The sequence below is a fragment of the Setaria viridis genome, chromosome 4 (assembly GCF_005286985.2).
Source record: "Setaria viridis chromosome 4, Setaria_viridis_v4.0, whole genome shotgun sequence".
Taxonomy (NCBI): domain Eukaryota; kingdom Viridiplantae; phylum Streptophyta; class Magnoliopsida; order Poales; family Poaceae; genus Setaria; species Setaria viridis.
Window position 1 is genome coordinate 38,554,078 of NC_048266.2, and position 69,462 is coordinate 38,623,539.

Below are 69,462 nucleotides of genomic sequence, written 5' to 3' on the forward strand. Positions count from 1 at the left end.
AAGATATGGGAGTGGGTCTACAAAGATGAGCTCTAAATTAATGAGAATACCTGATCACTGAACCATGGCCTGTGTCAGTCCACTGCATATTTCAGTTAGCTTGCATTGATTCGATATGCCCATATTTTCCTTTTTGAGTTTTTTCACCTGCTTGGCTGTTGATAATTATCCACTGTAATTAGTCACTTTGATTTCTATTGCAATTATAGATTTGGGGAAAAACTGGTAGAAACATAACCAGGATCATCTCATCGGCCGGGCGGTTAGTGGGGGGATTGGGTGTTGGTGGAGTTAAAACCCGCCCATGGCACATTGCCTAACGGGTGAAATCCTTCACCCTGCACCCACGGATGGTTTTTTGAACCCGTACCCATCCCGGTGAGGTTTGAGTTGGATTAGCATCCCAGTTAAATTAGTTAGAACAGATAGAGCACCTTGCATTTCAAACACACATGGGTGAAACCACAGCACCGTACCAGCACTTGCAGGGTGGAATTTTACACCTGCAAGCATGGGCTGTGGTTGTCTGTTGTTACAAAATGGGGGCATTTAAAGTTTTTCCATTTTATTATAACAAATGAATAGGCGACCAGAGTTTTACTAGCAGATTTGATGGGAAGGTAAGGCATAAGCATCAAGTATTAAACTATTTACCGGGAGGCCGGTTCGTTCATCCTATTCTGATATTCAGGACCAAGAGGTCCTGGATTCTCTTTCGGATAGGCCCCGAATGGAGGGGAACTAATTAAAAATATTTGATTTTTATCACTGGATGCTGTCACATGTGTTGAAGATGGATGGGAGGAGTCAAGCCTGCACGAAGGCACTGAAAATGTAGAGATTCCTAGTTTACCAATCTACTTCCCTGGCTACGGGTTTGAATGATGCATAAGTGCTCGAGTTGTTCAGATCATCTCATGTCGTTTGTGACCTGAGTACATATGTGCTACAGGTCTTGACAGTACTTGTGCCCTGTTTGTTTATCTAGCTACTCCATTAAGCTGTGTGCTGGTTGGCAATCTAGATTATCGGTGGTTTGGATTATTTAGTTTTGATGAATGATTATTATCTGCAGTGCCCTTGCTTATACCGCTGCTTGCTGTGCTACAGCTTAGCTTCTCACTGCTTGGTGCTGCCGTTCAATGCTCGCTGTGCTTGCTACTGCACGCCGTTCAAGTAATCGTACATGAGTACTTGTGGCACGGAGAATTCTATGGTGTTTTAGATTCAAAAAAAAGTGGCAAGCGACGACATTAATTAGTACTTGTGTCCTTGTATCTATGCATTTTTACCTTTGCTTTTAAATATAATACAAAAATAATGTTTCATTGGCACCTGGACATACTTTTTCGGTAAAAATGTGTAATAGTAAACACCAAGCTAGCAAATGTCGAAGGGATGCTCGTATTTTTTCGATTAATTGTTTTTACAGTGTTAATTTCTGTTGATAGTTGACTCCATTAATCTTGGGTGTGTAAAAAGCAGCAGAAGAAGAACCGGGAGTTTTGGTAAAGAAGAAGGAAGGAATGCTGAGGTTTTTGGCCCAGGTCAGCTATCGTGACCGGGCCACGAAACAGCCTACATAAATAGGCTACGGCATGCGGCCCGCCTGCTAAAATGTTTCACGGACAGCCGACGGCCCGCCAAAGTCACGCGACCGGGACCGGAGCGCCCACTGTCTTTGTACACCGTTTCCCGCCGTTCGCCGGTCAAACTGGTCAGAGTCAGAGCCGCTGGTAGTATTCGGACCCAGTACCAACTCCGCCCGCGCCGGCGAAAATCCATGGGCCACGGCACGACGGAACAGCGAGGAGCGCCGGCGTTTAAGTGCCATCTCGACGACAAAGAACCCAACCCAATCGCCTCACGCGATCCTGCTCTCACCGTAGCGCGCCGCTGGTCGCTAACAATGTCCATGAGCAAGCTCGCCGCCGCCGGCGACGGCTGGGCCGACCTCCCTCGCGACCTCCTCGAGTCCGTCCTCGCCCGCCTCCCCGTGCCGGACCGTCTCCGCTTCCCCGCCGTCTGCACCGCGTGGCAGTCGGCCGCCGCCACCGGCGCCTCCGGAAGCAACGCGCCGTTGTCGCCGTGGCTCATGCTCCCCATCAACCCGACCGCGCGCGGGCGCCCGCGGCGTGGCGGCGGCGGCGACGCCAGGTTCCTGAGCCTGGCGGAGGGCAGGGCCTACGCCATCCGGCAGCCGGCGTCGGCCGTCTCCGAGCACGTCTGCGTCGGCTCGTCGCCCGACGGATGGCTCATCACCGCCGACGCCAGCTCGGAGCTGCATCTCTTGAACCCAGTCACCGGCGCGCAGGTCCAGCTGCCGTCCGTCGCCACGCTCCCGTTCGTCGACGCCACCCGCGGCGCGGACGGTTGTGTGGAAAGCTACAGCCTCCGGCGCTGCTTCGCCGACGACGACTGCGGCGACGAGGTGCTGATCCCGCCGGAGACGCTCGCGCCCGACAGGCTCCGGTACGAGGTCTACGAGAAGGCCATCGTCGTGTCCGCGCCGCGGCGGCTGGCCTCGCCGTCGGGGGAGACATGGGGCGGCTACGCCTTGGTGCTCATCTGCCAGCCCCTGTCCCGTGTCGCCGTCGCCCGAGCAGGGGACGCGGGATGGACCCTGCTCGACACGCCCGCGCGCTGCTGGGTCGACGCCGTGCGCGCGGCCGGAGCCGACGGGGTGGTCTACGCGATGGACACCGCGGGGCGCGTCGAGGCATGGGACATGGACGTGACGCCGGCGCCGGCGCCGTCCCGGGTGGCGATCGCACCGCCGTGCCGCTGCTCGGCGCGCGCGTGCGCCATGTCGGCGGCGTGTCGCAGGTACCTCGTGGAGCTCGCGCCGGGGCACCTTCTCCAGGTGCACCGCCTCCGCGGAGCGGCGCACGCGGGGTACACCTGGGAGCCCCGGCCGGAGCACGTGGAGTACGCGACCACCGGCGCCGAGCTCTTCGAGTGGAGAGCCGCCGGCGCGGGAGGCGGTGGCCGGTGGGCGCGGGTGGACGGCGAGGGCGCCAGCCGCGTCCTGGGCGGGCGCGCGCTGTTCCTGGGTAAGAGCGCGTCGCTGTGCGTCCCGGTGGACTGCAGCGGCAGCGGCGGCGAGCTGAGGGGCAACCGCGTGTACTTCACCGACGACGGGCCGTGGTCGCACGAGCGGTGCCACGAGGTGGCGCCGGACGTGGGGGTGCTGGACCTCGCCGACGGGAGCTACCGGCCGCCGCGCGGCGCGGCGCGGGACCTGCTCTGGAAGTGGCCGCCCCCGGTGTGGGTGTTCCCTTCGCTCGCCAGCTGATTTTGCGATCCCAATCTAAACTTGGATGGTTGCTGGACGGAATGGGGGGAAATCATTTTCTGTTGTACCGGACAGACTATAGACCACGTAAGCTCAATTATAACCGCATATAGTTATAGAAGCATGTTCGAACCGGCAAATCGGATGGCCAAAAATCGAGTGAGGAAAGCCTCCGTTTCACGCAAAGCTAACACTACATTTTTTCTCTTTTTCACTTTTTTCTATACCATTTGTATTTCAAGTAATATCATTTGTATATAAGTTACGTGCATAAATTGTTTAACAACATTCTCGTAAAATTATGGCAAATGTTGTTCACAATGTTATGCGTATAACCATAAATTTACTACAAAATTCATCACGTAAGTTGTGGTTAGAAAACATTGTACATATAAATTATGTGTATAAGTTACAAATTTCTAAAACTAAAAGTTGTCCTTTAAAAATTTTACATAGAAGTTATACATATAAGTCTATGTACCATCAAAGTTGTGCTAAAAAATTATCTCATACGAAGTTGTTAGTACAAAATTATCTCGTACGAAGTTGTTAGTACGAAGTCATACATCGAAGTTATGCGTATAAGTTGTGATATTTCAAAAACGGAATGTTGTGGGAATTAAAACTTTTCGAAAATGGAAAGTTCGCGGGAGCGGAAAGGGCTGTCGGCAATCGAGTGCTCGGAACCCTCTTGACGCGCGTGCCCGTTAGTTAGAAATCCAGTGTGACATATAGACAGTCCCAAACAACAATAATTACACGCCGCCCAAAAAAATCCCAAGCTCCTTTGAAGTTTGACTGCAGTTCTGACGATTGAGGGGGTGTTTGGATACGAGGTGCTAAACTTTAGCAGGGTCACATCAGATGTTCGGATGCTAATTAGGAGGACTAAACGTGAGTTAATTATAAAACTAATTGCATAGATGGAGTCTAATTCGCGAGATGAATCTATTAAGGTTAATAGACTAATTAGGTTAATGTAGCACCACATTGTCAAATCATGGACTAATTAGGCTTAATAGATTCATCTCGCAAATTAGACTCCATCTGTGCAAGTAGTTTTGTAATTAGACTATACTTAATACTCCTAATTAGTATTCAAACATTTGATGTGGCAGGTGCTAAAGTTTAGCAGGTACCCGTTGCACTGACTTGTATCGACTGAAGCTCACGCACCTTGTGTTTTTTTTTCTATTGCTGCTCCCCGTTCTCTAGTTGTGTTGCCTTTGTCATCTTTTCCTGGGACTGCATGTGCTTGTGGGTTTTTTTTTTTGGGTGATGTTTGGAACAGGGCTTGCTGTTTTGGTAGGGTAATTTGGACTACATGTGCTCCTCCTTTGGATTATCCGGAAGCTCCGCAACTGTACGGTCTTCGGTAGCCCATCTCCCGGTACACGTCCGGCATAGGCGCATAGCAACAATCATGCATCGATGGATCACCAAATATATATGCAAACATGAGGCTTGAAGCCGGCCGCTGACACTCTTCCAAAATCCTTCTTGCATTACTGTTTTCATCGTGAATTAGCGGTCGACTTCTTTTCCGTTTGAAAACAAGAGGAATGCCACTTGACAAGGCAGCATACATCGCAAGCGGAGTCAGCCGCCGTCAGTCAGTCACCTTGTACTCCATCCTTTAGGGTGTGTTTGGATGGAGGGACGGGATGGGATGGGTCCCTCTCAGTTTTGCGTATGTTTGGTTGAAGTAACAGGTGGTACGGAACAGCATTAAAGAGGAATATTCCTTGAAAAAGAGGGATGGCTTAGTCCCTAAAAAACTGGCAGACGGATCCATCCCCCGTGCATGGCGTTTCCCTCTGTCTCCTCACGCCCACCCGTCTCCTCATGCCCGCTCGCCCGTCTCCTCGCGCCCGCCTGTCACCGGCGTCTTCTCCCGCCGCTCCTAGCCTCCAACCTTGGCCGGCGTCTCCTCCCACCACTCCAAGCCTCCCGTCCCTCGCCCCTCACCATACTCCCGCCGCTAGCCACTAGTGGCCTCCAGCTTCTCGTCGGCGTCTCCTCCCGTCCTGGCTTCACCGAAATCGGGCCGGAGCTAGCCGGGACCGAGCAGGCAGCGGAGCAAATTGGGCTAGAGCTGCACTGGCCGGGGCAAGTAGGTGGCGGATAGTGCACCAGTGGCAGCAAAGCAGGCCGGGGATGGTGCGCAACTGGCCGACGAGCTAGCTGGGGCGAAGAAGCAGGGGATGGGCGGCGGTGGAGCAAGGCCGTGGCTTGCGCGGGCAGTCCGAAGCGACGCGGGCATGGAGCGGTGGCGGAGCAAGGCCGGGGTGGCGGCGGTGGCGGAGCAAGGTCGGGTCGGCGGCGGAGGAGCATGGCCAGGGCGGTGAGGGGATGCGGCGTTGGAGGAGTAGCCTAGGGCAGTGCGGGGATAGGGTGGCGGTGGAGCAAGGTCGGGGCAGCATCGGGCCACAGTTTTCAAGGCAGGGCTGCTGCAGTGCAGGGCCATGGCTCTGGCACGACAGGAGCAAGGCCGTGTGGCCGCGCGGCGACGAGCCGAGGAAGGGGATGAGGTCCTGCTCTGAGGCTGGGCCCGCGGCTAACGGAATACAAACACCGTTTATTTCATTTGTTCTCGTTTCTCCAACCAAACAACGAAATTAGGATGGGATCATCTCATCTTGAAAAAGCAGATGATCCTATCCCATCCCACTTATCCCTCGATCCAAACCCACCCTTATTCTCTCTCCCAAAGCAAACGCCTCAACCTTCAGGCTTCAGCTCGGCTGCATGTCTGAACCGGACTAGATAGAATGCGCAATCCACCAAACTGGGCCTAAAACTCCAAGCAGCAGAGAAGCCAGGAGCCCACCGGCCCACGTACATGTGGAAGGAGTCTGGCAGAGGCCCATGCCAAGCGAAGATGCTCGGCCCGTTAGCAAGGACGAAAGGTGGGGCCAATGTACAGATTTCACGTCCCCGTTCGGTCAGACACTCAGATCGATTAATCTAAAAACTGTACAGAATGGTATAGGACTTTTTTGGCATTTAAAAACTGTAAGATATTTCCTTTGGAAATTTTTTTAACTTACTGAAAGCAAAGCATATTAATTGTGATTGAATTAGAATATTTAGCTACTGGAGACAATAGTTAAGCAATGTGCAATTCTCTATGGCATGAGCCATATTATGCACCGATCCATGTACACCCTTCCTGAGGTAGGACTTGGGGACAAAAACGTAAAAGGGGAAGAGCATTCCAACTTTCCAAGTGCCCATATACATCAGAGACATGTAAACTGCAGCATCTTGGCAGCTAGTTGTCATCTCCAACCTGGCGTACAAGCATGAAGGATTTAATTGCTCAACCATGCCACTTTATCGGGTTTCATCTTTAAGCACAAATATTGGCAAACATCTTGATTGAGAACTTGAAATTAATTTTTGTAGCACCTGCAGGCCTCACCTCAACCAAGGCATACAAAGATACCTCATTTCTTTGAGGCATTGCATCGAACACATTAGCAGCCTGTTTGGTTTGTGTTGTGGTCTGATCCAGAATCATCTAATTTGACAGAGTGGCCCTTCAAACCAAACACGATGTAAATGCAGCATCGAGTCGACATCAACTTGCATACAGGTGAAGCATCGGTGATATCCACCAGCAATTATCACCGTCGCCATCATATGCCCCCTTATCTGATAAGGAAGTCAAACAAGGTCTGAAGATATACTACCTAACCCAGCGGTAGGGGCCGGATTGCCAGCAATTTTGCACAAAAGAGCTGCATCACAGTAATTTAAATCAGTAAAGTTTTCAACAGATTGATAGTTCATACACACAGCATAGCATATAAAACTATTAAACTTACAAACTGCGAATGTGGTGCAAATATCCAGGCATCCCAAATATATGGTCACTGAAAAACTTTGCAATTGTCATCTCAAGCTTGAGAATATTGGCTTTTAAGTGTAGCTTCCCAGGTAGTATTTGTATTCCATCATAATCTCTGCGTCTCTATCATGATGTACCTTAAATATTAAAAATCAGCATAGTCAGGAACTAATTTCATAAAACAGGGGATTCTACTCTTGAAGTATTAGTCATGGTTCAACAAAAACATATGCTGCGTGCATAATGGCAATATTTACAGTCACAAATATATATTCTAGTTGCTCCTATGCATTTCTTATCTTTACCTACTTATTTACTTCAGCAAACAGAAATTAATGTAATCATAATAAAACATGCATACCATGTTAATCTTGATTGCTATGAACATTTGTCGAAGGCTAAATCTTTTCATACTGAGAAAATGCATACCATCTCCTCAGAACTCAAGACCGTCATTTCCAGCACATCCACCTCCAAGACCGTCGTCACCACCGGGACCGTCGCATCCTGCTCGATCACCATCTCCAGGACAATTGAATCCTGCAGGCGGGAGCGACGATGACCAAAACACCCCTCCTAGATCACCATTTGCAGCACCGGGACTAAAGTCTGGTGCGAGCAAGGAACCACCTGCAGCACCTCTCAAGAAGTCGTGACCACCGCCTTCCAAGCCAAGGCAGCCAAAGGCGAAAGAACTGAGGAAGAAACCAAAGAAGTCTAAATCTATTAAGAAGCTAGCAGGCGATATGACTCATGAGGAATGCAAGGTAGTATCGCAAGCACGGGTGAGGGAGTTCTTCAAAACATGCACTGAGAAAAGAAAAACAAAAGTGCTGGAGCAGCGCCAGTAGATCTAGAAAAATTTCTTGTTTTTTATTGGCATGCAAAAAGAAACTAGGGTGAAACTACTAACTACAATCGCTCGTTACTTAAGTCTTGGCAGAAGAAAAATCAAGGAGAGTCGTCGTCCGGTCGTACTGTCCCCCAGCTTGGGGAGCAAAATCTGCTAGCAGATAAAGGCGCTCAGCTATAGCAGCTTTGTCTTTAGAACAACAAATCAAGGTCATTCAGTTTATGGAAGAGATAGGGCTACCACTTTATGAAGTTCCAAGGCAAGCCGAATCGGCACCTCTAGAAAAGACTGTACCTAAATGGATCTTTGAGTTAGGCAAGCCTCTAGTCAGGCCTGAATTGGTACAAAAGCTCATAATTAAGATGTATGAATTCCATCAGTGGTACATGGAGCAGGCGGCCAATCACTGGATCATGTTCGCTCATCTTGTTAAACCGACTGATTTTTGCGGTGAAGGTGAGAAATTGCTGTGGTTGGAATTCAAGGATATTTATGAAGTGTACCATCAAGATGCCTTTGATGTCTCTCTTATTAGCATCTGGGTTCTATAAGTGTGTGTTTATTAGATGTTAATTTTGGCTCAGATCATTATTTTGTGTGTGTGTCGCCCCACTAACTTTGTCTTTCATTTTATGTAGGATGCAAATTTAGAAGTTCCATCGAGAATCATACTTCAACGTTGGCTTCATGAACCCAACGCTTGTTAACCAACAATAGATACATGATCACCTAAAGGATACATTGGACCAAATATACAATTTCTTGGAGCAACAAAATTACAAGCAATACATACTACTGCCTTATAACTTTAAGTAAGTATGGGTATCGTCTATTTTTGTTTTCCTTTTCCTACCTAATTAATGTTAGTTAGTTACAATATGAACATTTATGTACACAGTTTCCACTATATTATCCTTATAATTATGATTGATAAAAGAAATGTTATTGTGTTTGATTCATTGAGGAAATCAAAAGACGAGTACCAAGAAATTCAAGACATGCTTAACTTGTAATAATTTTGAATCTTTATCTCTATGCAAAAGTTTGTTTCCTAAATTTTCACATAATAGTGTATCATTCATTATTTTAATTCGCACTGCATGGAAGCGATTCCGTCAGACTCATTGTGGTGAATTCAAAGAAAGACTTACATTCAGTACAACTTTTCCGGTATGTATGAAGTTTGCACATTTTGTAAATTCTATAACATGAATATTTCATAATTTGTTTTTTCCACTAAAGTGCTTGAGACAGTAACAAGAGAATAATTTATGTGGATACTACGTCTGTGAGCACATAAACCATTTCGTGAGGGACAATGTGCTATTGGACGATATAACTGTATGTAAAATAAACCTATTAATCATTAATCATTTTCTAGATCTTTTTATTTAATTATTGGTGTAACATTCACATATTTCCAAATTACAGAAGTGGCGGATTCGCGAAGAACTCTTGGAGAAGGAAAGGCTTTTGGCAATCCAAGGACTCATAGGATTTCTGGTGGACGAGGTGATAGATCCTAAAGGAGAATTTTATTGCGATGGACATTCAGTAGCCGCACTGAGCAACACCACGACAGGAGGATCCTAAGAATTAAGAGGACAAATTATTGTATATATAGTATTTGTATTAATACTAGTTTGATGTATATAATATACTAAGAATTGTATATATAGTAGTTATAATTAATATTATGCCTATACTATCATGAAATATATCATGAAATATATATACGACATGCATACAATACGAGCATATACGTGTGAGTAGTGTACGCTAAGGATGTATACGTTGTGTGTGTGTATATATATATACATATATATATATATATATATATATATAAATGAAGCAACAATTAGTATTAATATGGAAAAGAATTCAGGGTAAAAGAAAAAAGGTAATACCAACCGGGACTAAATGGGTCACGTGCATGCGCCTGCATGACGGCCCCTTTAGTCCCGGTTGGTATTACTAATCGGGGCTAAAAAGGATCTTTAGTCCCGGGTGAGTGACTCAGGATTAAAGAGGGGGACCCTTAGTCATGAAAGATAAGTCCCGGTTGGATATTCAAGACATATAACTCCCTCCAACCGGAACTACTGCTCATATTTTCACCAGTGGCCGCCCCGGGTGTGGGTGTTCCCTTCGATGGCCAGCTGATTTTGCGATCCCGATCTGATCTTGGATTGGATGGTTGCTGCATGGAACGGGGAAAAAATCAATTTATTTGTTTCTATCAGCTTCCGTCGTCTGGATATTGTATTCTCAGGAACAGCGGCTCAGCTTGTCGTTGACCTGCTGCTATCTGTGTGCATAGTAACGCTGCATACAACGGCGAGGCTGCTTGTAAAATGTATGAGTTACGTTGAAAAAGAAGGCGTGTGGTGTGACAGAGGTCAATCTCTTGTTGACCTCGTGCAAGCAAAAACACGCTGCTTGCTATAGAAAAGCAGGCCAAGCACATTCTGTACTTCCCTGCAAAACGACAAAATACTCATTGTGCCCTAGCATAATTTTTTGAGTACTTCTTTTAGAGTTTTTATTTATGGGTACTTCTTTCTTTTCTTTTTTTTATGGGTTTATGGGTACTTCTTTCAGAATTTTTTTTTGGGGTATTAGCACCATCTTTTTTTTTATTTAAGAAGATGCATCAGGACCATCTCGTCGTAAAAGAAGTTGCAGGAAAGAAAAAGGCCGAAAGCACTAGGCCCACAGATGATGCAAAGGAGGAGGCCCATACGTACGTAGAAAATTCAGATAGCTGATGACACGCTGTTGATCGATATCTGACGACTTACGCCCATCATTTCTTCCTTGGTTAGGCCATGATGATGGAGGTCCGGGTAGGTTAGGTTTTCAAAGTAAGCCGGCGTGGACCCTCCTCCTCCTCCGGTCTAAATTATATTTGTTCGGCAGCCGCTTCATTCAGTAGTCCAAGCACACAAAATGTTGAGCGGTCACACACAGGAATCAGACAGCTGGTCTTCCCCTTTTGATCGGCCAACTTCCTTCTCCGACCATGGCCATTGGCATGAACGCATGCATTTGGTCGGAGCAGCCGGATCGGTGACACGCACTGGTCCTGCATGCACAGAGCTTGAGCCTCTTGTGTGTGTTTGGGTAGCACTGTAGCGTAGCCTAGCCCCCACGCAGTGCGATGATGATGAGCAGGACCTCTCGTGGGCATGCATTCTGTCGGCAGGCATACCATACGGTACCTAATGTTCTTGCAATTCCACATCCGGCGATACCTGTACGTGTTTCGCCGGTGCCTGAAGCGATCGGCGTTCGTTGCTGTTGCTTTAATCCAGTAGCGACCACACACATTGTGCGAAGATGCAGCAGGGAGAGGGGCAGGAACTTGGTTTGCGCCGGAAGCAACACATCCTATTTGCTCTCCGGCAGAGCGCAGTGGCCGGATCGGATGGTCCATTTATCCACTTCGGATCGGAGTTGTTTGTATAAAGCCACCAAGGCAAGCATGTTTCTTGCCTTCCAGCGAACACGTGAAAGCGACGCCTCTTCGATCTCCTACTTCCTCGTAGCAGAGATCTGCGCTGTCTCTCTGTGCTGGGCTCCAACTTCCCCATACGACCATACGGATCCGTAGCTCTGGGATGGTACAGCACTACAGCAGCGGCAGCTTCAGCTGAAGTCACTTTTATAAAGTCACTTTTATAAACGAAAGTAGTGCTACTCTATCTGTATTTTCTCTTTTGTACCCGAAGCTAAGTCTAGGAGATCAAATATGCAACTGGCTATATTTTGTATCATATAATAACTGCAATGCAAAACCATTTGAATTTTTGCGTCGTGGTCGGACGATTGGTGAGATTGACAGAAGGTCCAGTCGTTGCAGTCTTGCAGAGGACAAGATTTCACGAAGCACGCACCGTTGGTGTCAACTGAGCGCGTACGCCTGGTACTCCCGAGATGGAGAACGACACAGCAACTGTAGTGGATAAACGAGCGAGGAAAACCCCTTTGCAGTTCCTTTCGCCCTCCCGACCCCTTTCCACTGTGCCTGTGCTCGTCAAGATTGGAGAAGGGACAAGCATCACCCGGTAGCCGGTACCTGCTCACCTCTGCTTCCGTTGTTGGATCACTGCATTCGCAAGCTACCGCGCTGGCAACGCAAGCACGTGCGGGTGCAGTACGTGCACACGGACACACTCTCGCCACCTGCCAAACGTGCAGTCAGCCAGAAGCTGCTGTGCGAAGGCATGTCCCTCCAAACGGCTCTGATCGCTAGTCAGCTAGCTGCCGGCCGGCGCCCGGAACACCGACGGCGGCCAGGCGGCCGGCACCAGATTCCGGCAGCGTCTAGTGTTGCTCCCAAAGCTAGTGTAAACCCATTTGTTTGGTTTGGTTCCAACGACCAGCAGCTGTAGCCGACACGGCCCTGCCATTTCCCTGCACGCGGCGTTAACGAACCCAATGACCACGGTGTCACTCACACACACACCCTGCAGCTAGCTCGGCCGGGGAGAAGGGTAATCCTCGGCACGCGCATGGCAAATCGTGGTCGATCCCGCCGCGGCTTTACCTCACCATTGGTCGATGGCGACGATGCCGGCAGCCGCACCGGCGCGCGGGGCCCGGCCGTGTCGCGCGGCGACGGACGGACACGACGGGCGGGTGCCGGGGTGGGTTGGTACGCTGGGGCCAGCCTTGCGCGCGCGGGCGGCGCACCTTCACTTGCCGCCGGGCCCGTCGTCCCGTCGGCTGTAGCTGCCGTAGTGGTTGCCTCGCCTGCCCCGACCGGGACCCATCGCCTCGAGCCGTCGAGCGAGCGATCGGGATCGAGCGCCACCCACCCACCACCACGCGAGGCCACCACCACCAACTTCTTCCTCTGTGGTTGCTTTGCCCGCCGCGGGGTCGCCATCGACGCCCCCGCCCGCCTTTAATACCCTCGGCTACTGCTGCCGCGCCCGCTAGCTGCTAGCTCGCGTGCCCCGCCTCGCCTGCAAGCTCGCTCCAGATCCAGAGGACACGGCGGCGGGGTGGCGATGATGAAGCAGCCTCGGGGCCGGCAGGAGCCGCGCCGGATGGGCAACGCCGCCATGGTCGTCACCATGCTCGTCTCCCTCTGCGTCCTCACCTACATCAAGGCCCGATACTGCTCCAACCCCTTCCGTACGTCTCCCCTCCTCTGCTTTCCTCTCTTCCTCTCTTTGCTTCCACAGCCCTTCTGCCATCAGCGATCGAGCAATCCATGGCTGGATGCCTGAATTGAAGCTGATCTCACCAACCAATCCATGTCTCCTGCGTGCAGCCAAGGCGGCGGAGGAGCTGGAGGTGGTGGAGGTGGACGAGGACTACGACAGCACGCGGTACAAGTTGTCCGGCCCGATCGGGGAAGAGGACTTCGACCCGTCCCGCCCGACGTGCTACAACACGAGCAAGCGGTCGGAGCGGTGCGCGGCGGTGGGCGACATCCGCGTCGACGGCAACCACTCCAAGATCTACATCAGCCCGCTGGACCGGGAGTGGCGGACCAAGCCGTACGCGCGCCTGCACGACCCCGTCGCCATGGACGACGTCCGCGAGTACACGCTGGTCCCCTTCGGCGGCGCCAACGACACCGCCGTGCCGCCGCTCTGCACCCGGAACCACACCGCCCCGGCGTTCCTCTTCTCCAACGGCGGGTTCGCGGGGAACCTCTACCACGACTACACCGACGTGCTGGTCCCTCTGTTCACCAGCACGAACCACTTCGGCGGCGAGGTCCAGTTCCTGCTCAGCGGGATGAAGGACTGGTGGAACGACAAGTTCACGCCGCTGTTCCGGCAGCTCTCCAAGTACGAGGTCATCGACGTCGACAACGACAGGGAGGTCCACTGCTTCCCGCGGATCGTCATCGGCGCCACGTTCCACCGCGCCATGGGCATCGACCCCTCGCGCTCCCCGGGGGGCGTCACCGTCGCTGACTTCAAGCGCCTCCTCCGCCGCGCGTTCCGGCTGGAGCGCGCTGTGGCGTCGCGGTCGGGGGCGCCGCGGAGGACCCGACCGCGGCTCCTCATCATCTCCCGCAAGAGCTCGCGGCGGTTCCTGAACGAGCGCGCCATGGCGCACGCGGCGGCGGCGGCGAGGTTCGACGTGCGCATCGCCGAGCCGGACAACCACACGGACATGCCCAACTTCGCGAGGCTGGTGAACTCGGCGGACGTGATGATGGGGGTGCACGGCGCCGGGCTAACCAACATGGTGTTCCTGCCGAGCCGCGCCGTGCTCATCCAGGTGGTGCCGTTCGGGGGCCTGGAGTGGCTCACCAGGGTGACCTTCAAGGACCCGGCCAGGGACATGGACGTGAACTACATGGAGTACAACGTGTCGCTGGAGGAGAGCTCGCTGAGGGACCTGTACCCGGAGGACCATTTCTACCTGAAGCACCCATACGACGTGCACAAGAAGGGGTGGGACGCCATCAAGACGGTCTACCTCGACAAGCAGAACGTCAGGCTCAACCTCACCAGGTTCGTCAAGACGCTGGAGCAGGCGCGAGAGCTCTTGCCAACGCCCTGACCCCTGACCTGATGGATGTGCCTCCTTCTTCAACCTTCAGATTGGGTTGGGAGCTGCTGCAGCCGGCGACTGCGAGTATGCAAGTGGTAGATAGGCTCACACCATGTCTTGAAACTCTTTTTTTGTTTTTTTTTTGTTTTACTTGTTCTCTCTTCTTCTTCTTCTCCCTCTTGTGGCAAAGATTCATTTCTTTCATTGTTTTTTTTTTCTTTTGGCAAAGGAGGAGAGGAAACAAAGCAAGGTCGTGTCGTAGACGAGAGGTGTTTTCTAAGGTTAATTTACACACACAAAAACACTGTAAATTGATTGATTTTTCGATAAATGCCAAGGCAAGAGAAAGGTAAATTATTTGTCCATAGCCCATCATATATTAGGGTGTGATGTGATCATGACTTTTGCCATCAACAATTTTCATTCAAGATTCCCTAGAAGGCCCCTGTGCAAACCCAAGCAGAAATGTGCCAATCTGGCCTCATCATATGAGGCTTGGGACAGGCATTCACTTAGGACTTGTTTAGGAGGAGGCCTTCACACTTTATCTTAAAGCAGCATGTATGATGCTTAAAGCTCTCGCCAACACACACTGTTGTTATCTTAAAGCACCAACTCCCGTCTTCCTCTGCTACTCCGAGGAGCCCAGTTTTCAGCAAGTAAAACCTGCTAAACATGACCGACCCCTATAGCCTATTGCCCTATCACGCGCCACGGAAAAAGTCTTAAACAAGCCATGAACGATCCCAGCAAGGTGAAGTGGTCGCTGAACTGTTTTCCACACGAAAAAGAAGGGGCCCTCTGACAGGACATCAGACCAACCTAACGGAGTCACTTCTCCTTTCTCTCCGAGCCAACCACAGATTAAAATCCATCAAACGTGAGCATTAGATGGCATCGATTCAGCTGTGGAAAACGCCCACGCAACCGACCATAGCATCCATCCTGAAGCATCCCGGAGAACCCCTGAACTCCTGAACTTCCTCTGATCTCTCCGTCCTTTCGCGCCATCATTGTCAGCAAAGATCTCTTTCTGATGAGAATCGATTAACCCACACGGTGAGCAGGTGGAGTATTGAGATTTCAGATTTGGAAACAGCTCAGCTTCCACGACAACCTCCACTCCCCGGAGCTACCAAATTTCTGTTGCCTCCTCGCCTTTCACGGTGCCATCATCGAGGCTGCAGAAACCAGAAAGAAACGTACTCCAAGACCATCACATGTAAGCCAAGTACTCCTACTTTTAGGCTGATAGCTCAGTCCTGCCAGATCCAGGCGTGAAGCTTGGACCTGCTGCCATGGACCAAGAGAAGCATATGTACGTGCAGGAGAAACAATTCTTGCCAGCTATATATTCAAGAATAAAAAAACGAGCTAACCGTAGTAATTAGTTGATTTAAGCTAGAATTTATGCTCTAATTTCAGATGCATCTGAAAAGGCTGCAATTTCATTATTTCACTACAACTTGCATCTGAAATTCTCGGTTAGAATGGATCACTGTGGACAGGGGGAGGATAAGATATCACATAATCATGGCCGTCTGCTTGCTCAATCCTCTGAAGGATGAATGCCACTGTTCAACAGGGAATGAGTGGTCATTGAAAATGCCACTCCACTAAGATGCAGCTTTCTCTCGGTCAGACATCTTTGTCTCTGCTTTTGTTCGGTTCACCCATTTGACTAATTTTGTTATGACACTGAGACCTAAGCAGTAGAGCAAATGTAGCTTTTGGATGCCATCAATTAGGGCAGTTAGTCCGTGCATGTTGTTATGATTAATGTATTTTTGGTCCTGTATGCTTAATGTATGCTAGTCCAAGGTTGGCAATGACCAATGATACTATGCATTCTAAGCTCTGACTCAGATACTGCTTTTACATGCGTAATACTTCTGTCCCAGCAGGGAGAGGAACATGTGTGATAAATGATACCAAAGAATACGTAGTCAAGTACTTTATACTAGTACTTATGCAACATCATTATCGCTTAAATATAGTGAAGTTTCAGAATTTTCATCAAAATCGTTTAGTCAGACAACACGCCTTTTCTTTTGGGTTTGGTACAACGCATGAAACATGAAAATGTCACCTTAATATCATTAAGTAATTTTATTCGAAAATAGTCCACAATAAAACTCTTAAAGAAGGTGGACATATTATTGCACCTTCTCTGTTTTGCCTGAATCTTGCTCCTTTTCATTTTATATTTGTATAACCGAGAGAGCCGTGTCAACAACTAGAGCATGATGGAATGTAACATCAGATGCTTGAATGCTTTCTTTAAGATCGAAGCTACACTAGCTAAGTAACCCCAAGGAAAAGACAACCGGTTAGGTAGATAATGCATTATAATAGTAATTTAATGATTAGTGCTGTTTTTCTTCAACTGATTGTGGTTCGGAGGGAGGGAGGGAGAGATAAATAAATAAAAGGCTAGTAGCACCGAAAGTTTGCTTTTATGACTTCATTTTTTGTTTCTATTTGTCTAGTTTCATCTACTTTAACTAGAGCAATAGTTGACAAAAATATGTTTGCAAAGATAATTTGTATTGTGTTTCTCTTATAAAATGTGGATCTGAATTTGTGATATACTCATATACAGTATGTAGCACGATCTAGTCATGTCTCTAGGTGGACCATGTAGTACGTTATCCGATCGAAGTGTTTTCATCCTATCAATTATACATAAATTAGTCTCAAATGCTTAAAAGTATTATCTACTACTATATACAGAAAACAGTTAACCTTTATGGAGGTAAAACCACAACTGATGACATTCAGGCTGATGTTATGCTGCCACCTGAACACTGAACTCTAGCCTGGGCCTTTTCTGCCTAAGAGAACAAAATAAAGCGGTAAAAGATAAATTTGTTATAAAGAACATAGTAAGATTCAGCACATCACATCACCCATAGGCAACTGAAGCCTTTTAGGCTATATAATCCTTATAAGCTATATAATACCCAATTTGATTTGAGTGATGGCTCGAGTAGAGTACTGGTTGTAAATATTTCACTAGTAAATAATGTCTCTTACCCAAAATGTACGACCACCAAGTTAACCAGTGAGGATGTGACAGTAAAAAGTAAAGTGCTATGCGTGTGTAGGCCTGCCCCAGTGAGCGCAAAGGCATGAAGCAAATTTTGGACTAAGGTGTTAGAAGCATGTTGCGATGTACATTCAACAAACTCAATCAAAATAGGATTAATGATTGCTACCGATTTGTTTCTGGAAAGTAACTTTGGAGAGAAGAATTGTGATATTATTTGGTAGTTATGGAGAAGAAATTCCAGCAATCTGTGGAGATTAATTCTGCACGCCCTTCCCCAACCCTGCCCCACTTGCAGAGTCATTGACCAGGCAGCACCCTCACAAAGCCAACTTTGTGAAGATTAAAATTCAAAACTAGCTGCTACCCAATTTCATCAACAGAGAGTAGACAGCATGCATTCCTTTGACTGTAACATCACAAGTATAAGGTTGCACCTCTTCATCCCAACTGGTTCGAAGCATCATCACAATCAAAGCAACTATTTGCACTGCCATAGCACATATAATTCCCAACCAAAGGCCCTGGCACATGAAGAGAACTCAGAGTCTCAGACTAGGAGTGGGAAGATCCACGAAAATGTATCTTATAATTGCATAAAACATTGAACTTACCTTACCACCAATTTTCAGAACAAATGCAAAAGTAATAGCTGAAGGGAGACCGACAACATAATAAGCAAACAAGTTGATAAGTGAGCATAATTTCTGCCAGCCACATCCTCGAGCTGCTCCTTAAAACCCATAAACAGACAATGGAAAAATGTCGAACAATATCAGTTAAATAAAGAATTACTGCTATTATGATTATAAAGTGGCATAGAAAACAATGACATATTCTATATGCCAGCACAGGAACTATTGATCTTGTACATAGTACTTGTTTTGTTTCACTCTTCTTTAGTAAAAGAATTAATGATAATGCAATGCAGTAAAAGCAGTAGTTTTGTAATGGCACTGGTCCTAATTGGGTTGTATGCCTGCATGGCATACGGGCAAGTGGCAAAACCCTATTGTAGCTTGCCATATCAAACATGTTTTTTTTCTTTGAGATCATTGAGCACGTTCGGTCTGTGGTCATTTTTATATTAAAAACAGCTGAGGCGGTGTAGCAATGAGGCAAGCCAACCAACACCAACAGTCCAAGATCAAGTGATCAGACAAAACTAAAGTTAGCACATGACTGACATTCAAATTATGGTATTTGCATATAATTTTCTCAACAGGGAACATAAATACAATGTGACGCAAATGTGGTATACTAGACATGTATTTGTCCCAAACCTGATAGCGTGCATTGTATTCCATCCATGAAGTCAGAAATAGCAAGAATTGGCATCATCATTGATACATACTTCACGACCTTTTTTTCGTTGCTGTATAAATAACCCCACATATCTCGCACTGATACTGTGACGATAGCTATAAAAAGGCCTTCAGTTAGGCACATGATTCCTGAAATATAAACTGATAGGCGTGCTGCCTGCGGATTCCCAGCACCTAATTCATTGGATACTCTAATACTGTAAAGCAACAAGAGCCATGGTCAAAACTAGTTAACCACAAGTTTTTTTTTATTATGTACAAAGAAATGAAAAGGAGTGGTACTCCTAATTTATGCTTCTCTTACCTTATTACACTGCTGAGGCCACTTGGAATTGTATAAACCATCCACATTGTGTTTAGGCTGCAAAAGAGCCAAAGTTACTTCACATCAAGCACTGGGAGCATAATCCGCCATGAAAATGGAAACACATGCAACTGTAAAGTGATGAGCTGTGTTACAGAGCAACTTTGGATCAAAAGTAAGTTCTCAGTTTGGTTCACTTACCTGATGGACAGAATTGAAGTTTCCAGTTTTGGATCTGGAAGAAATCCTGCTAGGAGAACCACCATCTCAAATGCCCAATACTCCAAGCTGAGCTATCTTGCAAGTCGAATAACCAGTTCCATGCAGAAAGTAGGTAAACCGCACATTACTTCTTTGTAAAAATTGAAAGCTTTACCAAAATGCATACATTTCCAATGTTCCCCATATCAGGCTTACCACTTACCAGGTCATAAAAGTAGATGGAATGGCTAGCCTTAGATATACTTTGACATCATTTAAATTTAGTGCCTCCCTTGACCATCCATGCCAGCTCCTTCTGCCAGCTTCAGAGACTTTCACATATATTGCTAGCAATGCCACGTTGAACCAATAAGATATTGAGGTCGCTAAAGCTGCACCTTTATGGCCAAGGCCAAAAGTTTGAACCAGGAACCAGCATAGTATAATGTGAAGTAGCAATGTAAGCCCAGAGAAAACTACCAATACTTGAACAATGTTCTGGGTCTGCAGGAATCTGGTGAGGCACTGAAGCAAGCCATATGCAAAAAGACCAGGAATCAACCACTGAGCATACAGTCCAGCTTCAGATGATATTTCAGGATTTTGACCAAGAGCGGTAAGGATTTGACCAGTGAAGGCCAAAACAAAGGCCAGAGGAACACCCGTAATCATAAGAGCAATTATAGCCCTTTGTGTATGTGTCCCAAGCATATCATATTGCCTTGCTCCATATGATTGTCCACAAAAGGTATCCAGTGCGCTTCCCATACCCAGCTTGACATGGAAAAGAGGGGCACAAATTTCATTAAATTTAACTGTACTGCAGTAGGCATCAGTGCACAAAGTACATTGTAGTTAGCCTGTTACTCATCACTGCTTAATAGTTAAGTAGTTAGTACAATTATGAAGCATGTGAGAAACCAATTTGGTTAATGGCACACTATTCATAGAACTCGTACTAATTTTGGTTATTAAATCCTTAAAATGTAGCTCCTACAATGCACATGTTCCGATTCACATTTACCCCCTGCTCTTCATGCACAAGCAGTAGCACGGAGTTGAACTTTGGCAGTTGGCAGAAGCGCGGCTGCTAGCCTGCTACGTACCAGGACGCTGAAGCCGGTGACGTTGGCGAAGGAGGCGGCGACGGAGGCGCCGGAGAGGGAGAGCTCCCCGAGGTGCCCGGCGAACATGACGGAGACAACCTGCAGGCTGTACTGCAGCAGGCTGCAGGCCACCAGCGGCGCCGCGAGACCCACCTGCCGCCTCACCTCCGCCCCCACCTCGGGGCGCGGAGGAGCGCGGGGCAGGAGGAGAGGCGAGGAAGCCGTGGCGGCCGGCGCGCTCGCCTCCGCCGCGCCGCCCATTTCGCGACGGCCTCACCGCACTGCCTGGGTTTGACTTGACGAATTGATGGGAGGCAGTTTGGTTTCGGAGCGTCGTCTCGTCTGATTGGTTGAGCAATGGGGGAGGAGAATGAGTGCATGGGCCAGACTTTCCAAAAAGGCCAGGTAGATGGGCCCCCGGCACGAAAAGCTGCGGTGCGTGAGTGGGATGGGCTAAAATCTGCTGAACTGTCGATCATATTGTTACAAAGATAACATATTGTTTTGGTATATACGATGATCTTCATATTGTTACATCTGAACATGAAATCCCTCTCACCGTTCCACCTTAATTTTGTTATATGCATATCATCGTACGTGTCAGGTAACTAATGATGGGGACTACTGCGTGGAATTCATGAAGATCATGATATATCCATCTAAATGCTCCACTTTGTCATGAATCTATATGAAGTTTCTTTTTACAGGAAAATCTGTATAAAGTTATAAATGATTTACACTAATTTTATGCATCTAAGTTGGCAAAATTAGTTTGCACAAGAATAAAAGTATAAAACGCACCGCTGCTAAAACATATATTTAGCCACTTGTAACCGGAGGTTTTCAATTTTAGCTGCTAAAACAACTGCAGTATAATGATCGATAAGTTCTCCGGCGGTCACTTATCTTAAAGCACTTCAAACGACACATACGACATGTACCTACTTATTACAGCATAATTTCTCCCCGATTGACATGACTGTTTTGTCAGGGCTCTTATTTCTAAAGATAGATATTATTGTTATCATGATAACGTCACATCTTTATCCTGATTCAGATCAGCATGTCAAAGTCACCCAGAGGACTCCAACTCCAGAATTCATCGTCTTGGGCAGTCGGCTTCACAGGGTTATGGGCTGGAGGATTCTGAATGGTGCCTGCTTGAGCCATCGGTCCATCTATGTTAATCACGCTCGGGGATGCAAGACCTTTATTCCATTCATTGTCTACCTGCAGCAGATCCTCCAGGCCAAGGTTTTGCTGGTCTTGCGAGAATCCATCATCTTGGGCAATCGGCTTCTCAGGGTTATGGGCTGGAGGATTCTGAATGGTGCCTTCTTGAGCCATCGGTCCATCTATGTTAACCACGCTCGGCGATGCAAGACCTTTGTTCCATGCATTGTCTACCTGAAGCAGATCCTCCAGGCCAAGGTATTGCTGGACTAGCGATAATCCGTCGTCTTGGGCAATCGGCATCACAGGGTTATTGACTGGATCATTCTGAATGGTGGCTTCTTGAGGAGCATTCTGAACGGTGGCTTCTTGAGTCATCGGTCCATCTATGTTAATCAGGCTCAGCGATGCAAGACCTTTATTCCATGCATCATCTACCTGCAGCGGATCCTCCAGGCCAAGGTTTTGCTGGTTTTGCAATCCTTCCAGCGGCTGACTCATCCAGTATGGGGTATCTTCTTCCCTGCCATAAGGAGGGCCTAGCAGGTCCACATTATTGCTCTGTAGGAATGCAAAAAGATCAGAAGGATCCAATGCTGCAGTGTGCTCCTTGTTCATGGTACCTTCAACGACAACAAATCCTTTGTCACAAGCAGTTGTGATAGGGAAAAAGAAAGGTAAGACAAAGTATTAACAGGCTGCTTAATCTGCAAACGGATCAATGGTCATGATACCTTCAAGCAGATTAATGTTTCCCACGTTGTCGTTGATGCCAGCAGCTTTAGTACGATTGTTCTCTCCAACTTGATCAACCAAACCTGCTGACAGGCTGCTTGAATCAGAGCTTTCTATGGATGCACCATAACCTATTTCACCAGCAGCTTTGAGGGCTTCGCTTGAAACACCTGCATCTATGACAACATTGTTCTTCACAGGCAACTGACATTTGCTCAATGGCACTCCTATCTGTTGCCAACGCCTGCTTGACGTAGAGAAATCTTTCTGCAGGTCCTTTTCGTACTCATCCCACACAGACTTTCTGTCACCTCGGTAAATTCCAGATGCGCATGTGTACATGCAAGTCTTCAAAACCGCTGCTTCCTTCACCTGTGTCCACAGCCTTGAGGGGTACACCTCCCTGCTGTCTGCATCAACTGTGGGTGTGATGGATTCAGTAGTGGCTGCATTGTGTGCTGATCCTATCAGCTCAGATACTGGTTTCCTGCTGGCATTCCTCTGGTGCTGCCCTCCTTGCTTTGCATTCCGTTGGAGCAATCGATGTTTCTATATCACATTTGAGAAGAAAATTATCAATAAAGGGTTAAGAAGTCATATTATTTAAGGTAAAACTGATACTACAACTTATTAGCATAACGATACTGCATTGGATCAAGGATGCCGGTGTTTTTAAGGCCCATAGGAGGCACCACTAAATTGGTACCTCCCGTAGTATAATTTTGTGGTATGTATTGGTATTCCCAGGATGGTAAGAAGAACCAAAGAGGTTAAGGCCTGTTGTCAGCCAGATGAGGATGGGGCCTGGTAAGTTGTAGGATTCCACAATCAATAATCAAGGGCATTTAGCTCCCGCAAGGGAAAAATTAACAATGGATAGCCAGCCAAAATGCTTTGACCTAACATGTGCTCAAGTCCGCAGCAGCGGGACAGGCAAAAATGCAATAAACAGAAGGGTGGGAAAATCTTTTAATATTCGAAACAAAATAAGTGAGCACAGCACAGCTGCACGGGCCATCAGCTTGTTGCTGCTTAATCATGACTATCCTAAAATGGTGCATTTGTCTTCATTGTACGAGAAGATTGAAGCTAACAGATTGGTGTACTTCCATTGCAAGTTGCAATATAGAAAAATTAAGTTATAAGGAAGTTTTAGCTGATGCAGCATTTGATGCAAATAATTAGTTAATCACCGTACCTGGAGATGGCTAGATATTTGCTTCGAGGTCAAACCTTTCACATTCATGAGCTTTAGAATCCCCTCAGGTTTAGCATCTGTTACCCGAACAGCTGTGATCATGTTTTCAGCTAATAAAAGGAAACAAAAGGCTATTTTAAATTTTAGGCCATGTGCGGGTACGAGCTTACTCTTGTCCCCAAGAACTTCGATAGCATCCAGGAACTTCTCATGGAGATCAATGGTCCATTTGACTCGACCCGGCTTCTCTGAACCACGTGCCTTCCGAACTTTTGGCACTTCAAATTCATTGCTTCCAGGATTGGGTAAATCGTTTCTATCTAGGACAAGCATTTCCTGGGGCCTTTTAGTAAATGATGAAACCATTCTACTTTGGGTCCTACTAGAAATTGGCCCTTGAGGTGTTGCCTTTTTAAACTTATGTTCTAAGGCTTTCTGCTTCAGTATGTTCAAGCTTCCTGCGTGCAATGGCTTCAGCACATGGGAACATGCTCCCAGGGCCACATGTTCGGAGATTGCCTCTTCATCATCATAAGCACCCATTGCTGTAAACAAGGAAAAATACTCCTATAACATTGAGTTTCGGACTGGTGAAATATTATTAAAATAACACTCTGAATATAAACTTACTAATAAGAGGGACTTGAAGTTCATTCAGTATGTGATGGAGCAGCTCAGAGTTTGCCAAAGAGCCTGGTACTATATTGCGAAGATGAACTTCTGCCAGTACCAAATCAAGCTCCTCCTCAATAGCATCCCTGCTTTTAACAAAATCCAGGGCCAACCCCACTGTTCGGAATGGGAAAACTGTGCAACAATACAGTTAAGATTATAAACATTTAGAGAGCAAAAATGTTACAATGTATTGAATACATTAAATTAGTGGAACCTAAACTTGAACAATAGGCTCAACATGTGAACTTTAATTAGACTCCTAAGAGAAACTATGAACATAAGGTAGGGGACTCCCCTGCTGATTCGCTTAAAAGAAAAAAGAAACTATGGATATAAGATTCCACTGAGCAGAAGGAACTGATAATCAATTTTAAAGAAATGGAAGCTTTTCTCGGTGCTCTAGTTGTTGGAGTCATTCTCAGACGATATTTTAACGTTCTTGGGGAGCTTATTGACAGTTTGGGTCCTATCTCCTATGATAGTGTATGGAAGGGCGACCCAGAAACTAGCATAGCTGGATAAAAAAATTCAATTACAAAATTCATTTACTGCTCCTGCTTTTAGTACATGTGATACACCCTGAATAGGAGACATTTGATCAGCAATAAATGTTCTGGAGTTCTGGATAAAGCAAACACAAGAATCTAAAACGCCATACCGTATATACCCAAATTTATGATATGCGACAAAAAGGAATGCGACAAAATAGGATGTTCAGAAATTGGAACATAAAACGCCATACCATGCACCCAAATTTATGATATGCGACAAAACAGAATATGCAGACATTTCGAACCTAACACGTCATAGCGCACACCCAAATTTATGATATGCAACAGAATCGAATATTCAGAAATTAGAATCTAAAACGTCATACTGCACACCTGTTTTGCGTGATATGGAATATTCAGAAATTGGAACAGAAATTCTGAGAACCGGGGATCAGAATCCAATCGAGCTCACACAAACAGAGAAAGACACCAAACATCCTTGAACATTGTACTCCGCAGTATCCCTGAGAACATCACTTACTAGTTGCACTTTTAGGGCAGAGGACTCAGGACCTGAGCTCCTCTATGTCTTCCTTAGAGGCGGAATTTCTTTTTAAAATATTTTCAAATGGATTTAGACAAACGTATTTCTTCCCTGTCAGCTTCAGGAATCAGACAGAAAACATGATATTGAGAAGAGCTAACATATATTGGAATTCTTTTTCAGGGTAAGAAGCAAGAATTACTACAAAATACAAGTTCCTCAGTTTTCATTAAAAATCTTATATTTATTGAAAAGGGTAACTGTTTACGACAGATAAAATAAATTCATAAGATCTTAAACACCTGCAGGTCCAATTCCTGGGTGAGGAACTAAAACACAAAAGAATCCCCAATTTAAAAGGGATCTATCTGGGAATAGAAGAAAAGAAAAAAAGGTACAGAATCTAGGTATAAGAGTAGAACATGAATAGTTGAGATGGCCTTGTTGCAGTTGTTATGTCAACTGCATCAAACATTCTGACTAGGTAAGAAATAGGTAGTCTATTTTATAAAAGTTGAGAGAAAAAGGAAAATTCATGTGTCCACGTTGGTCCTGGATAATGATTAGCCTATTCAATGACTAATCAATCACGGGTCATATAGCTGTTGCAGAAACTCAACAACCGCAGCAAATCCAAACTGTGCGCCGCCTGCCTTTCTTTTTTTCCTCTAGAACACACTCCCTTTTTTAATCGAAGCGGAAACAAAGGAAAATAAAAGGAATTCCTAAATAGAATGCTTCAAAATTGGAAAGCACCTTTAAAACCAGACTCCACAAGCATGTTTGAGATGATCCGCAAGGAAGTTGGGTTATCATCCAGAAGCAGAACTGAAAGGTTTCCCATCACAGGGTGGTGTTCCACCTTGAGAAGCAAAGAGAGATCCCACTCTTTGCTAAGGATGTACTATCATCATTTTAGAGTGAGACCTTCACAATGCATGATATATAGGCATCACATATATTATCAATTTAGAAAAAGACAAGAAATTAAGAAGTGTAAGATCGACTCATTTGGACTGCAAGTTGACTTAGACTCATGCACATAAAAGTTCTCATGTACAAGAGATATGATGATGCAATACATCAGAATCTCGACACTATATTTATTGAATTTTCTATGGAAAAGAGTAAAACCATGTTGTTACCACAGCTTTGCACCCTTTGAGGTTTGAAGTAATAGTTTCAAGAAAAAAATAATTCTACATTGGAAGTTGATTAAAATTGACTGAAAGATACATGCAAACCTCAATTTCTTTCTCTGCTGTTTTGATTTGTAGTGTCAAATTTGACGTGCTAAGTATGAGGACAGTTCTGGAAGGACTGTGGTCTCTGAGCAGTGAACTGTGATGGTAGTAATTTCCATAGTAACTGCCTTTTGGAATGGTCCCACGGCCAAGAACAAATCTCATTAAATGAAGCCAGAAGGATTCCATGGCATTACTATCATGTAGTAGTCCCCTAAAATACGAAAATGCACTGCACCATGCCTCTGAATCCAAAATGCCGCATCACATTTATTCCATCTTAGTTGTTTCAAACTTCGGTGCTTACAGCTCTACAAAACAACAGGAAGTAATCCTCAAGCGGTATTCACCCAAACCACCATAGATAATCTGCACTATCCAGCCTGATTTTGACAAGAATTTAGCAATGTTCTACTTGAATTAATTTAAGGAAAATGTGTTTGTTTTGTTTCATCTATAGTCCAGTGATTTAATTTTTTTTCAAAATTTCACAGCTGGTTCCCTATGGCCTGCATTCCGGAATCCCGGCCTCTGGAAAGCCTGGGGCACCAAAACAGAACAGACTGAAATGCTAGGTTTTGGTTTTCTACCAACAAAACCCCGGCACACGGATTGGGAAAAAAAATGTAATGCTGGAGTATCATCGAATCCGCCAAACAACTACAATGCCGCATCAATTGAGGCGCGGACACAAGGTTGCAGCCCAAACCTAATCAATGCCGAAGCACCCGCGGAGGATTCACCCGCAGCCGCAGGCGCGCGCGCTTGCGCTTCATCAACTCTCACAAAATCCAGTGGGATCCTGGGAGGGCAAGACGTCAGCCTCCAGGAAGCCGCGGGCTGCGGCCGCGGACGCCTCGCGACCGCCAGCCGTAGGCGGCCGCAGGCATCGTACCCCGGCTGCCGTTTCTCGAACGCGGCGGCGCGGGGGGCTGCGCTGCCCGCCTGCGCCTCTACCCGCGCGCGCTCCCTCGGTCACGGACGGACTCACGGTCAGCGGATCGGTCGCTTGCTCGCCATCTGTCGAGAGCTCGAAATGGGCCGAAACCCCAGCCAGCAGCAGAAGGAGAAGAGTTCGGGCCCTATTCCTTTTTGGGCTGTAGAAATCCCAGACGAACGAACGGGGCCCAGGACCGGGGCCTGGTTTTAAGTGGGTCCGGACGGGTTTGCCAGATGTCGGCATGGGCCGACGCCGCCTTGGGGCACGGGACGGTGGACGGACGTGTGGGCCCACCACACAGGACGCGGCGGGTGGGGGCCGGAGGGGGACACACCTCCGGCTTTTCAGACGACGAGGCGAGATTATTGCACTGTAGCGTTTTGTTTATATTTGTGAATTATTATCCAAATATTGACTAATTAGGCTTAAAAGATTCGTCTCGCAAAGTACAACAAAACTGTGCAATTAGTTTTTAATTTCGTCTACATTTAGTACTCCATGCATGTACCGCAAGTTTGATGTGATGGGGAATCTTCTTTTTGCATAGTGCCAAAGTTAGGAGTTAGGGGTGAAGTAAATAAGGGCTTGGTTTCTTTTCCTTCTGGGTACGGAGTACATGCGACGCAACGTTCGCAAAAGCACCTTGCATTGCATCGTGTTGAAGTTGAGAAAAAATACTTGTCATATCACAGAAGGATTATTAAGGTGTCGATAATACCTAGAAAGTAGAGATAGGATAAAGGACAAGGCAAAATCGAAACTCAACATTACATGGATAGACTCAAGCAAAACATAGGCAGGATGCGGTTCGAATAAGGAAAAATCAAGTACCTGGACTATGAAGAAAATTAGCAATAAGACTGACACGATATACCCTCTGGTTTAATTTAAAACATCACCATTTCTCTAATAACATCTATTTTATTATAGAAATATTAAAAGTAATATCGGATGACCCAAAATATTCCTAGTAACATCTATATATGTACGATACAAATTATCAAATTTACCACGTGTTTGACTAAACGTATCAAGAACTGATGCTGCAGCCCTCAAATTTTTTCATGGTGAAAGAAAAATAATTGATGCCTAATTAATTAGGATCAGTGCACTGATGTCGAATGAATTAGCATCACTCCACCAACCAAATACCCCCTTCGCTCAAAATTGTAGGTTTTGATCGTTCCATCGTGGAAAGTAGAAGATGCAGAGCAATTATGCCGGAACCAGCTCATAGAAGACTGCACAAAAAATGTTCAACTTGTTTGCGTTAATCTACCTTTTCCTTTTCGTACTTCAGTAGTATTGTGTACGTGCGCCTGAGTTTTGTACCAGCCTAAATCTTGACAAACATGATGCAATAGAACCAATTCTTTTCATACTATAAATAAAGCTAACAAAAAGGAAGTTTAACTCTCGCCAACTTCACACGGACCGCTACCATAAACGACACGATAATCTAACCTACCAAGCAAATTCATGGCTTTCTTGAGACAATGCGCACTGTCCTCCCCCTCGTCATGTTCGAGAGAAATCGCTTCCTCCCCAGACATTGGCTTCCACGCTAGCTGTTTCTGCTCCCACGCGCTGGCTAACGCCGGCCGCCGGCAAGAAGTACCACACGGGGCACGACACGCCTCCGGTCGACGCCGCCGGCCACCGGACAGTTGGCAACCGGAGCCTCGTAGTCTCCGTCTCCCCCGCGCGGGCCGTCCTAGTAGTAGACGCTGTTGGCGCTCACGCCCTCGCCGCGCACCACCGCCGCGTCGTTCATGCCGACGAACACCGCGTTCCCTCTCAGATCCTTCGCGTCGGCCACCACCCAGCAGCTGCCCGGCCAGTTCCCCGGGTCGTACCTGAGGACGAAGACGTCGCCCTCGAATATGTGAATCCACCGCGCGGCTCCTCCGGGCGGCGCGTCGACGGTGACGGAGCCGGAGCCGCTCGACCGCCTCCATACCTGGTACAGCCCACCTTCGTAGAGCACCAGGTTCTTGCCGTCCGTGTACTCCGAGATGACGTCGTACGGCGGAGGGAAGGCGTCGGCGCCGATGGGCAGTTTCAGCAGCGGCCCCACCACCATCGGTGGCATCTGGCGGCAGACATGGTGGCGGCGGGTGAGGTGGAGCACGTGCACCTCGCCGTCCCACGCCAGGCAGTAGACCTTGCCGTTGTCACCGTAGGCGATGTCGACCAGGACGACCCCGTCGAGGAGCGGGCCCGTGTCCTCGCTGTACGAGCAGCCGTCGGCCGCCCTCTGCACGGCGACCATGTCCGGCCGGATGAGGCTCGTCACTTGGACCGCCTTGCTTGGGCTGGCGTGCGCCATTGGTGCCGCCTCTGCCTTAGGGCCCACGGCCACCACTGTTTCGGCCACGAGACCGACCGCCACGTCCTCTAAAACCTCCATGACTTGCTGAATTTGTAGAGGACGAGTACTGTCCATCTTCATTGTAAGCCTCAAGACGCATCTCATAGGACATTAGATGATAATATAACTCGAAAAGTGGGATAGGATCCGCTCGGCCAAACATTGAGGGAAACAAACTGTAACGACCGACCCCTAATCTTTTCCAGTTAGGTTCGATCTCAGCCCTTAACCTCCATCAGTTGCTCTGTTGACCGCACCTAAGTGCTCAGTCTTCCGCCAGCCCCGACCCCTGAGATCCGACCCCTACCACTTCGTTCCTTTTTCCCGACCCTGGCGAGTTCGGCCCTCCGTCGGATCCTGCTGATCTTCCTCACCCGTCCGATCTTTTTCCTCCGGTGGACCCGTGAGATCCTTTTCCAGATCCCCCGCGTCAGCCGCACTCGAGTGCATGGCCGCCTCAGAGCTTTCCTGCCGCGTGGCTCGTCTTCTCCGACGCCACCGCTCAGTTTTGTCTCTAGCAAGCGACCAAGTGGGTTCCCGCGCCCTTTTCCCCAATAGCAGCGGAAGCCCTCTGCACCCCTTTCTGCAGACCCTCGCTCCCCGCGCCCATCATCGCGATACCAGATCCCGGCCCCGAAGACCGATGTCGCCCGTCTTTTCCGTCCCTTCCAGCAACAGTTGCGCCACCCGGTCGTCGCTACACGACGATTCCCCCATCGCCAACCCCGACCGCGGCCGCGACAGTTCCTTTCCCCGCTCTGTCAGACGCCGCCCGACAATCTATTGTTCCGCGCTCTCCCCCGCGTCGCGTCAGCTTGTTCTCCCACCTGTGCGCCCTCGATCCTAGCGCCGTTTAACCGATCGCTTCTATCACCTCTCCCGCACGACGACGCCCGCTCTCCGCCAAATCCCAACCACCGGTCTACCCGCGCCTACGCCGCCCTGACGGAGTAGCGCAATGATCGCTGGCGTCACCCCCGGAGTTCTGCAGCACCGCCCGGTTTGCTCAATCGCCGCCACGGCAGAGCACTCCATTGCTTCTTCCCGGCCTTCGCGCCGCTCCCCTTCTCTCTCTCCGCGACATTTCCGTTCCTCTGCCCCAGCAGCTATAAAAGGAATGCCCCCGTCGCCGGAGTTCCCTCCGCCTTTGTTGCCCTTAGTTTCCTCTAGCTCCCTGCTCAAGCTCCTAGCGCCATCCACCCAGTCTTGAGGAGTTCTTCTCCCAGTTCCTTCTCAGTTCATCCAAGTCACCAGCAGCGTGCTCCCTTGTGCTGCGTAGAGCTTTCTTGTGAACCGCAAGAAGCAGCGCCGCCGCCGGAGTATCGCCAATCTTAGTCCCTGCTCAAAGCTTTAGTTCCGCGCCCAAGTCTGCCTCTTCCCGACCCCAAGCTTTTCTTTCAGGAAGAAGGTGAGTGCCGACCCTAAGTCCGTCTCGCCCGACCCCTCCTATCCGCCCGACCCCAGTTCCGTCTCGTCCGACCCTGTCTGTTCGCCGACCCTTGTCCGCCTCGCCCGAGGGCTTGGCTGTGATCTTTTTCTTCAACTCGAGGGTGTATGTGTAAAACGTGGGAACCCTTCAGTGCCTACGTCTGAGGACCCTAGTTATCACATCCTCTAGTTCAAGGATCAGACCACTAGTTCTCTTCCTACCCTTACCTGTTGATCATCATCAGTTCTCTCAAACAGTCTCAACCTCCTGCTCTTTGTCGCAAGTTTCTGGGCTCAGGAGAGCCAGTGTTGCTGTTGAACTAACTGTCTAAGCTGACCCTTGCATTGCATTCGTGTAGAGCTGCATCTCGCTGACGGCTTCTACGAGCTGCACCCGGCGCCCGAAGAAGAAGCTGTAGCCGAGTTCCTGCCCGCGGAAGTCGAAGCCGCCCCCGAAGTCGAGCAGTTCCAGCCTTCTTTGTTTGCAGGCAAGCCCCGGTTGCATGAACGTCCTATGAGTCTTACCAGACTTGCGCATGCCTTCCGAATAGCATGTTTGTGCATTTACGTCTAGGAGTTGTATGAAACCCTAGATGCATGACTTAGTAACCCTTGATATGAACACTAGCTGTTGGACCGAGTAGCTGCATTGCTTAAATAGGAGACGGTAAAAGCCGAGTGGTCTCCTGTCACTCGCGAGTTGTAGGAGTTGCATGTTTACTCTCTACTACAACTATAAGGACGGTGGACGGGGCAGGGTTGGTAACTCTTTGGTGGTCGGATGGTTGCCCCGTCTGTCTATGAAAACTTGCTAAGGCCCGACAGTGGTGGTGTTCGTGATCAAGTGTTTGAAAGTACTAGCCTCATACTTAGTATGGGATGAGGAAGCCTAGTACCTGATCGAACCTAGACGTGAGCGGTCGCCCCATTGTTCTTGGAACGGAGTTTCCCCTGCTGGTTGTCGCACGTGGTGGCAAAGCGTGGTCACAGAACGGCAGAGACCGGGTCTGTGGAACCTTGCACCAAAGGAAATGGGCCCGACACGGGTTAGGGGATCGATGGGGAAGGCCGACACAGGAAGCGACCTCCGGGTGCGCGGATGTCGTGGGGCTAGGTTCACCATGCATGGTTAAAGAATTCGAATCGATTCGTCTGCCTCTCACAGTTTGAGATTACTTGATCGCTATGTCACCCTGAGTAAATGAGGAATCTGATGATGGCAATGTTGTTGTTTTTATCTAAACACTTGTTTTGGCTCGATGTTTGCTTAGAATAAGTTGCACAACCTAGACTGGTAAGTAAATCTAGAACCGGAGCTAAAACTTGAAAATAGGTTACTTAGTGCTTTTGGCAAAACAAACCCTTCAGCCAAGAAGCCTTGCATGTCTAGTTGGATGAGTAGTTGGCTCCTCCCCGGTTAAGTCTTGTTGAGCTTAGTAGCTCAGCCTTGTTGTGGCTCCTGTTTTTCAGGTGAAGCTGCAGTTTCCGACCCCTCCCTTGTTGGCGCTTGGCCGCCCCAGCTTCCGCCAGGCTGGACGGTTGAGTGGGACCCCTCCTCGGACGGCGAGGAGAGGACTCAATGATGTTCTGGCTGGCCTCGCCCGGACGTCCGACCCCGACGAAGTCTTCCGCTAGTGTTTTCTCTGTTGTCTTTTGCTATAAAACTCTGATGTTAAAATTTTATGGCCGAACTCTTGAGTAAGACTGTTTAAACTCAGTGGACTTGTTGTATTCTCTGTAACCGCTCACCTTTGTGTGGGTTTGCTGAACTCGATCCTGTTTAAAGTGGTTAAATCGGATGAAGTCCGACGGCGCTTCGCGTTGGCTTGAGTTAACCAGGGGTGTCGCATGTTAGGCGGCTGAACTCTGAGTAATCAAGCTAATCCGAGGTGGTTCCGCCACACAAACGGATTGTACTCAAAATCAAAATCAAGACTGTTGAGAATATGAGACGTCATCTCACCATCATCAATCAATATACCTATTGCCGTAAGTTCATCCTTGATTGCCACCATCTTGGTGAAGTATGTTGACAAAGTCATGCTACCCTTCTTGAGAGTAGACAGCTGCATGCACAGATTTGTTACGCGTGCTCTTGATTGCGCCGCAAACATTATTTGCAACGCCTTCCATGCTCCTGCCGAAGTTATCTCCACCGCTACTTGTGCAAGCACTTCTTTGGTGATGGAGTTCAACAAATAACTCAACAATTGCTGATCTTTAGCTACCCACAAATCATATTTTGGGTTAGCAACTATCTCTTTCTTGTCGTCGGCCTTCACCAGTTCCATGGTCTTGGGCGTTTCCATGATGGATCCATCTAGGATCCCCATCAGCTGCGCGCCACGCACAGCCAGGAAAAGCTGAGCTTTTCACAAGACGTAATTTTCTCGTGTGAGCTTTTCAGCTATGGGAGCTCCGAGAGGCGCCGCCGACGAGCTTGAAGATGACGCCATGGAGGAGGTGGTAGTCGGGTAGATGTGTTGTGGAAGAAGGGGGCTCTGATTACCGTAACGCCATGGAGGAGGTGGTAGTCGGGTAGATGTGTTGTGGAAGAAGGGGGCTCTGATTACCATGTAAAATGATAGAACGTGGTTGCCTATCTTGGGTCGCCATGGTTGCACGTTAATATATAGGGAGAGTCCCAACAGATTACATCCTAAGGCGTTGCAAATATTCGGTTCGGTTGGATATGATTACAACAAGATTCCTATCTCTAACAACCGAACGAACTCAACACCTATATCTCTAGGATTACATAATCCAAATTGCATATGATGATATCTCTAATTCCAACATGTAATAGAGTAGCGCACACTTTGGCGGCGCGCAAAGATGTAAGTATAGTCCTCATGATGATGTCCTATCTTGGGATGGTATGCTTCCGGGTGTGGAGGACCTGGTGGCCAGTGACACCACTGGGTCCTCATTGCGGTGGAGCAGAGCAATGGGTGTGTCGCAGCACCAGCGCGGAGCGATGCGAAGGGGGTGAAGTGGTGAACAGGCATCGATAATGATATAAACAAAAACAATCAAGTTACATGGAAAATTGGCAATTGAGGGTGATTCACTGCTGGAAAACGGACCTTTAGTCCCGGTTGGTAGGGGTCAAATTTCCCAAAAATCCATTTGGGATTAATTTTTTGAGATAAACGGGTTCTTTAGTCCCGGGTCATCCACTCGGGATTAAAGGGGGCCTTTAGTTCCGGTTGGTGTTTCCAACCGGAACTAAAGTGTTTTGAAAAAAATTAAAAAAAAAGACGCAAGCCGCCCGCCCGCCCACCCCGACACCAGCCACACGCCGCTCCAACCTCCGCTCTGCCCCGGCTCTGGCCTCCGCCCCAACCCTGACCCCAGCCTCGGCCTCCGCTCTGCCCCGCGCCGCTCCACCCCGGCGCCGTCCCGCTCCGGCCTCCGCGCCGCTCCGTCGCTTCGAGCAATTACTGAGAGGGACATAGGAATCAGAGGGCGAAGGATTTTTCAGAGTCATGCCTCTCGATTGAGATCGATTTTCAGGGGGGAGGGGGCAGATGGAGGTCCTGCGCCTGCTCCCACGTGTCCTGCACCTGTGCGCCACTGCTCGACGTCCTACCCACGCGCCATGCCTGCGAGTCCCCCGCTCGCCGCGCGCTGCCGCAGCTCACTCGCCGCGCTCCGTCGCCCCGCCGCCGTCACTGCCCTACACCTCACCCTGCTACTGCTCCTCACTGCTAGTGCGAGGCGAGCAGAAGGGGAAGGGGAGGGGCAGCAGGGGAGGGGGCGGCCACCCGCACCGGAGGGAAAGGAGAATGGAGGAAGGAGAGGAGGAGGAGGAAGAAGAAAGGGAGAGTAGCAGAAGAAAGACTTGCGCGTGAAACACTTGTACGCGTGGATAAGGAGAGGGGGGCAGGAAGCTCCTTTTGTCCCGGTTGGAAATTCCAACTGGGACAAAAGATCTATTCTTTTTATCCCGGTTGGTAATTCCAACTGGGATAAAAGATTAATTCCCGGTTGGAATTTCCAACCGGGATAAAAGGGGCGGACATCATTGTCAGATCTTTTCAACCGGGACTAAAGTCCCTCCCGTCGGTGTCCTTGCGGTACTTATTTTTGAACTAGGACTAAAGCCACTTTATTCACGGGTCAAATATTAACCGGGACAAAAGGGGGTGGATGGAAGGTCAGTTCTCTCGTAGTAATCCCTATTCCTGTGTGAGGAATCAGGATGGATCAGCTCATCAATCGTTCAGCGTGCATGCATATCGTTTTGCTTATTCCGGCACTCTCTCTTTATATAAATGATGGACCGTGAGATGGAAAAGTTAATAATAAGTTTTGAATTGAAATTGGGAAAGTTAAGAAAAAGTTTTTCAATTCAAGTTATTATGATGCATAACATTTGGATTGATTTATCAGTCTACACCCAACTATATCTGGCATCAATACTGAAATCAAGCCAGTTTTCTAGCAGCACTAATAAAGTGGCAGCAGCAGGTGGTGTCCATGTTAGTGCAGGACATAACATTCCCAAGACGTCTCTCCAGGCAGTTTCTAAGGCAGGCTTTGTCGCACCTTGGTAGATGAAAGCACATCGCTACATAATTGTAAATTTAAAAGTAATGGTCAATGATCGATTGTGTCAAATCTAAAATGTTTGTAAAAAAGAAGACGGTAAGACCATGTGCACATGTGTAAATACAATACGTACGTTTTTGTCCTCCATGCACAAGAGATGGTGACAAGACCGCCATGGCTACGACCATGACCGTCAAAACAGAACCTTGCTGACAGGTGCCATGATAGATGGTGTTTCTAGCTGTTGCTCTTGCGTTTGGTTGTGAGGTTGCCGGGTTATTGAAATGCAATGCTCTGTGTCCATGTTAATATAGAGGCAGGAGGCTGGAGCAAACATGGCAGTGAATTAACTCTAGCCATATTCTTTGCTACATTGTATAGATGATAGATTGGATAACTCATGTCATACTAGTAGAAATTATCTTTCAGACCATATATCATAAACTTCATTTTTAGCATTCATTTATCAAATTTATGAAATATTTACCGTTCATGTTCATATATTTTGACACTTATGTTTAGCTATCATTTATTTAGTACCTTGTAACATGACTTATGTTCATGTGCAGCGTGTGGACACAAAGGGAGATCATTCATTCGGCGAGCAGGGAAATGGAGACTGTTGCTTTAGATATTTTTATCAAGAATGGATGGAGAAACAATAATAGACTCGCTTTTAATTATTTTGGTCTTTTGTGTGCTCAATTCCCTTAGTTATATAATCAGCAGTATGGCTGAAAAATTGTAAGCATAAGCTGTGTGCACTTGCCGAGGCAAGATTTAGTTCCTTTTTCAAAAAAACATGACTTCGAATAGTGGTTGTTATTTAGCTACCAAGTTGGTAAATAATAGCAAAGCTAAACTTTGAATCTAGACTAAAAAAGACCATCAGCCCAACATGCATTCTTTCTGTCCACACGAGTCCTGACCACACATATGCGATGCCATAGGCCATGGATCCCATCCACTGAAACTGAAATGCTCGGACTCTACTTTCTCTGCGCATAACCTGAAACAGCCCACTTCTCCGCACCGTGTGGGGCGGCTTACTATTTTTTGCTCGTGGAAACTAGCAGCTTCCCGTGCCTCCGTGACCGTGAGAACTGTATCTGCTGATCTCCATGCCCACCTCGTGAGCACATATACGGCAGGTGCTATTATTTTTTATTTTTTAATATGTGTCCGTAATTTGTTATTTAATTTATCTAAAGATTTCTGATCTCAAAATATTAAATTAATATAGTCAACATTTTAAAATACTAAATTCAATATTTCTTCAAACTTAATTCAACAATTCCTATAAACTAATTCAACATTTAATATGAAATGAGTATATCAAAGATGTTGAAAGTGCATATCAAAATGTTGAATAAGTACATTTCAAATGTTGATTTTTTTAAAAAACAAAAATCAAAATATATCCATATCAGATTTTATTTTATTGCATAAATTCCAAGTAACATTATGGTTCAAAAAATACAAAACACATTTATGTTTTGAGTGAAAAATGAAATCAAAATTTCAGATAAAAAATCCCTCATGAAGTGGATCCTCCATGACTAAAGCAACACCCACTGCGCCACCATCCTCAAGAACTACTGCGATGCTCTGCCAGCGAAGGATAAGATGATTGTCCAATACGCCAAAAATAATTTGTGCTAGCGGGCATGATTAGCACCCGCCGGCACAAAATTTCCTTGCGCCGGTTAGGGAGCACTGTGCTGACAGGATAAGGCGATTTGTGCCGACGGTACTTACAGGACCCGCCAACACAGTAGCCGCACCACTGACCACAGCAGCATGCACATGCACTGTGCGCATGCATGCACATGCACAACACCCTATAACACATGCACTGTGTGCATGCACTGATCAGCAGCGTGCACATGCACTGTGCGCATGCACATGCACACACATGCCCTGCGGGCACATGCACTGTGTTGGCGGGCGAGCAAGCACCCGGTCTTCAAGAAAATTTAAAATTATTTAAATACTTAACAAATGATTTTGAAATTGTTTCAAACTTTTATACATTCATATAAATATTATTTAGTAAATTTAAAAAATATTATTTCTTAGTTAATACAAATAATAATGAATAGTTAGTGCACTTATCACTATAGGTTGAAACACCCTATAACTCATAAGGTGTTTCAACTTATAGTAGCTATTCATTCTTGGATGAATATTGATATAAAGTTGTAGATAGATTAGATATAAAATTTTCTAGTTGATAACTTTTCCATTTAAAGTTGTTTAATAGCTCAAAATATCATTATAATATTTTTAATTTCTAAATCTTGAATTTTAAAATTTTTAAATAACTTTGGACACAAAGAAGCTATCGAGCTCTCCTGTCAGCCCAAACTCCCTTCTTATCCCTTCCCTCTCCCTCTCTCTCTCGTTATCCATCCCTATGACTTCATCTTCCACGGCCAAGCGGAGGGGGCACCGGGGCAGCACGGAGCGGCATGGCCCTCGGCTGCGCGGCCCCTTGGCCCCTCGGGAGCAAGCAGCTGTCGCAGCAGCGGCCGGGGGCAGCGGCGCATGAGCAGCAAGCGCTCGAGCGGCTGTGCAGGCGGGCTGTGCAGGGTGTGCAGGCGGCAACAGAGATGGTTCGAGGCGCACAAGGTTGTAATCGTGCTGCGTGTGGTGCAAGTACTGAAGTTGATTTTTATCGTGTGTTTTACCTATCTCTATGTTCTTTCGCCATTTGTGAACCTGAGGCAGTGTGGCGTCTTGTACAACGAGATTATGGCGTCTTGTGAACCTGAGGCAGGGGTCATCGCAAGCTGCGCCCCCTCGTCGGCCCTCTCCTGCGCCAAATCCGGGAGCGACGGGCGGGACGAGTGGCGGCGTACGGGCGACGCAGGTGGCCGGACTTTTTTTTATTATTAAAAAATTATTGTGCTACCGGGCTACGTAAGCACCCACCAGCACAGTGAGCGAGCGAGCATATGTCAGCACAGAGAGCCATAGTTGCTGGTGGGTGCTTCGCCCGCCAGTACAGAACCCATTTATCCAAGCAAAAATCATTTATGGTCTAGTAGTCATCGAGTACATCCTGCCAGTGAACCACCGAACCCGAAGGCAACACCCAAGGCTCAAGGCGTGTTCCACGTTGACATGTGGATCGCGCTCGTGCACAACGCAAGAGGTAAGAGAGGGAGTTTAGGGAACTCGCCAAGGGTGCAAGCTTCACCGGGTTGAAGGCCACATACATCTTAACATCTACGCCAATGCATGGGCATATTAATTACCGATAAACTAGAAAAAATCTACTTTTGCAGTTGCAGTGTGAATGGAGAAGTACAAGGGACGCATAGAGGTGATGAACAAGATCATGGGTCCCTCCCAGAATAATCATCTGATTCTTGACACCGTGAGATGCTCATATGATCTTCATTATCATTTGGAGGCACCTAACAAGTGTGGCCGCATATATGTGATCATGAACCTTTTAGTATAGAAATCTTCGCTCGTGTGAGCTACCAGCTATGGACAGTCAATTCAATTTGTTACCAGCAATAGATATATATGATATGATCCTTATGTTCCTGCTAGATTAACATTTTACCAGTGTTGGTTATACTTGGATATTTGTTGTACCAACATGACGCGGCCAGCACGGCGGTCTCCGGGACGTGGGCGTGGCGGATCGGGTGGGCCTCCCGCCCGCGGCGCGCTTCTCCTTCTTGCCCTCGTCCTTCGGGAGCGTGACGAGGTGATGGTGATAGACTTTGACCGACTATTGACGCTACACATTTGAAAGTATTTTCCTGTGATTTGCAGTCTTGTTGCTACTAAACATTATATTAGTATATACATAAAAATCAAAGCAAAAGTCATATTAAAACATGATTAGAGTCATATTAAAATATGATTAGCTACATATAGACCATATTATATAGTATGGTAATATATCGATGTAGTTTTCATGTACCCGTAGCAACGCATGGGTATATTTGCATAGTCCGAGTAAAAACTAAATGCAAAATCACCCGGACGACGAGCAGTCACAAGGAAAAAAAGCTTACAAACAAGAAAAACAAGAAAAATAAAACTGGGTCAAAAGAAAACCGGAGCGTAGAGAAAGTAGCCCACGACGTCAGGTGGAGGCTGTAGCAGCCCAGTTCCGGCTGAGACTTTTAGCCCAATTCCATTACCAGAATGCCAGGAGCGAGCCGCGAGCTCGCCGTTTATGCATACAACATGCTCTCATGGACATGGAGGTACTTGTTGGATTTAATCTTGTTTTAGTCGTAGGTTTAGGAAGTCAAGTTTGTGTCGGTCGATGAATTAGGAAGTTGAGTCCGTGTGCATGCTGGTTAGTATTACGTGCATGGAGTTGCACACGTAGGAAGCTAGCAAGGTTAGTTTAGCAAACGGAATTGCATTGATCGGCGAGCTGTCGTATACGATCTCGTATAGAAGGGAAGCTACGAGTTCGCGGAGTCCGGCAGGCAATCAAGGAAATCGGAGTTTCCTAGTTGGAGTCGGACATCAGATACTTTTATGGTCGGAGTACTCGTGAGTCCAGATCGGATACAAGTCAGAGTTGTAACTTATATGTCTGGCCGGTTAGGTGCTTCGGAAGTCTATGTGTTCTTTTTTCCTTCTCGTGTTCGCGTGTGCTAGATTCCGTGAAATCCCAACAGTACTAACAAGCTTTTTATTCAAACTAGTTCGTGATACGTGCCACGACGCGCGATCGATGAGCGGCGACGACGACGTCGGCATGCCCGCCGGCGCTCCCATCCCGCCGTGGGCCGACCTCGAGCCCAGCCTCGTCTCCACCATCGCCGACTGCTGCGCGCTCAAGGACTACGCCTCCTGCCGCGCTGTCTGCGCCGCGTGGCGCTCCGCGCTCCCGCCACCGCTATCGCGCCCGCTCGCCGTGCTCCCGGCCGACGACGCACGATCGATGAGTGGCGACGACGATGTCGGCATGCCCGCCGGCGCTCCCATCCCGCCGTGGGCCGACCTCGAGCCCAGCCTCGTCTCCACCATCGCCGACTGCTGCGCGCTCAAGGACTACGCCTCCTGCCGCGCTGTCTGCGCCGCGTGGCGCTCCGCGCTCCCGCCACCGCTATCGCGCCCGCTCACCGTGCTCCCGGCCGACGACGCCGCGAGCCTTCCCGTCTCGCTCGCCGCCTGCCCCCTCTACGTGCGGCGCTGGTCCAGGCTCCTGCTGCACCGGCCGGGCGGCACGGTCGGCGCCGCGGCGCGCTGCCGCTGCGTCGGCGCCTCGCGCGACGGGTGGGTGGCATTCGTCGCGGGCGACGCTGCGGCGCCCGCGGGGCCCATGCTGTTCAACCCCTTCACCGGTGAGGAGATCCCGCTGGACGAGTCGCTGTACCAGCCCGCGCACGGCCAGCTGGCACCCAAGATCGTCTTCTCGCCCAACCCCACGCGCCGCGACTTCACCGCGGCGAGCCTCATCCGGCCGGACATGGTCGCCGTGCAGAGGGCGGCCGACGGCTGCTCGTACAGCGAGGACACGGGCCCGCTCCTCGACGGGGTCATCCTGGTCGACATCGCCTACGGCGACAACGGCAAGGTCTACTGCCTGGCGTGGGACGGCGAGGTGCACGTGCTCCACCTCACCCGCCGCCACCGTGTCTTCCGCCAGATGCCACCGATGGAGGTGGGGCCGCTGCTGAAACTGCCCATCGGCGCCGACGCCTTCCCTCCGCCGTACGACGTCATCTCGGAGTACACGGATGGCAAGAATCTGGTGCTCTGCGAAGGTGGGCTGTACCAGGTATGGAGGCGGTTGAGCGGCTCCGGCTCCGTCACCGTCGACGCGCCGCCCGGGGGAGCCGCGTGGTGGATTCACATATTCGAGGGCGATGTCTTCGTCCTCAGGTACGACCCGGGGAACTGGCCGGGCAGCTGCTGGGTGGTGGCCGACGCGAAGGATCTGAGAGGGAACGCGGTGTTCGTCGGCATGAACGACGCGGCGGTGGTGCGCGGCGAGGGCGTGAGCGCCAACAGCGTCTACCACTGGGACGGCCCGCGCGGGGGAGACGGAGACTACGAGGCGGTGGTTTACAACGTGGCAACCCGAGCCTCTGTCAGGTGGCCGGCGGTGTCGACCGGAGGCGTGTCGTGCCCCGTGTGGTACTTCTTGCCGGCGGCCGGCGTCAGCCAGCGCGTGGGTTAACAAATAATCTTTTATACTTCCAGAGTGATAAGACGCAGCTGAAACTACCACGGCCTTTTGTCCAGAACTCGCTCAAGCTGTGTTGCTAATCGTTAGCCTTGACGGGCGCAGCTTTCTTCTAACTTCTAAGTTGTCGGCGACTTCCTTCACCGCGCCGATGCCGACGTACATACGAGGAGGCAGAGCATCCACCAGAGTACGTCCAGACCATCACCGTGATGTGCATGCTAATTAACTGGAAATTAGAGGGATAGGGGCATGTTAGATTTAACTTAATCTAGCATAAGCGTGTCATTAACTTAAGGACGGAATCTTTGATTAGTCTAATTATGATCCCTAATAATAATTTAATGCAGAAATTAGGCTTGAGGTACAAATGTCCTGCCTCCGTCCTGCACAAGAGATTTCGTAAACCAAATAGGAACAGAAAAGAACACACCGAATAGATGGGAGGATCATTTTTTGGTGTGAGCCTACGTGAATGCTAGATGCATGAATACCCAACCAAAAGCGGATGAGCTAACTGGTGCTCAGATGCAGGGGCCATCTTTCAGCATATATACATGGTTAGGCTAACTAGAGATAATGTGCTAACCCTCTCAAGCTGTTTCTCTTCAAATATGATAGTTTGTTATGCATGCATACATGCTTACTGTGAGAAGTTGGAGGGAAACAAGTTAGCTTGGTGTTTCTATATCATTAGTGAGGAGGAAGCAGCGTCGGTTTTGGTGGAGGAGACACTGTCGGATTTTTGGTTTCGTATTGGTCCCGAGGTTGGAGGGCGTGAGCGCCAACAGCGTCTACTACTGGGACGGCCCGCGTGGGGGAGACGGAGACTACGAGGCGGTGGTTTACAACGTGGCAACCCGAGCCTCTGTCAGGTGGCCGGCGGTGTTTGCTTAGAATAGGTTGCACAACTTAGACTGGTAAGTGAACCTAGAACCGGAGCTAAAACTTGAAATTAAGGTTACTTAGTGCTTTTGGCAAACAAACCCCTCAGCCAAGAAGCCTTGCATGTCTAGTTAGAAGAGTCGCTGACTCCCGGGTTAAGTCTTGTTGAGCTTAGTAGCTCAGCCTTGTTGTGGCTCCTGTTTTTCAGGTGAAGTTGTTGTTCCCGACCCCTCCCTTGCTGGCGCTTGGCCATCCCAGCTCCCGCCAGGCTGGACGGTCGAGTGGGACCCCTCCTCGGACGGCGAGGAGAGGACTCAGTGATGTTCTGGTTGGCCTCGCCCGGACATCCGACCCCGACGAAGTCTTCCGCTAGTGTTTTCTCTGTCGTTTTCTTTGAACTTGTAAAACTCTGATGCAAATTTTTATGGCCAAACTAATCAAGTAAGACTTGCTTAACTCAGTGGACTTGTTGTATTCTCTGTAACCGCTCACCGTCGTGTGGGTTTGCTAGACTCGATCCTGTTAAGTGGTTAAATCGGAGGAAATCCGACGGCACCCCGTGTTAGCTCGGTTTAAGCAGAAGTGTCGCATGTTAGGCGACTTAACCTTGCTCAATCAAGCTAATCCGAGGTGGTTCCGCCACAGCTGGTATCAGAGCCGAGTTTAGCATATCAGAGAACCCAATGAGCCCTAACCACTTCTTTGAAAATATAAAAGTTGCAAGAACCTTTCGAAAATCTTGTACGAACGTTAAGGATGACTTAGTGCGAGAGGCCCTAGGGGATTTTGGGGTTGTTTTAGGTGACTAATAAGTATCTGGTTATGTTGCTAACTCCTCCAGCACTTCGCCACGTCTATCATACGTGTGCCGAGTTCCGCATCGCGAGCATGCGAGGGTTGATAGGGAGTTCCATTCAAGGGACCCTATCTTCGCGGTTGTTTTCGCCCACGTCTATTATACGTGCGCAGGTTCCGTATGTGATCCATACGAAGGTTGATATGGTTCGATTCCAACGAACCTATTGGCACGGTTGTTTCGCCACGTTTGTCATACGCGTGCTGATGCCGCATCACGAGTATGCGAAGGGTTATATGGTTCTATTCGGAAGGAACCTATTTCCACGGTTGAGTGTTGTCCATGCAGCCTTAGACGCATGGGTGCCATTCCTATAGTGAACGGTAATGTTTGGGAACGCTTTCGTGGGTGCTGGCACAAAAGGTTCGTGTGTGGTGTTTCTGCAGGTCGCTAACCGCGCTCGTTAAGACGTTGCTAGAACCGACTAGTTAATATAAGGAGAGACGTATTGTTGCCTTGTCACCGGCGCTGACCGCGTAAGACCCAAGGTTCGGGCAGTTGTTTCGGTTAAGAGTACGGTAGGCCGTGCATGCGTCATAACTAAAATCTGTAATGTTTCCTTCTCAACAGCAACCCTGTCCGACAGAGTTCTTTTGGATCTAAGGATTTCTAGCTCCTCTTAGTTGCTCTCGGTTAAGCCCTTCTGCTTCTCTATCCGACCCCTGATCCTCGGAGTTATCTCACATGGCTTCGGTTTTCTTGGTTCCAGATGGCTGTTCCCGGGCATGTGGTGTTTGGAGCGGACGGTACCTTCCAATCAACATGCCTGCATTTCGAGGGGTTTCCCGCGATCTTGTGGGATACGTTGAGATGGTTTGGGTATCAGTCCCCGCCCCTGTATTCTGGGTGGCTGTATGTGGAGCAGGGCATCCAGACGTGCCAGGTGCAAGCGCTGGTACCACCTCCTCTTGCGCGGCCCGACTGGCCCTCTCTGGGCATCATAGCCTACGGTCTTTCTCCGGAAGATACGTGGGAATCCGCCGCTCTTCAGTTGCTCACGCAGTTCTGTCAGTTCCACCCTGTTGAGATCACACTGGACCCGATCGGTCTTTTTCCCGTCAGGAGTCGGCTGGACCCGGCCTGGCTGGACCGCATCGGAAACCTCGAGGTGTTGGCCACTACCTGTGCTATGGTCACTATCTCCACCAACGTCCGTTGCATGGCTGCTTTCTACCGGCTGATAGAGCTCCAAGGAAGAGCCATGACTCTCTTTGCCCGAACGGCTGCAGACACCCACGGGTACCTCCAGGAAGCTAGAAGAGACCTGGTAGGCCAAACCTACCAGCTGATCCAACGTGGAATCCAGATCCACGACATGCAAGACCGGATCTCCGAGCTGGAAGGAGAAGTTGCCGACCTCGTGGACGGCATGATCGAGCTCTCGGAGGAGAAGATGGAGGTGGAAATGGAGTTGGCCGTTGCCAATGCCCACCTAGAGGAGCACCAAGCTGAGCTTGAAGATATGCATGCCCTCAACATGCAGCTTGAAGCTCAGGAGGACCCTGAGGAAGACGAGGGAGCGTCCAGCATGGACATAGAAGAAGATGGCGCCCCTTCTCCGACTCATAGTGTCCAGTGGTAGCTTAAGGGTTCTCAGGGAACCTTCTTTCTTTTGTTGTACTCCTCGGCAGCCTAGTTTTGGAAAGCTGTAATAGGTTAGCCTTGAGTTGAGTACTCCCGGTGTTGAAACATCGTTGTGTATAAAGTCAACCCGGTGCATAGTTTTATCCTTTTCGTATGGTGTGGATGCTAGGGTTGAGTGAGTGATGCCGTAACCCTATGTTGTTTTCGGGGAGCCTGTTCAGTTGGCCGACCCTAGTTTGCGAGCCAGAGTGCGCCGACCCTTAAGGCAGTTACCGCCTCGTCCGACCCTCTTCGAGTACGGACCGTATCCGACCCCTTGGTTCGAGTGGATCAGACCCTAGGAGTCTGTATGTGGTATGTGTGCCTAAAGTGGAATACCAGGGCAAGTAGAGGCTATCTATGTTGAAAATGGGAGGAATGTGCTTCCTCTATGAGGACGTGTGATGCACCATTGGCAAGAGTCGCATTCAAGGATTTAAGTCATACGTTCCCATTTGTTGGAGTACACCTAAGGTTATGAGATTGATGGGGCGTTAACTCTTGCAGATGGCGCACTGCACCAGGTCAGGATCTGTGCCCAGTGGTAGTGACCAGCGCCAGGATCTTCCCCCGCCCCCGCCACCATCGCCATTGGAGGCAATCCTAGCAACTCAAACCGAGCTGCTCAGGCATCTGGTGCAAGGACAACAGCAGCCACATGGTGGTAGAGCACAGCAGCAGCAGCATATCGCAAGATATGAGGACTTTCTGGGGACGCAGCCCCCGCTGTTCCAAAAGACCCAAGAACCGCTCGACGCTGATGCATGGGTTCGTACGATCGAATCCAAGTTCGAGCTCCTCACCGCTCCATGCCCTGACAACAACAAGGCGCGGTTCGCAGCTCAGCAGCTGCGTGGTTCCGCACGGCTTTGGTGGGACCACTACCATGCCATGCTACCTGCTGGCCACGTGGTCAGTTGGAACGAGTTTAAGACGGCGTTTAAGGCGCATCACATTCCCGAAGGTCTCCTGGAGCGCAAGCTCAACGAGTTTCTGGCCCTCACCCAAGGAACTCGGGATGTGCTGCACTACGCCCAGGCGTTCAATGACCTATGCCGTTATGCTGGCTATCATGCGGACACCGATGAGAAGAAGCGGGACAGATTCCGCCGAGGACTGAGCTTGGAGCTCAGGGAAAGGCTGAACCCCATCAGGGTGGACACCTATAACGAGTTGGTCAACCTGGCCATCTTCCAGGAGGACTGCATGCAAGCTCTCAAGGTCGACCAGAAGAGGAAAGCCTCTGTGGCTCTTCCGAGCCCGCCAACCCGAAGGTTTCGGATGATCCCTCCACAAGCCCCTGGCCGACCCCAACAGTCAGGGAAATGGATCGCCCGACCCCCACCGGCAACAATGCCTAGTTTCCCAGGCTTCCAACCGCAAGTACCCCGGCCGACCTTGCCAACGCCACCTCGTCCGACAGCCAGTAATCGGTGTTATACCTGCGGCAATGAGGGGTATTTTGCAAAGGACTGCCCTAGGAACAAGAATCAGCAGCAAGGCCAGAACCCCATGGCAGCCAGAGGAAGAAGGCCCAAGGTGCAAGTCCGACAAGGCCGACTCAACTACACCAGCTTGACCGAACTTCCCGAAGGTGCGTCAGTAATGATGGGTACTTTTCTTGTTTTAAATCAAGCTGTTGTGGTGTTGTTTGATTCGGGTGCCTCTCATAGCTTTATCGGGAGTAAGGCAAGGGAAAGATGTGGGCTAAGTGTAGGTCACACTAAGGAACCCTATGTGATCGCCACTCCTGGAGGAAGGATAACGTCGGATCAGGTCGTTAATCTTGTACCTCTCCAGCTAGGCCCCACCCTCTTCAAGGAAAACCTTATCATCCTTGACCTCGAAGGCCTAGATGTCATCCTTGGCATGGATTGGATGGCCCGACATCATGTTGTTTTAGATACATCAACCCGATCTCTTTTCATCAGCTCGCCCTCTCATGGCAGTTCTACCCTATCCTTGACCCATCCTGAGTCTTTGACTCCTTGTGCCTATCTTCTCTTGGGAGCCCATTTAGAAGACCTCCCTGTTATCTGTGAGTACCTAGATGTGTTTCCAGAAGACTTGCCAGGCATGCCACCTGACAGAGAAGTGGAGTTTTCCATAGAGTTGCTTCCTGGCACAGCCCCGATATCTAAGAGACCCTATCGGATGCCACCCGCTGAGGTAGCCGTGTTGAAGACCCAGTTGCACGATCTGTTGGAAAAGGGCTTCATTCGACCCAGTACATCATCTTGGGGTTGCCCCGCCCTGTTTGTGAAGAAGAAAGACGGCAGTTTACGGATGTGTGTGGATTACCGACCCCTCAATGCGGTAACAGTCAAGAACAAGTACCCACTGCCCCGCATTGATGTCTTGTTCGATCAGTTAGCCGGAGCAAAAGTGTTCTCCAAGATCGATCTTCGTTCTGGTTATCACCAAATCAAGATTCGACCTTGCGACATACCCAAGACAACTTTCTCTACCAGATATGGACTGTATGAGTACCTAGTCATGTCCTTTGGACTCACCAATGCACCCGCTTACTTCATGTACCTTATGAACTCAGTGTTTATGCCCGAGCTGGACAAGTTTGTAGTGGTGTTCATTGACGATATCCTAGTGTACTCGAAGAACGAGGAAGAGCATGCCAACCACCTTCATACAGTTCTCCAACGACTGAGAGATCACCAGCTTTATGCAAAGTTCTCCAAGTGTGAGTTTTGGTTAGATAGTGTCAAGTTTTTGGGACACACTATCTCCAAGGACGGTATTGCTGTGGATCCCAATAAGGTGCAAGAGGTCATGGAATGGAAGTCTCCTGCCTCAGTACACCAGATCAGGAGTTTCCTTGGACTGGCAGGTTACTATCGGCGTTTTATACCGGATTTCTCCAAGATAGCTAAGCCGATGACCGAGTTGGTGAAGAAAGAGATCAAGTTTGTGTGGGACACCAAGTGCGAAGAAGCTTTCAAAACCCTGAAGCACTTGCTGACCACCGCCCCAATGTTGGCTCAACCCGACCCCTCTAGGCCGTATGACGTATACTGTGACGCCTCTGGCACTGGACTCGGATGTGTTCTTATGCAAGACAGCCGAGTCATTGCCTATGCCTCACGTGCGTTGCGACCTCATGAGCTGAACTACCCGACCCATGACCTTGAGTTGGCAGCAGTGATACATGCCTTGAAGATATGGAGGCACTACTTAATGGGAGCTCACTGCAACATCTACACCGACCACAAGAGCCTCAAGTACATCTTCACGCAAGCCGACCTCAACATGCGTCAGAGAAGATGGCTGGAGTTGATAAACGATTATGAGTTGGAAGTGCACTATCACCCTGGCAAGGCCAATGTGGTAGCCGATGCCCTCAGTCGCAAACCCCATTGCCACTGCTTGTTGTCAACAGCCTTCACCAACACTCTGTGTCACGAAATGGGAAAACTAAGTCTAGAGATTGTTCCCCATGGAACCCTTGATCACATCATCCTTGACTCAGTTTTGGAGGACCGAATTCGGTCAGCACAAGCTAAGGATGAAGAAGTAAAACGGATCATCAGTAAGATCTTGGTAAAAGACGAGGGATATAAGCTTTTCCGTCAGGACCAAACGGGAGGTGTGTATTATGGAAACCGACTAGTAGTGCCCGCCGACCCCGAGTTGAGGAAGCAGATCCTAGATGAAGCTGATCTTTCCAAGTTCTCAATCCACCCTGGCAGCAATAAGATGTACCATGATCTCCGTCAGACCTTTTGGTGGAGTGGGATGAAACCGGAGATAGCTCGTTATATTTCAGAATGTGACACTTGTCAACGTGTCAAGGCCAGTCACTTGAAGGTAGCAGGAACCTTGCAGCCGCTACCTATTCCCTCTTGGAAATGGGAAGACATCAGCATGGACTTCATAATTGGGTTACCCCTTACAACTCAACGGTATGATTCTATCTAGGTTATAGTGGACCGTCTGACCAAGACAGCACATTTCTTTCCTGTTCGTACCACCTACACAGTCAAGCAATATGCAGAGTTGTACCTCGACCGTATTGTTTCCCTACATGGTGTACCCAAGACCATCATCTCTGATCGAGGAGTTCAGTTTGTGGCCCGTTTTTGGGAGCAATTACAAACATCCATGGGCACCAAGCTCATCCGAAGCTCAACGTATCATCCCCAAACTGATGGCCAAACCGAGAGAGTAAATCAGATCCTCGAAGACATGTTAAGAGCTTGTGTCATCCACTATGACAAAAATTGGGACAAGTGCCTGCCCTTAGCAGAGTTCTCCTACAATAACAGCTATCAGGCCAGTTTGAAGATGGCACCGTTTGAGGCCCTGTACGGCCGAAGATGCAGGACACCCTTGAACTGGTCCCAACCAGGAGAGAGATAGGTTTATGGCCCTGACTTAGTGGTAGAAGCCGAGGAGCAAGTGAAGGTAATTCAGGCAAATCTCAAGGCTGCCCAATCGCGACAGAAGAGTTACTCTGACCAGAGGAGGAGACCCCTGCAGTTCGACCTTGGTGATCATGTGTACCTTCGAGTCTCCCCAACCAAAGGAGTGCAACGGTTTGGAATAAAAGGCAAGTTAGCTCCCCGCTATGTTGGCCCTTATGAGATTGTGGAGAAATGTGGACCTGTTGCTTACCGGATCCAACTCCCAGAACCGCTATCAGCCATACATGATGTTTTCCATGTGTCTCAGTTGAAGAAATGTGTCCGAGTTCCAGCAGAGATCTTAGAACGAGAACAGCTTCAAGTAGAACCTGACCTGACCTACGCCGAGTACCCAGACCAAGTTCTTGACCAAAAGGAAAGGCACACCTGACGCCAAGTGGTAAAGATGTACAAGATCCTCTGGAGAAACCACACCGAAGATGAAGCAACATGGGAAACGGAAGAATATCTGAACAAGCGTTTCCCAGGTTTTCTATCCCATCAAGAAGGTAAGAACAGCACACCCTTGATCTTGAATCTCGGGACGAGATTCTTTTTAAGAGGGGTAGGCTGTAACGACCGACCCCTAACCTTTCCCAGTTAGGTTTCATCTCAGCCCTTAACCTCAGTCAGCTGTTCTGTTGACCGCACCTAAGTGCTCAGTCTTCCGCCAGTTCCGACCCCTGAGATCCGACCCCTACCGTTTCGTTCCTCTTCCGACCCTGGCGAGTTCAGCCCTCCGTCGGATCCTGCTGATCTTCCTCGCCCGTCCGATCTATCCCCCGGTGGACCCGTGAGATCTTTTTCCAGATCCCCCGCGTCAGCCGCACTCGAGTTGCATGGCCGCCTCAGAGTTTTCCTGCCGCGTGGCTCGTCTTCTCCGACGCCATCGCCCAGTTTTGTCTCTAGCAAGCAACAGAGTGGGTTCCCGCGCCCCTTTTCCCCAATGGCAGCGGAAGCCCTCTGCACCCTTTCTGCAGAACCTCGTCTCCCGCGCCCATCATCACGCCACCAGATCCCGGCCCCAGAGCTCGATGTCGCCCGTCTTTTCCGTCCCTTTTAGCAACAGTTGCGCCGCCCGGTCGTCGCTACACGACGATTCCCCCACCGCCAACCCCGACCGCGGCCGCGACAGTTCCTTTCCCCGCTCTGTCAGAAGCCGCCCGACAATCTGTTGTTCCGAGCTCTCCCCCGCGCCGCGTCCGCTTGTCTTCCCACCTGTGCGCCCTCGATCCTAGCGCCGTTTAACCGGTCGCTTCTATCACCTCTTCCGCACGACGACGCCCGCTCTCCGCCAAATCCCAACCACCGGTCTACTCGCGCCTACGCCGCCCTGACGGAGTAGCGCAATGATCGCTGGCGTCACCCCCGGAGTTCTGCAGCACCGCCCGGTTTGCTCAATCGCCGCCACGGCAGAGCACTCCATTTCTTCTCCCCGGCCTTCGCGCCGCTCCCCTTCTCTCTCTCCGCGACGTTTCCGTTCCTCTGCTCCAGCAGCTATAAAACGTGGGAACCCTTCAGCGCTTGCGTCTGAGGATCCCAGTTATCACATCCTCTAGTTCAAGGATCAGACCACTAGTTTCCCTTCCTACCCTTACCAGTTGATCATCATCAGCTCTCTTGAACCACCATAACCTCCTGCTCTTTGTCGCAAGTTTCTGGACTCAGGCGAGCCATTGTTGCTGTTTGAATAAACGTTTAACCTAACCCTTGCATTGCATTCGTGCAGAGCTGCACCTCGCTGACGGCTTCTACGAGTTGCACCCGGCGCCAGAAGAAGAAGCTGTAGCCGAGTTCCTGCCCGCGGAAGCCGAAGCCGCCCCAGAAGTCGAGCAGCTTCCGTCCCCTTTGCTCGCAGGCAAGCCTCGGTTGCATGAGAATCCTACGTGTTTTGCCAAACTTGCGCATGCCTTCCGTATAGCATGTTTATGCATTTACGTTTAGGAGTTGTGTGAAACCCTAGATGCACGACCTCGTAACCCTTGATATGAGCACTAGCTGTTGGACCGAGTAGCTGCATTGCTTAAATAGGAGACGGTAAAAGCCGAGTGATCTCCTGTCACTCGCGAGTTGTAGGAGTTGCATGATTTACTATCCTGTTACAACTATAAGGACGATGGACGGGGCAGGGTTTTGGGTAACTCTTTGGTGGTCGGATGGTCGCCCCGTCTGTCTATGAAAACTTGCTAAGGCCCGACAGTGGTGGTGTTCGTGATCAAGTGTTTGAAAGTACTAGCCTCATACTTAGTATGGGATGAGGAAGCCTAGTACCTGATTGAACCTAGACGTGAGCGGTCGCCCCATTGTTCTTGGAACGGAGTTTCCCCTGCTGGTTGTCGCACGTGGTGGCAATGTGTGGTCACAGAACGGCAGAGGCCGGGTCTGTGGAACCTTGCACCAAAGGAAATGGGCCCGACACGGGTTAGGGGATTGATGGGGAAGGCCGACACAGGAAGCGACCTCCGGGTGCGCGGATGTCGTGAGGCTAGGTTCACCATGCATGGTTGAAGAACTCGAATCGATTCGTCTGCCTCTCACAGTCTGAGATTTCTTGATCGCTACGTCACCCTGAGTAAATGAGGAATCTGATGATGGCAATGTTGTTGTTATATCTACACATCTTGTTTGGCTCTATGATTGCTTAGAATAGGTGGCACAACCTAGACTGGTAAGTGAATCTAGAACCGGAGCTAAAACCTGAAAATAAGGTTAATTAGTGCTTTTGGCAAACAAACCCCTCAGCCAAGAAGCCTTGCATGTCTAGTTGGAAGAGTAGTTGACTCCTCCCCGGTTAAGTCTTGTTGAGCTTAGTAGCTCAGCCTTGTTGTGGCTCTTGTTTTTCCAGGTGAAGTTGCTGTTCCCGACCCCTCTCTGGTTGGTGCTTGGCTGCCCCAGCTCCCGCCAGGCTGGACGGTCGAGTGGGACCCCTCCTCGGACGGCGAGGAGAGGACTCAGTGATGTTCTGGTTGGCCTCGCCCAGACATCCGACCCCGACGAAGTCTTCCGCTAGTGTTTTCTCTGTTGTTCTTTTGTTATAAAACTCTGATGTTAATTTTTATGGCCGAACTAATGGAGTACGACTGTTTAATTCAGTGGACTTGTTGTATTCTCTGTAACCGCTCACCGTCGTGTGGGTTTGCTAGACTCGATCCTGTTAAGTGGTTAAATCGGATGAAATCCGACGGCACCCCGTGTTAGCTCGGTTTAAGCAGAAGTGTCGCATGTTAGGCGACTTAACCTTGCTTAATCAAGCTAATCCGAGGTGGTTCCGCCACACTTTAGCTACCCACAAATCATATTTTGGGTTAGCAACTATCTCTTTCTTGTCGTCGACCTTCACCAGTTCCATGGTCTTGGACGGTTCCTTGATGGATCCATCTAGGATCCCCATCAGCTGCGCGCCACGCACAGCCAGGAAAAGCTGAGCTTTTCACAAGACGTAATTTTCCCGTGTGAGCTTTTCAGCTATGGGAGCTCCGAGAGGCGCCGCCGGCGAGCTTGAAGATGACGCCATGGAGGAGGTGGTAGTCGGGTAGATGTGTTGTGGAAGAAGGGGGCTCTGATTACCATAACGCCATGGAGGAGGTGGTAGTCGGGTAGATGTGTTGTGGAAGAAGGGGGCTCTGATTACCATGTAAAATGATAGAACGTGGTTGCCTATCTTGGGTCGCCATGGTTGCACGTTAATATATAGGGAGAGTCCCAACAGATTACATCCTAAGGCGTTGCAAATATTCGGTTCGGTTGGATATGATTACAACAAGATTCCTATCTCTAACAACCGAACGAAAGTCTCAACACCTATATCTGTAGGATTACATAATCCAAATTGCATATGATGATATCTCTAATTCCAACATGTAATAGAGTAGCGCACACTTTGGCGGCGCGCAAAGATGTAAGTATAGTCCTCATGATGATGTCCTATCTTGGGATGGTATGCTTCCGGGTGTGGAGGACCTGGTGGCCAGTGACACCACTGGGTCCTCATTGCGGTGGAGCAGAGCAATGGGTGTGTCGCTGCACCAGCGTGGAGCGATGCGAAGGGGGTGAAGTGGTGAACAGGCATCGATAATGATATAAACAAAAACAATCAAGTTACATGGAAAATTGGCAATTGAGGGTGATTCACTGCTGGAAAACGGACCTTTAGGCCCGGTTGGTAGGGGTCAAATTTCCCAAAAATTCATTTGGGATTAATTTTTTGAGATAAATGGGTTCTTTAGTCCCGGGTCATCCACTCGGGATTAAAGGGGGCCTTTAGTTCCGGTTGGTGTTTCCAACCAGGACTAAAGTGTTTTGAAAAAAATTAAAAAAAAAGACGCAAGCCGCCCGCCGCCCGCCCCGACACCAGCCACACGCCGCTCCGACCTCCGCTCTGCCCCGGCTCTAGCCTCCACCCCAACCCTGACCCCAGCCCCAGCCTCCGCTTCGCCCCGCGCCGCTCCATCCCGGCGCCGTCCCGTTCCGGCCTCCGCGCCGCTCCGTCGCTTCGAGCAATTACTGAGAGGGACATAGGAATCAGAGGGCGAAGGATTTTTCAGAGTCATGCCTCTTGATTGAGATCGATTTTCAGGGGGGGAGGGGGCAGATGGAGGTCCTGCGCCTGCTCCCGCGTGTCCTGCACCTGTGCGCCACTGCTCGACGTCCTACCCACGCGCCGTGCCTGCGAGTCCCCCGCTCGCCGCGCGCTGCCGCAGCTCACTCGCCGTGCTCCGTCGCCCCATCGCCGTCACTGCCCTACACCTCACCCTGCTACTGCTCCTCACTGCCAGTGTGAGGCGAGCAGAAGGGGAAGGGGAGGGGCAGCAGGGGAGGGGGCGGCCACCCACACCGGAGGGAAAGGAGAATGGAGGAAGGAGAGGAGGAGGAGGAAGAAGAAAGGGAGAGTAGCAGAAGAAAGACTTGCGCGTGAAAGACTTGTACGCGTGGATAAGGAGAGGGGGGCAGGAAGCTCCTTTTGTCCCGGTTGGAAATTCCAACTGGGACAAAAGATCTACCCTTTTTATCCCGATTGGTAATTCCAACTGGGATAAAAGATTAATTCCTGGTTGGAATTTCCAACCGGGATAAAAGGGGCGGACATCATTGTCAGATCTTTTCAACCGGGACTAAAGTCCCTCCCGTCGGTATCCTTGCGGTACTTATTTTTGAACCAGGACTAAAGCCACTTTAGTCACGGGTCAAATATTAACCGGAATAAAAGGGGGTGGATGGAAGGTCAGTTCTCTAGTAGTAATCCCTATTCCTGTGTGAGGAATCAGGATGCAGCGTGCATGCATATCGTTTTGCTTATTCCGGCACTCTCTCTTTATCTAAATGATGGACCGTGAGATGGAAAAGTTAATAATAAGTTTTGAATTGAAATTGGGAAAGTTAAGAAAAAGTTTTTCAATTCAAGTTATTATGATGCATAACATTTGGATTGATTTATCAGTCTACACCCAACTATATCTGGCATCAATACTGAAATCAAGCCAGTTTTCTAGCAGCACTAATAAAGTGGCAGCAGCAGGTGGTGTCCATGTTAGTGCAGGACATAACATTCCCAAGACGTCTCTCCAGGCAGTTTCTAAGGCAGGCTTTGTCGCACCTTGGTAGATGAAAGCACATCGCTACATAATTGTAAATTTAAAAGTAATGGTCAATGATCGATTGTGTCAAATCTAAAATGTTTGTAAAAAAGAAGACGGTAAGATCATGTGCACATGTGTAAATACAATACGTACGTTTTTGTCCTCCATGCACAAGAGATGGTGACAAGACCGCCATGGCTACGACCATGACCGTCAAAACAGAACCTTGCTGACAGGTGCCATGATAGATGGTGTTTCTAGCTGTTGCTCTTGCGTTTGGTTGTGAGGTTGCCGGGTTATTGAAATGCAATGCTCTGTGTCCATGTTAATATAGAGGCAGGAGGCTGGAGCAAACATGGCAGTGAATTAACTCTAGCCATATTCTTTGCTACATTGTATAGATGATAGATTGGATAACTCATGTCATACTAGTAGAAATTATCTTTCAGACCATATATCATAAACTTCATTTTTAGCATTCATTTATCAAATTTATGAAATATTTACCGTTCATGTTCATATATTTTGACACTTATGTTTAGCTATCATTTATTTAGTACCTTGTAACATGACTTATGTTCATGTGCAGCGTGTGGACACAAAGGGAGATCATTCATTCGGCGAGCAGGGAAATGGAGACTGTTGCTTTAGATATTTTTATCAAGAATGGACGGAGAAACAATAATAGACTCGCTTTTAATTATTTTGGTCTTTTGTGTGCTCAATTCCCTTAGTTATATAATCAGCAGTATGGCTGAAAAATTGTAAGCATAAGCTGTGTGCACTTGCCGAGGCAAGATTTAGTTCCTTTTTCAAAAAAACATGACTTCGAATAGTGGTTGTTATTTAGCTACCAAGTTAAACTTTGAATCTAGACTAAAAAAGACCATCAGCCCAACATGCATTCTTTCTGTCCACACGAGTCCTGACCACACATATGCGATGCCATAAGCCATGGATCCCATCCACTGAAACTGAAATGCTCGGACTCTACTTTCTCTGCGCATGACCTGAAACAGCCCACTTCTCCGCACCGTGTGGGGCGGCTTACTATTTTTTGCTCGTGGAAACTAGCAGCTTCCCGTGCCTCCGTGAGAACTGTATCTGCTGATCTCCATGCCCACCTCGTGAGCACATATACGGCAGGTGCTATTATTTTTTATTTTTTAATATGTGTCCGTAATTTGTTATTTAATTTATCTAAAGATTTCTGACCTCAAAATATTAAATTAATATAGTCAACATTTTAAATTAAGAAAGTAGCCCACGACGTCAGGTGGAGGCTGTAGCAGCCCAGTTCCGGCTGAGACTTTTAGCCCAATTCCATTACCAGAATGCCAGGAGCGAGCCGCGAGCTCGCCGTTTATGCATACAACATGCTCTCATGGACATGGAGGTACTTGTTGGATTTAATCTTGTTTTAGTCGTAGGTTTAGGAAGTCAAGTTTGTGTCGGTCGATGAATTAGGAAGTTGAGTCCGTGTGCATGCTGGTTAGTATTACGTGCATGGAGTTGCACACGTAGGAAGCTAGCAAGGTTAGTTTAGCAAACGGAATTGCATTGGTCGGCGAGCTGTCGTATACGATCTCGTATAGAAGGGAAGCTACGAGTTCGCGGAGTCCGGCAGGCAATCAAGGAAATCGGAGTTTCCTAGTTGGAGTCGGACATCAGATACTTTTATGGTCGGAGTACTCGTGAGTCCAGATCGGATACAAGTCAGAGTTGTAACTTATATGTCTGGCCGGTTAGGTGCTTCGGAAGTCTATGTGTTCTTTTTTCCTTCTCGTGTTCGCGTGTGCTAGATTCCGTGAAATCCCAACAGTACTAACAAGCTTTTTATTCAAACTAGTTCGTGATACGTGCCACGACGCACGATCGATGAGCGGCGACGACGACGTCGGCATGCCCGCCGGCGCTCCCATCCCGCCGTGGGCCGACCTCGAGCCCAGCCTCGTCTCCACCATCGCCGACTGCTGCGCGCTCAAGGACTACGCCTCCTGCCGCGCTGTCTGCGCTGCGTGGCGCTCCGCGCTCCCGCCACCGCTATCGCGCCCGCTCGCCGTGCTCCCGGCCGACGACGCACGATCGATGAGCGGCGACGACGACATCGGCATGCCCGCCGGCGCTCCCATCCCGCCGTGGGCCGACCTCGAGCCCAGCCTCGTCTCCACCATCGCCGACTGCTGCGCGCTCAAGGACTACGCCTCCTGCCGCGCTTTCTGCGCCGCGTGGCGCTCCGCGCTCCCGCCACCGCTATCGCGCCCGCTCGCCGTGCTCCCGGCTGACGACGCCACGAGCCTTCCCGTCTCGCTCGCCGCCTGCCCCCTCTACGTGCGGCGCTGGTCCAGGCTCCTGCTGCACCGGCCGGGCGGCACGGTCGGCGCCGCGGCGCGCTGCCGCTGCGTCGGCGCCTCGCGCGACGGGTGGGTGGCACTCGTCGCGGGCGACGCTGCGGCGCCCGCGGGGCCCATGCTGTTCAACCCCTTCACCGGTGAGGAGATCCCGCTGGACGAGTCGCTGTACCAGCCCGCGCACGGCCAGCTGGCACCCAAGATCGTCTTCTCGCCCAACCCCACGCGCCGCGACTTCACCGCGGCGAGCCTCATCCGGCCGGACATGGTCGCCGTGCAGAGGGCGGCCGACGGCTGCTCGTACAGCGAGGACACGGGCCCGCTCCTCGACGGGGTCATCCTGGTCGACATCGCCTACGGCGACAACGGCAAGGTCTACTGCCTGGCGTGGGACGGCGAGGTGCACGTGCTCCACCTCACCCGCCGCCACCGTGTCTTCCGCCAGATGCCACCGATGGAGGTGGGGCCGCTGCTGAAACTGCCCATCGGCGCCGACGCCTTCCCTCCGCCGTACGACGTCATCTCGGAGTACACGGACGGCAAGAACCTGGTGCTCTGCGAAGGTGGGCTGTACCAGGTATGGAGGCGGTCGAGCGGCTCCGGCTCCGTCACCGTCGACGCGCCGCCCGGGGGAGCCGCGCGGTGGATTCACATATTCGAGGGCGATGTCTTCGTCCTCAGGTACGACCCGGGGAACTGGCCGGGCAGCTGCTGGGTGGTGGCCGACGCGAAGGATCTGAGAGGGAACGCGGTGTTCGTCGGCATGAACGACGCGGCGGTGGTGCGCGGCGAGGGCGTGAGCGCCAACAGCGTCTACCACTGGGACGGCCCGCGCGGGGGAGACGGAGACTACGAGGCGGTGGTTTACAACGTGGCAACCCGAGCCTCTGTCAGGTGGCCGGCGGTGTCGACCGGAGGCGTGTCGTGCCCCGTGTGGTACTTCTTGCCGGCGGCCGGCGTCAGCCAGCGCGTGGGTTAACAAATAATCTTTTATACTTCCAGAGTGATAAGACGCAGCTGAAACTACCACGGCCTTTTGTCCAGAACTCGCTCAAGCTGTGTTGCTAATCGTTAGCCTTGACGGGCGCAGCTTTCTTCTAACTTCTAAGTTGTCGGCGACTTCCTTCACCGCGCCGATGCCGACGTACATACGAGGAGGCAGAGCATCCACCAGAGTACGTCCAGACCATCACCGTGATGTGCATGCTAATTAACTGGAAATTAGAGGGATAGGGGCATGTTAGATTTAACTTAATCTAGCATAAGCGTGTCATTAACTTAAGGACGGAATCTTTGATTAGTCTAATTATGATCCCTAATAATAATTTAATGCAGAAATTAGGCTTGAGGTACAAATGTCCTGCCTCCGTCCTGCACAAGAGATTTCGTAAACCAAATAGGAACAGAAAAGAACACACCGAATAGATGGGAGGATCATTTTTTGGTGTGAGCCTACGTGAATGCTAGATGCATGAATACCCAACCAAAAGCGGATGAGCTAACTGGTGCTCAGATGCAGGGGCCATCTTTCAGCATATATACATGGTTAGGCTAACTAGAGATAATGTGCTAACCCTCTCAAGCTGTTTCTCTTCAAATATGATAGTTTGTTATGCATGCATACATGCTTACTGTGAGAAGTTGGAGGGAAACAAGTTAGCTTGGTGTTTCTATATCATTAGTGAGGAGGAAGCAGCGTCCGTTTTGGTGGAGGAGACACTGTCGGATTTTTGGTTTCGTATTGGTCCCGAGGTTGGAGGGCGTGAGCGCCAACAGCGTCTACTACTGGGACGGCCCGCGTGGGGGAGACGGAGACTACGAGGCGGTGGTTTACAACGTGGCAACCCGAGCCTCTGTCAGGTGGCCGGCGGTGTCGACCGGAGGCGTGTCGTGCCCCGTGTGGTACTTGCCGGCGGCCGGCGTCAGCCAGCGCGTGGGAGCAGAAACAGCTAGCGTGGATGCCATGTCTGAGGAGGAAGCGATTTCTCTCGAACATAATGTCCGCATCCGATCCGTTCCGAATCCGAATTTTATGGATACGGGGAAGAGTTTTTGATATAAATGAGGATATGGATAATCCGAATCCGATTGTTTGGGGATGCGGAGTAGGATATGGTTTTAGTGAAATCCGATGGATATGGATTATCCGATAATTGAACGCGGATTGTCCGAGGCTTATAATAGGATATCCGATTCTTAAGATTAAGAAGAATAAATGGTGTTTTATTATGAATCCATATTCTTTAAACTCTTAAGTACGAACTGAGAACTTGTAATAATCAACTATTTTAATCCGTGTATGCTCCGACATCGATCTGATTCCGCACCAGTTCCGGCATCCGAGAAATGCCTCCATAACAGCATCCGTGTAATTAATATCCGCTCCGCTCCGCATCCGATAAAAAATAATGGATGAGGACGTGGAAAAGACATTATCCGATCCAATCCGATCCGCTTTCGTCCCTAACGAAGACTAACCGAAGATTTTCGCCCGTGGAAGAGACAAGGCTGTGTCTCTCTGGCGCACTGGGAACTCAACTTGCTGCCTTCCCTTGCATTCCTCTTGCCTATAAATACGGCCTCCAAAGATCACAATGCTACATCAAGATTCAAGCGGCAGCGTAACTCCAACTCACAGGGACTGAGCTAGGGACAAGCATCTAGCCAGCGGCCGGCCAGCAGCCAAACCGCGATGGCGCCCTCCACCAAGACCGCCCGTCTCCTCGCGCTCCCGCAGATCACGCTGCTCGTAGTGGCCATGGCCAGCTCCGTTTGCCACGGAGCCCGCGACACTAGTTGGCCCATCGTCCATTCTGCTATTTTCTTCATACGAGTGTATGTTTAATTTGCTAATAAGTACAGTAATAACCATGGGTGCTCCCAACACCGTGTATTTCAGGGATAGATCGCCCCGGCTACCTATCCCTGCATGCACCGTCCCGGCACTATGTGGCCCCGTTATGGGCCTGGTATCCCCTGCGGCCATCGTGTTCCACCGTATCCTCATCATATACGGAGCTTGGTCAACGTTCAACGTGATTACCACATGAGTATACCCTGGTTCCAGTTGGATGATCGATCAAGCAGTCAGATACCGACGTGAACACCGGGTTATTAGACTTGCGCCACCATAACAGTGTTTCATGATTGCACGTTGAGACCACACCTGCTCATATTTCTTTCCATTGGCCTCTACTGTCTCTGTTTTCTTAGTAAAATACTTCCACAGAATAGATGTGCACCTCTTCTGCCTCTTTGTTGTCCCTATCTCAACAACTTCTGCTTCCTCCTCACCATCAAGAACAACTGCATCTGTAGTGGCTATAGTCCCAGGTCCTTGAGTTTGTGTCTCACTAGATCCCTCTCCCTGTGTTGAAACATCGTTGTGTATAAAGTCGACCCGGTGCATAGTTTTATCCTTTTCGTATGGTGTGGATGCTAGGGTTGAGTGAGTGGTGCCGTAACCCTATGTTGTTTTCGGGGAGCCTGTTCAGTTGGTCGACCCTAGTTTGCGAGCCAGAGTGCGCCGACCCTTAAGGCAGTTACCGCCTCGTCCGACCCTTTTCGAGTACGGACCGTATCCGACCCCTTGGTTCGAGTGGATCAGACCCTAGGAGTCTGTATGTGGTATATGTGCCTAAAGTGGAGTACCAGGGCAAGTAGAGGCTATCTATGTTGAAAATGGGAGGAATGTGCTTCCTCTATGAGGACGTGTGATGCACCATTGGCAAGAGTCGCATTAAAGGATTTAATTCATACGTTCCCATTTGTTGGAGTACACCTGAGGTTATGAAATTGATGGGGCGTTAACTCTTGCAGATGGCGCACCGCACCAGGTCTGGATCTGTGCCCAGTGGTAGTGACCAGCGCCAGGATCTTCCCCCGCCCCCACCACCATCGCCATTGGAGGCAATCCTAGCAACTCAAACCGAGCTGCTCAGGCATCTGGTGCAGGGACAGCAGCAGCCACATGGTGGTAGAGCACAGCAGCAGCCGCATATCGCGCGGTACGAGAACTTTCTGGGGACGCAGCCCCCGCTGTTCCAAAAGACCCAAGAACCGCTCGACGCTGATGCATGGGTTCGTACGATCGAATCCAAGTTCGAGCTCCTCACCGCTCCATGCCCTGACAACAACAAGGCGCGGTTCGCAGCTCAGCAGCTGCGTGGTTCCGCACGGCTTTGGTGGGACCACTACCATGCCATGCTACCTGCTGGCCACGTGGTCAGTTGGAACGAGTTTAAGACGGCGTTTAAGGCGCATCACATTCCCGAAGGTCTCATGGAGCGCAAGCTCAACGAGTTTCTGGCCCTCACCCAAGGAACTCGGGATGTGCTGCACTACGCCCACGCGTTCAATGACCTATGCCGTTATGCTAGCTATCATGCGGACACCGATGAGAAGAAGCGGGACAGATTCCGCCGAGGACTGAGCTTGGAGCTCAGGGAAAGGCTGAACCCCATCAGGGTGGACACCTATAACGAGTTGGTCAACCTGGCCATCTCCCAGGAGGACTGCATGCAAGCTCTCAAGGCCGACCAGAAGAGGAAAGCCTCTGTGGCTTTTCCGAGCCCGCCAACCCGAAGGTTTCGGATGATCCCTCCACAAGCCCCTGGCCGACCCCAACAGTCAGGGAAATGGATCGCCTGACCCCCGCCGGCAACAATGCCTAGTTTCCCAGGCTTCCAACCGCAAGTACCCCGGCCGACCTTGCCAACGCCACCTCGTCCGGCAGCCAGTAATCGGTGTTATACCTGCGGCAATGAGGGACATTTTGCAAAGGACTGCCCCAGGAACAAGAATCAGCAGCAAGGCCAGAACCCCGTGGCAGCCAGAGGAAGAAGGCCCAAGGTGCAAGTCCGACAAGGCCGACTCAACTACACCAGCTTGACCGAACTTCCCGAAGGTGCGTCAGTAATGACGGGTACTTTCCTTGTTTTAAATCAAGCTGTTGTTGTGTTGTTTGATTCGGGAGCCTCTCATAGCTTTCTCGGGAGTAAGGCAAGGGAAAGATGTGGGCTAAGTGTCGGTCACACTAAGGAACCCTATGTGATCGCCACTCCTGGAGGAAGGATAACGTCGGATCAGGTCGTTATTCTTGTACCTCTCCAGCTAGACCCCACTGTAACGACCGACCCCTAACCTTTTCCAGTTAGGTTTGATCTCAGCCCTTAACCTCAGTCAGCTGTTCTATTGACCGCACCTAAGTGCTCAGTCTTCCGCCAGTTCCGACCCCTGAGATCCGACCCCTACCGTTTCGTTCCTCTTCCGACCCTGGCGAGTTCAGCCCTCCGTCGGATCCTGCTGATCTTCCTCGCCCGTCCGATCTATCCCCCGGTGGACCCGTGAGATCTTTTTCCAGATCCCCCGCGTCAGCCGCACTCGAGTTGCATGGCCGCCTCAGAGTTTTCCTGCCGCGTGGCTCGTCTTCTCCGACGCCATCGCCCAGTTTTGTCTCTGGCAAGCAACAGAGTCGGTTCCCGCGCCCCTTTTCCCCAATGGCAGCGGAAGCCCTCTGCACCCTTTCTGCAGAACCTCGTCTCCCGCGCCCATCATCACGCCACCAGATCCCGGCCCCAGAGCCCGATGTCGCCCGTCTTTTCCGTCCCTTTCAGCAACAGTTGCGCCGCCCGGTCGTCGCTACACGACGATTCCCCCACCGCCAACCCCGACCGCGGCCACGACAGTTCCTTTCCCCGCTCTGTCAAAAGCCGCCCGACAATCTGTTGTTCCGCGCTCTCCCCCGCGCCGCGTTCGCTTGTCTTCCCACCTGTGCGCCCTCGATCCTAGCGCCGTTTAACCGGTCGCTTCTATCACCTCTTCCGCACGACGACGCCCGCTCTCCGCCAAATCCCAACCACCGGTCTACCCGCGCCTACGCTGCCCTGACGGAGTAGCGCAATGATCGCTGGCGTCACCCCCGGAGTTCTGCAGCACCGCCCGGTTTGCTCAATCGCCGCCAGGGCAGAGCACTCCATTGCTTCTCCCCGGCCTTCGCGCCGCTCCCCTTCTCTCTCTTCGCGACGTTTCCGTTCCTCTGCTCCAGCAGCTATAAAAGGAATGCCCCCGTCATCGGAGTTCCCTCCGCCTTTGTTGCCTTTAGTCTCCTCTAGCTCCCTGCTCAAGCTTCTAGCGCCACCCACCCAGTTCTTGAGAAGTTCTTCTCCCAGTCCTTCTCAGTTCCTCCAAGTCACCCAGCAGCTTGCTCCCTTGTGCTGCGTAGAGCTCTCTTGTGATCCGCAAGAAGCGGCGCCGCCGGAGCATCGCCAGTCTTAGTCCTTGCTCGAAGCGTTAGTCCCTCCATCCAAGTCTGCCTCTTCCCGACCCCAAGCTTTCCTTTCAGGAAGAAGGTGAGTTGCTGACCCTAAGTCCGCCTCGCCCGACCCCTCCTATCCGCCCGACCCCAGTTCCGTCTCGTCCGACCCTGTCTGTTCCGCCGACCCTTGTCCGCCTCGCCCGAGGGCTTGGCTGTGATCTTTTTCTTCAACTCGAGGGTGTATGTGTAAAACTTGGGAACCCTTCAGCGCTTGCGTCTGAGGATCCCAGTTATCACATCCTCTAGTTCAAGGATCAGACCACTAGTTTCCCTTCCTACCCTTACCTGTTGATCATCATCAGCTCTCTCAAACCGCCTCAACCTCCTGCTCTTTGTCGCAAGTTTCTGGACTCAGGCGAGGCAGTGTTGCTGTCGAATCAAACGTTTAAGCTAACCCTTGCATTGCATTCGTGTAGAGCTGCACCTCGCTAACGGCTTCTACGAGCTGCACCCGGCGCTAGAAGAAGAAGCTGTAGCCGAGTTCCTGCCCGCGGAAGTCGAAGCCGCCCCCGAAGTCGAGCAGTTCTAGCCCTCTTTGCTTGCAGGCAAGCCCCGGTTGCATGAAAATCCTACGTGTTTTGTCAAACTTGCGCATGCCTTCCGTATAGCATGTTGTGCATTTACGTTAGGAGTTGTGTGAAACCCTAGATGCATGACCTAGTAACCCTTGAGATGAGTACTAGCTGTTGGACCGAGTAGCTGCATTGCTTAAATAGGAGACGGTAAAAGCCGAGTGATCTCCTGTCACTCGCGAGTTGTAGGAGTTGCATGTTTTACTCTCCTGTTACAACTATAAGGACGATGGACGGGGCAGGGTTTGGTAACTCTTTGGTGGTCGAATGGACGCCCCATCTGTCTATGAAAATTGGTTAAGGCCCGACAGTGGTGGTGTTCGTGATCAAGTGTTTGAAAGTACTAGCCTCATACTTAGTATGGGATGAGGAAGCCTAGTACCTGATTGAACCTAGACGTGAGCGGTCACCCCATTGTTCTTGGAACGGAGTTTCCCCTGCTGGTTGTCGCACGTGGTGGCAAAGTGTGGTCACAGAACGGCAGAGGCCGGGTCTGTGGAACCTTGCACCAAAGGAAATGGGCCCAACACGGGTTAGGGGATTGATGGGGAAGGCCGACACAGGAAGCGACCTCCGGGTGCGCGGATGTCGTGAGGCTAGGTTCACCATGCATGGTTAAAGAACTCGAATCGATTCGTCTGCCTTTCACAGTCTGAGATTTCTTGATCGCTATGTCACCCTGAGTAAATGAGGAATCTGATGATGGCAATATTGTTGTTTTATCTACACATCTTGATTAGCTTGATGTTTGCTTAGAATAGGTTGCACAACTTAGACTGGTAAGTGAACCTAGAACCGGAGCTAAAACTTGAAATTAAGGTTACTTAGTGCTTTTGGCAAACAAACCCCTCAGCCAAGAAGCCTTGCATGTCTAGTTAGAAGAGTCGCTGACTCCCGGGTTAAGTCTTGTTGAGCTTAGTAGCTCAGCCTTGTTGTGGCTCCTGTTTTTCAGGTGAAGTTGTTGTTCCCGACCCCTCCCTTGCTGGCGCTTGGCCGTCCCAGCTCCCGCCAGGCTGGACGGTCGAGTGGGACCCCTCCTCGGACGGCGAGGAGAGGACTCAGTGATGTTCTGGTTGGCCTCGCCCGGACATCCGACCCCGACGAAGTCTTCCGCTAGTGTTTTCTCTGTCGTTTTCTTTGAACTTGTAAAACTCTGATGCAAATTTTTATGGCCGAACTAATCAAGTAAGACTTGCTTAACTCAATGGACTTGTTGTATTCTCTGTAACCGCTCACCGTCGTGTGGGTTTGCTAGACTCGATCCTGTTAAGTGGTTAAATCGGAGGAAATCCGACGGCACCCCGTGTTAGCTCGGTTTAAGCAGAAGTGTCGCATGTTAGGCGACTTAACCTTGCTCAATCAAGCTAATCCGAGGTGGTTCCGCCACACCCACCCTCTTCAAGGAAAACCTTATCATCCTTGACCTTGAAGGCCTAGATGTTATCCTTGGCATGGATTGGATGGCCCGACATCATGTTGTTCTAGACACATCAGCCCGATCTCTTTACATCAGCTCACCCTCTCATGGCAGTTCTACCCTATCCTTGACCCATCCTGAGTCTTCGACTCCTTGTGCCTATCCTCTCTTGGGAGCCCGTTTAGAAGACCTCCCTGTTATCTGTGAGTACCCAGATGTGTTTCCAGAAGACTTGCCAGGCATGCCACCTGACAGAGAAGTTGAGTTTTCTATAGAGTTGGTTCCTGGCACAGCCCCGGTATCTAAGAGACCCTATCGGATGCCACCCGCTGAGTTAGCCGTGTTGAAGACCCAGTTGCATGATCTGTTGGAAAAGGGCTTCATTCGACCCAGTACATCATCTTGGGGTTGCCCCGCCTTGTTTGTGAAGAAGAAAGACGGCAGTTTACGGATGTGTGTGGATTACCGACCCCTCAATGCGGTAACAGTCAAGAACAAGTACCCACTGCCCCGCATTGATGTCTTGTTCGATCAGTTAGCCGGAGCAAAAGTGTTCTCCAAGATCGATCTTCGTTCTGGTTATCACCAAATCAAGATTCGACCTTGCGACATACCCAAGACAGCTTTCTCTACCAGATATGGACTGTATGAGTACCTAGTCATGTCCTTTGGACTCACCAATGCACCCGCTTACTTCATGTACCTTATGAACTCGGTGTTTATGCCCGAGCTGGACAAGTTTGTAGTGGTGTTCATTGACGATATCCTAGTGTACTCGAAGAACGAGGAAGAGCATGCCAACCACCTTCATACAGTTCTCCAACGACTGAGAGATCACCAGCTTTATGCAAAGTTCTCCAAGTGTGAGTTTTGGTTAGATAGTGTCAAGTTTTTGGGACACACTATCTCCAAGGACGGTATCGCCGTGGATCCCAGTAAGGTGCAAGAAGTCATGGAATGGAAATCCCCTGCCTCGGTACACCAGATCAGGAGTTTCCTTGGACTGGCAGGTTACTATCGGTGTTTCATACCGGATTTCTCCAAGATAGCTAAGCCGATGACCGAGTTGCTGAAGAAAGAGGTCAAGTTTGTGTGGGACACCAAGTGTGAAGAAGCTTTCAAGACCCTGAAGCACTTGCTAACCACCGCCCCAGTTTTGGCTCAACCCGACCCCTCTAGGCCGTATGACGTATACTGTGACGCCTCTGGCACTGGACTCGGATGTGTTCTTATGCAAGACAGCCGAGTCATTGCCTATGCCTCACGTGCGTTACGACCTCATGAGCTGAACTACCCGACCCATGACCTTGAGTTGGCAGCAGTGGTACATGCCTTGAAGATATGGAGGCACTACTTAATAGGAGCTCACTGCAACATCTACACCGACCACAAGAGCCTCAAGTACAGCTTCACGCAAGCCGACCTCAACATGCGTCAGAGAAGATGGCTGGAGTTGATAAAGGATTATGAGTTGGAAGTGCACTATCATCCTGGCAAGGCCAATGTGGTAGCCGATGCCCTCAGTCGCAAACCCCATTGCCACTGCTTGTTGTCAACAGCCTTCACCAACACTCTGTGTCACGAGATGGGAAAACTAAGTCTAGAGATTGTTCCCCATGGAACCCTTGATCACATCATCCTTAACTCAGTTTTGGAGGACCGAATTCGGTCAGCACAAGCTAAGGATGAAGAAATAAAACGGATCATCAGTAAGATCTCAGTAAAGGATGAAGGATATAAGCAATTCCGTCAGGACAAAACGGGAGGTGTGTACTGTGGAAACCGACTAGTAGTGCCCGCCGACCCCGAGTTGAGGAAGCAGATCCTAGATGAAGCTCATCTTTCCAAGTTCTCAATCCACCCTGGCAGCAACAAGATGTACCATGATCTCCGTCAGACCTTTTGGTGGAGTGGGATGAAACCGGAGATAGCTCGTTATGTTTCAGAATGTGACACTTGTCAACGTGTCAAGGCCAGTCACTTGAAGGTAGCAGGAACCTTGTAGCCGCTACCTATTCCCTCTTGGAAATGGGAAGACATCAGCATGGACTTCATAGTTGGGTTACCCCTTACAACTCAACGGTATGATTCTATCTGGGTTATAGTGGACCGTCTGACCAAGACAGCACATTTCTTTCCTGTTCGTACCACCTACACAGTCAAGCAATATGCAGAGTTGTACCTCGACCGTATCGTTTCCCTACATGGTGTACCCAAGACCATCATCTCTGATCGAGGAGTTCAGTTTGTGGCCCGTTTTTGGGAGCAATTACAAACATCCATGGGCACCAAGCTCATTCGAAGCTCAACGTATCATCCCCAAACCGATGGCCAAACTGAGAGAGTAAACCAGATCCTCGAAGACATGTTAAGAGCTTGTGTCATCCACTATGACAAAAACTGGGACAAGTGCCTGCCCTTAGCAGAGTTCTCCTACAATAACAGCTATCAGGCCAGTTTGAAGATGGCACCGTTTGAGGCCCTGTACGGCCGAAGATGCAGGACACCCTTGAACTGGTCCCAACCAGGAGAGAGATAGGTTTATGGCCCTGACTTAGTGGCAGAAGCCGAGGAGCAAGTGAAGGTAATTCAGGCAAATCTCAAGGCTGCCCAATCTCGACAGAAGAGTTACTCCGACCAGCGGAGAAGACCCCTGCAGTTCGACCTTGGTGATCATGTGTACCTTCGAGTCTCCCCAACCAAAGGAGTGCAACGGTTTGGAATAAAGGGGCAAGTTAGCTCCCTGCTATGTTGGCCCTTATGAGATTGTGGAGAAATGTGGACCCGTTGCTTACCGGATCCAACTCCCAGAACAGCTATCAGCCATACATGATGTTTTCCATGTGTCTCAGTTGAAGAAATGTGTCCGAGTTCCAGCGGAGATCTTAGAACAAGAACAGCTTCAAGTAGAACCTGACCTGACCTACGCCGAGTACCCAGATCGAGTTCTTGACCAAAAGGAAAGGCACACCCGACGCCAAGTGGTAAAGATGTACAAGATCCTCTGGAGAAACCACACCGAAGATGAAGCAACATGGGAAACGGACGAATATCTGAACAAGCGTTTCCCAGGTTTTCTGTCCCATCAAGAAGGTAAAAGCAGCACACCCTTGATCTTTGAATCTCGGGACGAGATTCTTTTTAAGAGGGGTAGGCTGTAACGACCGACCCCTAACCTTTCCCAGTTAGGTTTGATCTCAGCCCTTAACCTTAGTCAGCTGTTTTGTTTGACCGCACCTAAGTGCTCAGTCTTCCGCCAGTTCCGACCCCTGGATCCGACCCCTTCCTGCTTCGTTCCTTTCCCGACCCCGGCGAGCTCAGCCCTCCGTCGGATCCTGCTAATCTTCCTCACCCGTCCGATCTATCCCCGGTGGACCCGCGAGATCTTTTTCCAGATCCCCCGCGCCAGCCGCAC

At 49.7% G+C, this 69,462-nt stretch overlaps 6 protein-coding genes across 13 annotated transcripts; 4 read left to right on the plus strand and 2 right to left on the minus strand.

Annotated features, from left to right (window-relative positions):
- The first annotated feature begins 1,742 nt into the window (after window positions 1–1,742).
- On the plus strand, window positions 1,743–3,594 carry LOC117853874 (uncharacterized). The gene has a single exon (XM_034736154.2). The coding sequence runs from the start codon at window positions 1,784–1,786 to the stop codon at window positions 3,293–3,295; it is 1,512 nt and encodes a 503-aa protein (XP_034592045.1). The 5' UTR covers window positions 1,743–1,783; the 3' UTR covers window positions 3,296–3,594.
- A 9,291-nt stretch (window positions 3,595–12,885) lies between these two features.
- On the plus strand, window positions 12,886–14,877 carry LOC117852780 (alpha-1,3-arabinosyltransferase XAT3). 2 transcript variants are annotated; one of them, XR_004639917.2, is made up of 3 exons: window positions 12,886–13,143; window positions 13,283–14,618; window positions 14,753–14,877. XR_004639917.2 is itself a non-coding variant. In XM_034735031.2 (2 exons), exons 1-2 carry the CDS (start codon window positions 13,017–13,019, stop codon window positions 14,530–14,532), a joined length of 1,377 nt encoding a protein of 458 aa, XP_034590922.1. In that variant the 5' UTR covers window positions 12,886–13,016; the 3' UTR covers window positions 14,533–14,877. The 2 variants fall into 2 exon arrangements, 1 of the variants encoding a protein (XP_034590922.1); XM_034735031.2 differs by having other exon boundaries at window positions 13,283–14,877.
- Window positions 14,878–17,051: 2,174 nt separating this feature from the next.
- Window positions 17,052–20,833, minus strand: LOC117852778 (protein DETOXIFICATION 16). 6 transcript variants are annotated; one of them, XR_004639916.2, is made up of 9 exons: window positions 20,509–20,833; window positions 19,626–20,176; window positions 19,403–19,489; window positions 19,202–19,258; window positions 18,856–19,094; window positions 18,192–18,299; window positions 18,010–18,096; window positions 17,269–17,357; window positions 17,052–17,195 (listed from the first exon to the last, which is right to left on the minus strand). XR_004639916.2 is itself a non-coding variant. In XM_034735029.2 (9 exons), the coding sequence occupies exons 1-8, from the start codon at window positions 20,767–20,769 to the stop codon at window positions 17,301–17,303; spliced, it is 1,458 nt and encodes a 485-aa protein (XP_034590920.1). In that variant the 5' UTR covers window positions 20,770–20,832; the 3' UTR covers window positions 17,052–17,195; window positions 17,269–17,300. The 6 variants fall into 6 exon arrangements, 4 of the variants coding, with proteins under 4 accessions (XP_034590920.1, XP_034590921.1, XP_034590919.1 ...); XR_004639915.2 differs by having other exon boundaries at window positions 18,192–18,305; XM_034735029.2 differs by having other exon boundaries at window positions 18,187–18,305; window positions 20,509–20,832.
- Window positions 20,834–21,326: 493 nt separating this feature from the next.
- On the minus strand, window positions 21,327–27,586 carry LOC117851565 (uncharacterized). 2 transcript variants are annotated; one of them, XM_072293360.1, is made up of 5 exons: window positions 24,245–27,586; window positions 23,785–24,159; window positions 23,615–23,691; window positions 22,416–22,965; window positions 21,327–22,304 (listed from the first exon to the last, which is right to left on the minus strand). In XM_072293360.1, exons 2-5 carry the CDS (start codon window positions 24,155–24,157, stop codon window positions 21,562–21,564), a joined length of 1,743 nt encoding a protein of 580 aa, XP_072149461.1. In that variant the 5' UTR covers window positions 24,158–24,159; window positions 24,245–27,586; the 3' UTR covers window positions 21,327–21,561. The 2 variants fall into 2 exon arrangements, with proteins under 2 accessions (XP_072149461.1, XP_034589284.1); XM_034733393.2 differs by having other exon boundaries at window positions 23,615–23,706.
- A 12,989-nt stretch (window positions 27,587–40,575) lies between these two features.
- Window positions 40,576–42,027, plus strand: LOC140222676 (uncharacterized). The gene has a single exon (XM_072293495.1). The coding sequence runs from the start codon at window positions 40,576–40,578 to the stop codon at window positions 42,025–42,027; it is 1,452 nt and encodes a 483-aa protein (XP_072149596.1).
- A 15,242-nt stretch (window positions 42,028–57,269) lies between these two features.
- Window positions 57,270–58,957, plus strand: LOC140222677 (uncharacterized). Its single transcript, XM_072293496.1, has one exon. The coding sequence runs from the start codon at window positions 57,270–57,272 to the stop codon at window positions 58,719–58,721; it is 1,452 nt and encodes a 483-aa protein (XP_072149597.1). The 3' UTR covers window positions 58,722–58,957.
- The last annotated feature ends 10,505 nt before the right edge of the window (window positions 58,958–69,462 follow it).

Excerpts from the sequence above, each read along its gene's own strand:
- LOC117853874 (XM_034736154.2), top strand. The coding sequence starts at position 1,784 with ATGGGCCACGGCACGACGGAACAGCGAGGAGCGCCGGCGTTTAAGTGC.
- LOC117852780 (XM_034735031.2), top strand. The coding sequence starts at position 13,017 with ATGATGAAGCAGCCTCGGGGCCGGCAGGAGCCGCGCCGGATGGGCAAC. Across the intron at positions 13,144-13,282 it reads ATACTGCTCCAACCCCTTCC|CCAAGGCGGCGGAGGAGCTG; the intron begins GTACGTCTCCCC and ends TCCTGCGTGCAG.
- LOC117852778 (XM_034735027.2), bottom strand. The coding sequence starts at position 20,769 with ATGGGCGGCGCGGCGGAGGCGAGCGCGCCGGCCGCCACGGCTTCCTCG. Across the intron at positions 19,490-19,625 it reads CCATCTACTTTTATGACCTG|CTTGGAGTATTGGGCATTTG; the intron begins GTAAGTGGTAAG and ends AAGATAGCTCAG. Across the intron at positions 18,306-18,855 it reads AATACAATGCACGCTATCAG|GAGCAGCTCGAGGATGTGGC; the intron begins GTTTGGGACAAA and ends ATGGGTTTTAAG.
- LOC117851565 (XM_034733393.2), bottom strand. The coding sequence starts at position 24,157 with ATGGGTGCTTATGATGATGAAGAGGCAATCTCCGAACATGTGGCCCTG. Across the intron at positions 22,966-23,614 it reads AAATATCTAGCCATCTCCAG|AAACATCGATTGCTCCAACG; the intron begins GTACGGTGATTA and ends AATGTGATATAG. Across the intron at positions 22,305-22,415 it reads AAACATTAATCTGCTTGAAG|GTACCATGAACAAGGAGCAC; the intron begins GTATCATGACCA and ends TTGTCGTTGAAG.
- LOC140222676 (XM_072293495.1), top strand. The coding sequence starts at position 40,576 with ATGAGCGGCGACGACGACGTCGGCATGCCCGCCGGCGCTCCCATCCCG.
- LOC140222677 (XM_072293496.1), top strand. The coding sequence starts at position 57,270 with ATGAGCGGCGACGACGACGTCGGCATGCCCGCCGGCGCTCCCATCCCG.